General features: G+C 41.9%; 7 protein-coding genes across 9 annotated transcripts; 4 read left to right on the top strand and 3 right to left on the bottom strand.

The window, feature by feature from the left end:
- Window positions 1-2509: 2509 nt before the first annotated feature.
- ccdc13 (coiled-coil domain containing 13) lies at window positions 2510-7593 on the bottom strand. Its single transcript, XM_079285261.1, has 15 exons — window positions 7516-7593; window positions 7008-7192; window positions 6693-6847; window positions 6469-6611; window positions 6250-6333; window positions 6043-6162; window positions 5863-5964; window positions 5523-5693; window positions 5265-5441; window positions 4923-5111; window positions 4669-4769; window positions 4331-4393; window positions 4095-4226; window positions 2916-3023; window positions 2510-2764 (listed from the first exon to the last, which is right to left on the bottom strand). The coding sequence occupies exons 1-15, from the start codon at window positions 7525-7527 to the stop codon at window positions 2743-2745; spliced, it is 1764 nt and encodes a 587-aa protein (XP_079141387.1). The 5' UTR covers window positions 7528-7593; the 3' UTR covers window positions 2510-2742.
- A 1174-nt stretch (window positions 7594-8767) lies between these two features.
- On the bottom strand, window positions 8768-10700 carry higd1a (HIG1 hypoxia inducible domain family, member 1A). Its single transcript, XM_079285319.1, has 4 exons — window positions 10570-10700; window positions 10021-10095; window positions 9795-9929; window positions 8768-9541 (listed from the first exon to the last, which is right to left on the bottom strand). The coding sequence occupies exons 2-4, from the start codon at window positions 10088-10090 to the stop codon at window positions 9468-9470; spliced, it is 279 nt and encodes a 92-aa protein (XP_079141445.1). The 5' UTR covers window positions 10091-10095; window positions 10570-10700; the 3' UTR covers window positions 8768-9467.
- Window positions 10701-13850: 3150 nt separating this feature from the next.
- On the top strand, window positions 13851-15929 carry LOC306788782 (7-alpha-hydroxycholest-4-en-3-one 12-alpha-hydroxylase-like). The gene has a single exon (XM_079284436.1). The coding sequence runs from the start codon at window positions 13863-13865 to the stop codon at window positions 15384-15386; it is 1524 nt and encodes a 507-aa protein (XP_079140562.1). The 5' UTR covers window positions 13851-13862; the 3' UTR covers window positions 15387-15929.
- A 3121-nt stretch (window positions 15930-19050) lies between these two features.
- On the top strand, window positions 19051-28902 carry gjc2 (gap junction protein gamma 2). Of its 2 annotated transcripts, none has more exons than XM_079285615.1 (2): window positions 19051-19122; window positions 27570-28902. In XM_079285615.1, the coding sequence occupies exon 2, from the start codon at window positions 27599-27601 to the stop codon at window positions 28853-28855; it is 1257 nt and encodes a 418-aa protein (XP_079141741.1). In that variant the 5' UTR covers window positions 19051-19122; window positions 27570-27598; the 3' UTR covers window positions 28856-28902. The 2 variants fall into 2 exon arrangements, with proteins under 2 accessions (XP_079141741.1, XP_079141740.1); XM_079285614.1 differs by lacking the exon at window positions 19051-19122 and adding an exon at window positions 25329-25571.
- Window positions 28903-37101: 8199 nt separating this feature from the next.
- On the top strand, window positions 37102-39653 carry iba57 (iron-sulfur cluster assembly factor IBA57). Its single transcript, XM_079284293.1, has 3 exons — window positions 37102-37562; window positions 38517-38866; window positions 39007-39653. The coding sequence occupies exons 1-3, from the start codon at window positions 37222-37224 to the stop codon at window positions 39396-39398; spliced, it is 1083 nt and encodes a 360-aa protein (XP_079140419.1). The 5' UTR covers window positions 37102-37221; the 3' UTR covers window positions 39399-39653.
- Window positions 39654-39771: 118 nt separating this feature from the next.
- Window positions 39772-42119, bottom strand: jmjd4 (jumonji domain containing 4). Its single transcript, XM_079284752.1, has 6 exons — window positions 41478-42119; window positions 41196-41361; window positions 40979-41104; window positions 40594-40861; window positions 40316-40462; window positions 39772-40217 (listed from the first exon to the last, which is right to left on the bottom strand). The coding sequence occupies exons 1-6, from the start codon at window positions 41728-41730 to the stop codon at window positions 39888-39890; spliced, it is 1290 nt and encodes a 429-aa protein (XP_079140878.1). The 5' UTR covers window positions 41731-42119; the 3' UTR covers window positions 39772-39887.
- A 138-nt stretch (window positions 42120-42257) lies between these two features.
- snap47 (synaptosome associated protein 47) lies at window positions 42258-48324 on the top strand. Of its 2 annotated transcripts, none has more exons than XM_079284746.1 (5): window positions 42258-42272; window positions 42621-43138; window positions 43320-43828; window positions 44147-44271; window positions 46515-48324. In XM_079284746.1, exons 2-5 carry the CDS (start codon window positions 42642-42644, stop codon window positions 46659-46661), a joined length of 1278 nt encoding a protein of 425 aa, XP_079140872.1. In that variant the 5' UTR covers window positions 42258-42272; window positions 42621-42641; the 3' UTR covers window positions 46662-48324. The 2 variants fall into 2 exon arrangements, with proteins under 2 accessions (XP_079140872.1, XP_079140871.1); XM_079284745.1 differs by lacking the exon at window positions 42258-42272 and adding an exon at window positions 42308-42489.
- Window positions 48325-58838: the final 10514 nt, after the last annotated feature.

Below are 58838 nucleotides of genomic sequence, written 5' to 3'. Positions count from 1 at the left end.
TGTACAACAGAGTAAATGCAGCGCGCGACTCACCACACTGCATTCTAGTGATGCCATCTCGCTGAAATGAACAAAAAGACAAAAGCACACAGTGTTGACATGATACCTGACTGCACCAGGCAGAGTTTGTCCACTGGCAAACTGCAAGCCAAGCCAAAAACTATTTTACTCATGCTGCATACTTTGATCAACATTTCAATTGTGTTAAAAAAGAAAAAAGTCTTCGCAGCTGTCTCAGTGAAGATAACAGCTCATTACTTTATTTCTACTTACTGTAAATGAGCACATTAGGACACCGCTGTTTATTTTCTTTCCATTACATGTAAATGAGAGGCACTAGGAGATGAATGGACTCATAGAGGCACAAACCGTTTTCTGGCCTGAGTGAAGTTCACAGATCCCTCGTATACTGATGGCTAACTTTAACCTCTGCGTTCACGGCTCCACTATTTACTTTAGTTTCTGGATGCAGTCAATGGTCTGCAGGAAGCATTGGTCCAGAACGAGGGAATACCTCTGAGGAGAAGGATGGAGAAAGGAGTCATTCAAACCTGGAATGACAAATAGGTGAGGCTGTTTACGTATGCTGTGTTTACATAAGTTTGTGTTTGGTTTGGTGGGTTATTGGGCATTTTGGAATAAATCTACACCTTTCTGCGTAATACAGCTACATAAAACCATATTAAAATTGTTTGGTGGAGCGTAATTTATTTGAAAGTGATGACACTCTTTCATGACTGAAGTCAACAACGGCAACATTGGGTTTTCACTGAAATGACACAGTAAAATGAATATTGAACATGCAGCAACGAGCACCATTTAAAAGCTAATGGCTTGTAATATTGGCCTTCCTAACACCTACCACAAAAAAAGCTTCAGATTACACATTTGGGAAAATATTGTACATGCCCACAAAGACTGACTTCGGTTTTATGTGATGTTTAGGTCGGTTAAGGCAGATTTTTCTAAAAAGAACGAAACAACATGACACTAAGTTAAACATTTTCCCTGGAGTTGGATGCAGTTGGGGACCACGACATGCGTTTGCTCCATCAACACCCTTTCTGACGCACATTTCTGCATTCGATACACATATTTGGCAATCGTGCGGTAGCCATATGATAGCTCATCTGTTCCTCCAATGGCACATCTCACTCGACTACATTAAAGGGTACCTCACCTTCCATCCAGGAGGTATTCAACACAGGCTGTTTTGTGTTACTCTGAGCATAAAGGCTTTCTTCATCACTTCCAAACTCTGATATTTTTGTCTTGTGGCACTTTCTCGCTCAGTCCAATGGGGACCTGCCAATCTCCCACAGGGAACTGGAAGAAATAGTGCGGTATTTGAAGCAGCACACTAACTCAGCCATGCTTTTAAATTAAGCGTGATGTGGAGGGAGAGGAGGGTGAGGGGGGGGGGGGGGGGGGGGGGGGTTATGCTCAAAATCCTTTTGGCTACTTTGGAAGAAAATAACTCGGATGTTCGCATAAATGCAGAGACTCCCACCAGGCTGCGCATATCCAGACAACCTTTGGACTCGGGAGCTAAGATCGCATCCTGTACATACGTGTGACATGCTCTGGGGAGTGTGTGGAGGACGACAGTGGGAGTTTGTGCAGCTTGAGCCCGCATTCATTTTCAACCACTATTCCTACACAGCTGGTTTCAAGTCAGCAATGATTAGCAGTAATATTTGAAAGGATGGTTACAGTTTTTGGGAACTTAACTTTGGTGTTTACTGTTTGGCTTGGCCTGTCACACATTTATGTAGCCACCTGGAGCCAAATGAAATTCAAAACTCTAAGAAAAGGTCATAGGCATGAATGTAAACAACATATTCCAAACATTTGGTCAAGATGTGGTTCCCCTTTCATTGATTGAATTGGATGTTTCATTAGCTAACAAAAATACTTTAAAAACAGACATTGTTGCTCTCTTAACCTGTAATGCACGTAAGGTTACCAGCAGAGGAAAATACATTCATTGATTTAACCAAATGTGACATAAGACATTTATAAAACAGCAAGCAGACAAAATCAGCATCAAACATTTCTGTCATCGGTAGGAACACTTGTCTGATGCCATCAGGGTTAAGTTGAAAGCTCTGTGCTCAAGTAGTTACTGAAGTTGCCGAAACGCACCAAGGAACCAACGAAAACTGTCTTTGAGGGTTCAAATGGGGAAAAAATAGCGAGCTCTGTCTGATGTCTGTGTGGCAGAGGAGGGGAGCCTGTTTCCTGCAGGCTGCTGTTTGTCACATCTGACAGGAGAAGGTAATAGGGCTCAGCTGGACGGGGAGGTTGAGCAGGAACCAACCAGTTCCCCTGGTTAGTGTCTAGTCTGCGCTGGCACAGAGCCGGCAGGAAAACATGCTTGGCTTGTCTCATCACGTCACTGCAGAGCTGCAGGTCATGGCGGAGAGTGCTCTTCAGCGATGCCCTCAGCACCTCTGTATTCCTCCAGCTAAGTAACCAGCCGGGACACAACATACACGAGCAACGTAAACATATCTGTGCAGCCTAAACACGAGGGTTGGAATGAGCAATAGACCATTGCCAAGCATCGGTATTCCTGTCGTCTGGTCAAAATCAAAATTCTTGCTTGTTTTCAGGTAAGACAGCGACAGCGTCGTCGGAGCTAGAAATGCAATGCTTACAAACGATTTGTTGCACAGTCTTTGCAGTTTGTCTATTTGGTTCTCGTTGCTCAGCAACTCCTGCCACCCCGAGGGACGATGCTCAGATCCAGAGTCGTGACAGCCTGAAGCGAGACAGAGATGTGTGAAATTGAGTCACAAAATTGCAATAAAAAAAGAAAAGAGAAATTGGAAAACCTCCTTGGCATTGTCACATCACGCTATCACTGACCTCGGATTAGCAGTTCTCCCGTTGCTACTTGCAAAAGTCCTTACTTTGGATCCATTGTTGTCTTCTCCAGCTGCTGCTCCGTCACTACCCTGCGGCATCCCTCCTGGTACTTCTGTTCTGCCTCCCAGAACCTCTGGTTCATCTCTTTCCCTCTGGAAAATTCAAGCTCCGACAGTTAGAATTTAGTTGAAAAATGATACTATTCCTCTTGATGCTGACTGTTCAGATGGACTAATGAGGCTCGAGGTGAACATAGACAAGTGAAAGTATGAATTCACTTACTTACTTACTGAATAATAAAATTGATAAAGCAACTCACAACATATAACTTTTGCAATTATTAATTAATGACATAATCAAATGTTATGTGATTGTAGTGAAGAAAAGGGTAGAAAGCTACTTTGCTTTAATTTCTGCTACAAGCGACGCTTAGTTTAGAATTTTAATTCCAATACTAACTCTTGGTTGCCGTGCAGCACGGTTTTAACTGAAGACGTAAATAAAAAGAACCCAGAGACCTGGTGGAAACAACCCTGCAATGCTCAGAAAGCAATAACAAACAGGCGTGTCCTTGAAATTACTTTTTACAATAGACTACAAATGAATAGAATATTTTAGTGGTGCAGCATTGTAGCATCCCCGAACACCTTATTAGAAAGGCAATTTTGATGGAAATGAAAATGAAAATGAAAAAAATAGCATCTCAAGGGTCCAGTGCTCCTTGTGTGAATCATGAAACAGACCTGCAAACAACCTCTCAGCTCACGGACGCTGACACTTGTGAAACTGTGATGCTTTCTGTTGTGCTTTTGTTGTGGCAGTTTTTCACGAGCAGCACAACATCAGTCTTTAAAAAAAGTGTCTAAGCTTTGAAACATTTTCACAATGAATAGTCCTACATAACCATCTTTGATAAAGACAAGAGCCAACAACAACATGATGATGTTGTGCTGTTATCAATGTCAGAGTCCATCCTCAGTGAGAACGGTAGCACGAAAAAAGCCCTACTTATGACTTATGACTGTTCATGGCGATTGCTGCTGGTACGAAGCACTAACATGTTTTGATATTTTGTCAGAATCAATACAGCAATTATTTTAAAGTTACAATGAAGTGATGAACTGCATTTCAACAAACACGTACAACAAAAAATGTACCACTGACAGTTTAAAATTGAGAGCAAAAAATTGGAGGAAGAAAACGACGTTTTCAGCGAATATTACTTTGTCTGCAGGACTTGAAGCATCTCAAGGAGCCGGGCGTTCTCCCGGCAGAGGACTTTGTATTCATTACACTGGGTCATCAGAGCGCTCACATCAGCTGAACAGTGTGGACATCGTGAAGAACTTGGGCCCCTTGGAACAAAATGATGCAACATTTGAACATGTTTTTTTGCGGTGCATGAATTGATGTGTAACATCAGGAAATGTACAAATAGAGCAGCTTGATGTGCACGTACTTGAATTCGATACTGCTCCCCACAGCAGGCAGCACCAGTTGATGACCAAATTTAGTAATTGAACTGAAAAAAGTTGACAGACAGTCAAGCTAACAGAAATCCATTTCGGGCAAAAACTGTGAGGCATCAACCAAATTCAATAACCTGTTCACTGAAAGTCCGGCAATAACCAGAGTGGATTTTTAACCCTAATTTTGCCGGACAAGATGCCTTAGAACCCAGTTTTACTGTAACAGCTGGCAGAGGAGATAAGTTTCTGATGTAAAGACAAGATGTGTCACTGACTGCATGGAGTAATATCATATATATTCATACACGATTACAACCATCCCACATACCCTGAAGATGTTATTCTCTTGTTAATGTCTCCCTCTTCAGGGGTGAATCCTGAACTGCAAATTGTTGTCTTGAGGCTGGACTGTCTCTCCGCTCCCTCTTCCTGCAACAGCAGCATACACACCTTTAATGGCTTAGCCAAGCATTGAATATGAATGACAAAAGCTTGAATGGAAAAAATAACTTTTCAATTAATCTGACTGTTGTGAAGTCGAATACAACATTATTATTGCTGAGGTCATTTTGCTGATTTTACCTTGACAGAGAGCTGCTGGATCTCCTCCTCTAGCTCTTTGATCCTGGCCTCTCTTTCACCAACTGTCTGCTTAAGCTCCCGGATGAGAGCGCTGTGCGCTGGAGGCTCACTGCTCAGCGGCTGTGTCGGGCTCCTCTGGGTCTCCTTGCTCTGCACGTTCTGCTGATGGCCGAGCTGTCTCAGCTGCTTCTGCAAGAGGTACAAGAGATGATTAGTGCTGAGGGCAATGTAGTAGAGTCTGTGGCTCCTGGCGTCTGTAAAATTGATATGCACATACACACAATTTCCGTGTGCACACATAATAGACGATAGACCAAGTATATAACATTGTTTTCTCTTTACCAGCAGAGCATCCACGAACTCATCGTCATGTTTACCCTTCTCCAGGAGGGTGGAGATCTGGCCCTTCAGAGATTTCATCTCGGTAGACAGAGATTTGTTCCTGGCTTTGGACGCGTCTAGCTTTTTCTTCACGTCCTCGTGGTCCCTCAGGAGGGCCTCATAGTCCACTGAGATCCTCTGTTCAGTTGTGGAGCAAAAAGCAGGGCCTCGTCAGCAAATTAATTTCGTTCGATTCATTTACAACCATTGCATACACACCTCGTATGCCTCCCTCTTCTCCTTCTCGATGGTGCGGATGTAGCTGAGGTTCTTGTCTTGTGGAGGGGTTTTCTGAAGGACCCCCATGCCCAGAAACTCTTCCTCTTCACTCAGGACACTAGGTTGTCTTCGCTGAGTCGACAGGTTCAGCTGCTGCTCCAGATCCCGCACCTGTTGCACAATACCCAGTTTTGTTCATGGGGAATTCAGGTGTCTGCTTTATATGTCCGCTATCTTATATTAGTTACTTTGCTAAGCACTTTATTAACTAACTCTGGAAGGAACTTGATAACCTTATCTGTGAAGCACTTCATGACTTTAGTTATCATTGTTGGCTTACCCTCGTCTGAAGAGCCAATATCTGCTGAGAGCGACCTCTGAAACTCCCAGGGCAGCTTAGTAATTGGTGAAAGCTGACCTCTCCAATCTCACTGATCAAAACCTACGACAGTAGCAGTTCATATTTTGGTACACAGATGTCTGTGATGATTCTTGAGGGAGGGGGGGTGATAGATTCTACCTTCTGTGCTACTTTTAACTCCTGTTTGACAGATTGAACCTGGTTGCGGTACTCAGTCACTCTCAGCTGGGCGGCAGCTAATTTCTCCTGCAGAGATTTCACCGCTGGATGTTCCTGCTTCTGTGAACAGATGGATGAGTTTCATTAAAGCTAGTAAGACATACAAATACAATTTTGGTGAATGTGAATTTTCACATCATAGATCACCTCATAGTCTTCAGACGACCTCTTATTCTGTGACTTTGCATCAAACGCTTGCCCCGGTGAAGAGTGCACCAAAGCCACCTGCAGCTATAGAACATAAGACATCTTTGTTGAAGCAAAAGTTTATAGTTCAAAACAAACCGTGAACCTCTGTGTGCTGGAATGATGAAGATCCATCCACGAATCCAATTAAATGACACACCTAACGCAGCACTTTGTTACCTCTTTCTCAAGCTCTTTGACTCTGTTGCTGTTTTGCTTGGATTTGATCTTTTCTCGCTCAGTTTCAGCAGTTAGCTCTCTATTCTTCTTGGACAGCTCAACAATCTTGATGGCTGCGATATCACCCGCCAAGCCTGATGTGCCTATAAATGGATGAGTGGATAAGTCACGAGGAAGCTGTGATGTATCTATTACGTCACTGTGGGTGCAGAGACCTGGCATACCTGCTAAAACCAGTCGCTCTTCTTCTCTTTTCTTCTTCAGGTGTTTTATTTCAAAATCCTTCTCACTCAGAAGTTTGAAGAGACGACCATTTTCGTCCTTCAGCTCCCTCAGCTGGTCCAGCAAAATCAGATTTTGATTCTCATCCTGGAGAAGTCTATAGGGAGGTGTTGCATTGATTAATAAAGTCAAAAACATGATTATTAACATCATATTTCCGGAGAATATTTGCTTATTTTTATATTTTGTTTTATTAATAAAGCATTAAAACAATTTAAGCTGAAAATGATATGTATTTTAGCCTTTGTAAGACTCACCTGTGTTCGAGATTGTCTGCCTGAATACCTTGATGAGAAAGATCCAAATCATCCTGGCCAACACTGACATCGAGCCGATCTGGTTCTTTCTTCTTCTTTCTATCCAGTTTTCTTTTCTCCTGCTGTTTTTGTAGCGCTTGGAACTGAAGCCGCAAGTCATTCAGTTCATCGTCATGCTCCATAATCTACGGTTTGCAGCATAAGGAATACAGATCAACTTATAAAAGTAAAAAAATGACGGAGGAAGTCAATGTTGTGACTAAATATTGTGTGGGATATTTTTTAATCGTAAAATAGTGGATACATGGAGATTCCCCTGGATTTGAAGGCTGCTTTGCAGTTGAGTGACAGCCTGTAGTTTCTTCTGCACTTCTTTGTTTTAACTGAATGAAAATAACCCTTAAGGTAGCTTAACCAGCATGTCAATCTTAGCTCCACCATTACCAATATGTATTATATTATATAGCTAGCTTATACGTTAAGGTTGTATTTCGAGGAAATAGCTCACCAAGTCATTCATCCAAGTACCGCCGTCGTAAACAAATTAGAGGCTGTTTTTGTAACGTAGAAGAAGAGACTGTGCAGCAGCTTCTTCACTGATTGCGACGCTACTGTATCCGTAGAAACGGCACTCCCGAGACTTGATATAAGATCTCGCGAGAGTAAGAGTGTAGCCGTTTGGGCTCAGACGGTCACTACCAGTGGCCTGTAACGAGAGTTCAATGTTTTTCAACACGTGTCGAATTGTTCTACAAGTCAGTCATTTAAATTGAAGAACTGCGAGTGTGCTGTCCGTCAGTGGTTTACTAATGATGTGTATAATAGCTTTAGAAAATTAAATGAGGTGGTAAATGAAAATTAAGTCGCAAACAATTAACAGCAACAGGAAATACATATTGGCTGATTGGAGAAGCATGCCCTGCTATACTTAAACAAGTGTTTTCCAGCATTAAATATGTGATGGTAACTTGCATTCGGTTTTGCTGTTTGGTTGTTTTGAATATCTTTATCGTAAGCACAGATCAAAAGTTAAACACAATTTGTCTTGTTTTTTTCCAGAAACCTCTGCAAACTAGTCAACCCTTTACTATTGGGCAGCGTCCTACATGACAACAAGAGGGCGACAAAGCAGCTTTCATCAAACGGCCAAAGGTAAATAGACTAACTTTAGGGGGTTCTTACTCAGTCTCCATCATGAATACACATTACAGTACATTCATTTTGTTGAATCAATTTGAAAGACATTGTCTGTAGGTGGATCCAATCCATGTTTAAAACACCCATCAATGTTATGTCCTTAGTTATAGTCGACACTAAAAACAGAAAAGTAAAAATACTAGTTCTCATTTTTGATAGTGAATCCCTTGGAAGCTTTTCATGTACACCATTAATCCCACAACCCCGGTTTGGAGGGAAGGAACAACCTGAAGGATGCTGATTTGGTCTGATTGTGTTGTACGAGTGATTAAAGCTGTTTGGCTGAGTCATGCTCACACACACCCTCCTCAGGTGTTACAAACACACTCGTGTAACCTGATAAATAGCAGTTCACACAATAGCACTCACAGAATGTCCAAAGTCACAATGACACAGCATTGTGGAGCATCCTGCCCCCTGCAGTTGATGTGATGCATTTCCTGTTGAAACTGGATCTTAGGGTACATAATCAACTGTCACACGTGTTGTTAAATAAGCCACATCAGTCATAACATATTTGCAGTGCAATTTGAGGTTTCAAAACATACACGACACAATTTAAAAATTGCAACACTGGTCATTTTTATTTCCAGAAGAAAAAAAACAAATCAATTCAAAAACTTTCAAAATATGTTCTGTATTTGTACACATTAAAAACTGTACTTTGTGAATAACTTAACAAGGCATCTTATTTTTAAGCATATCAGAAGGCTGAGGCCATATATTATAAGTTACTGCACAGTCTACAGGTGTACCTGGGTTTATGTCTCATGTAGACTTGTATTGGACCCATGTGTATCACAACATAATGATACAAATATGAGACGGAAAGACTTGGCTATTGAATGAAATCACAAATGTATTTTCTACAACAAAAAAATACATTCATGACTTTGTTTCAAGACTTTATACATTTGTTTTGTTTATAATCTGATATTGCGGTAAATTACAAATAATTTGTGCCCTTGTTGTTCAAATGATGTGATAGAATAGGCCTCGTCTAGACCACATGTTGACAAGGTCTTCCATAACATACCCATAATGCACTGGGATGCCCTTTAAAAACAAGTGGGCTTCGGTACAAGCCTATTCCATTTGGCAAAAAATCGTTACATCAGTATATAAAATATCGCTGTGTGACACAACAAAATAAATACAAGGGAAAAAAAAAAAAGATCAGCCTACCTGCAGTTAGTGGATATTAAATCTAGACTTAGTCAAACTGTTTTCAAATGATCGGACAGAACATGTCAGAGTCCATGTTCACTTTTGTTCCGCTGCTTTCTGTTCTTCTCTGGGCTTTACAATATAATCTCTGTACATTGAATACAGGACCCCTAAAAACAAAGAAACAAAGGGATAGGTTACACAAAGACCTTTCTATTTACTTATCATTGACAAGAAAAAATGGTCATAATGTAACCAGCCAAACTCCAGACCTATACTTTTTAATGATGGAGATTTTAGCCCAAACCACTTTTAATAACCAGGTATCCCACTAAAAAAACAAGCGACAAATCAAAGCAGCTTTGCACAAACTGAAACAATGCAACTAATCCAATAAGAAACATGGAAATGGAAGCTACGTACCAACAGTGATGGCTCCAACCACGAAGCCCTGAGCAGCGACACGCATGTGGATTAGGTGAACTGACATTTTTGTGTCTCCCCGGCTTTTCATTGTCATCAGTCTGTACCCCACGATGCCAAAGAATCCAGCCATTCCTGCGGGGAGCGAAAAGACAGGTCACTTTACATGGATGACTCACTAAAAACAAAGTCATGATGTAACCATTAGGGCTCAAGAGGTACTCACCCAATGGGACAAATGGATTTTCCTTTACTTTTCGCATTATCTTGGAATCATTCTCCTCATAGGAAGACATCTTGACTAAATAGGAAAATAAAAGGTAAAGTTAGGTAAGGTACTGGTGTCACGTAGTTATTCCCAAAACACAGCATGCTGACTTATTCATTATAGGAGAGTCCCCCCCCCCCCATTGCTAGAGCCATGTGAAATCCTGGCTGTACATTTAAATAACAGTTGTGAATAAGTTTTAGACTACACAAATATAATGCTGTTTTTATTAATTCGATTTAAATACCACATGAGCTGCTCAGAGGTTACCCATGAAGCAGCGGGGAGACGCGTCATTTGTTTTAGGCCTAAACAACTCTACGTATTCTGCATATTGTAAGGCGCATAAACCATTGAGCAAATAGCAAGTTACTAACGTTACTGTTTGTGTAATCGTGATCAAATTAGGCTAAATAACAACATTATTATACAACAAGCGTGAGCGAGGACTACAGCTTTAACATCAGATAAAACCTCCACGACGCCATAGTAGGCTGGAATACTTACTTGTTTTTAAGGAGTGTGTCGCTGGTTGAATCGCCAACAGAGAAGTTACCCAGAAAGGTTTTTTGGGAGTCTTTTTTAGAGCCTCTTGTCTTACTTACGTAAGGAGGAAGTAGGAAGCCGGCTTCGCTATGTAACTGCGCGGGTCTGACGTCAGCGTTAGAGTTATCGCGAGTGCGTTGTGTTCAATTCACCGGAGAAAATGGTAAAAATAGGAATATGCGGCCTTATAAATGTTGTCAAATTGTAAATGTCCTCCTGGCTCCTCTGTTCAACTTCTCAGGAACTTTTCTGTGTAACGCTTTGTGTTATTAAAGTTTTTCTGGACATCACATAACATAATATTCGGTCTGGCATCATAACATGATCGTTATTGTTATAAATCAGATGTGTCTTGAATGCAGCATTGGTTAAAATTACCCTCACAATATCAAAGATAGTGAAACACAATGGGATATAACTCTCGGCCCGATAGGCGTGTAGTCTGTTTCTGAAACGAATAAAGCCTCTCACACTGCTAAGCTCATCCTATTGCAATTTTAGGTATAAATATCAGATTTCATTTACTGTCAGAGACGCTAGAGAGACAAACATCTCTTTGATGGTCAGTGTCAAACAACCTATTCTTAGAATACCACGTTGTTTACGCTTTTGTATGATCTCTCCTTATGCTATTCCCTGCCTTACTGGTATTTAAACGAAGGTGGAATAGGTCTCACTTAGGACTGGGAATACCAGGACCACGAAAAAAAAAAGTTAAAGTTAGGACTCACTTCCACCTTGGTGGAAGTGAGTCCTCTTGCTTCGTGTGTTGATCTCTGGGATAACGTGACAGTCATGAGTGCTCGTCAATAAGTTTGAAGTTGCACGTATCAGCAACGTGGTGCATCCTGTTCAGTGCACTGGAACACAAAATGATCACATAGTCTACTTCTAATTATTTGTATTGATCGGCCACGTTTTGGTAGCATCAGTCTGTCTGTATATGATTTAAACTTCAGCATTTGGAGTATCCTGCCGGTATGTTATTTAATGACGAAGCTTGTCTTCCTTGAATCCCACAACTTATTACAACTAATTCTTTCCGGAAATAGTTAAATAAACCACCAAATACATATTTTATTGACATATTAGTATTTGCTTGACCATGTAATAATGCATAAATAGATGCTAGGCCTACTAATAATTGCACATAGGCCTGAGGTGACAGGGCCAACTGAAACCAATGTGACCATCTCAATTTTGTAAAGCTAAAGCAGCAGAATAAATCTTTTGCATCTTAATAATAGCAACTTGCCATGTATTTTGACAGCGTCTGCATTGTGTTCCTTCTTGAGAATCAAAAACAACTTTGAAGTCCCAATGAGCCTGTGGCATTTCCTTTATTCAGTTATGGGCTATCAGGCTGCACTGATCATGTCCCAGGCACTGATGTGCAGGAGGGATTTCTGCAAATCACCATCACTTATCTTCCAGACAACCTTTTAAGAACGTAATTGAATGAACATATTTTATATTTATTTCCCTTTTGTTGTAGTGTCCTATCTCATACAGTATTTTCAGCTGATCCAACTTATGTTTCATATGTCTTTGCTGACATGAAGAAGCATTTAAAAAAAATTATCAACTAGACTTTTCACTTTGCCTTGTGCACGGATAAGGAAATGCCACTGACATTCGAAAGAACTGTTCGAAAGGAAATCGCCTCAGTCACGTTGTAAATAAAGAAAACATCTCCACCCAGTAACCAGTAGTGAGGTAAGAGTGCTCCGTTTTCAATTCACTGTAAGTGTCAAAGTAGACTGCAAAATAAAAGGGATATCACAATGAATCACTCAATTATCTTTACACTTAACAGAAGGCTAATATTTACTTTTTCACACGTATTCATATTTGCATATGCGCGTGTCTGCTTCTTGGTTCATGCTCATATTGTAACTGACCTTTATTAGAAACTGGTGTATTTGGTGGCAGTCTCAGTGCTACAGCATATTCATCAGGTTATCTCTGCGAGGGGCCGGTATGATGAATAAAAAAAGGTTTCTGAACACAGTCAGGGAGTTCTATCTCAGATAGTTGGACCTTTGCTCTCACCTCTAATCCTTTTGTGGCCGAAGGTGAGATTTTGCGCCACTTAACAACCCAATCATTTTTCCACCTTTACCAATTATATAAGTACACAATGTTGCTTTAAAACAGGATAACTTAAATTAATTTGGGTAAATATATAAATGGCTATAACATAACAGATGACTATGATCGGTTCTGTCCTGTGTCGGCACTTGATCCGTTCTATCAAATGTGGTAGAACAAGAAATATCTTACTCAATTTCTTCAAAGTAATCATTTAGTTCAAACAGTGCAGCCGACACAAAGGGATACTTTTACTTTCAATATAACTTACACTCTCCTCCGCCCAACATTATAGTGCAGTCATTTAATATACATATGAATAAAAGTATAGGTTTTACAGCCTGGACTCGTACACCCTGTGGTTGCAGCTCCACCCCCCCCATTATCCAACATTTTTTCCAATATACATTCCAGCAGGTGGTGCTATGTCCACTACAATCTAGGCGCAACACATAACAGACTTTGGATTTCAGACAACTCAGACTCATTTATGTTTAAATACAATTTGTGAAGTTATCATTTTGCTTATTTTTCTACTTTTCAAAAAGTGGTGAATTTGGTACTGTAAGTATTGCTTTATTTCAGCAATGTGGAGATAAGCAGAATAAAGAAACGACGCAGTTATCTCGTTTATACTTTACATGTATTTCTGCAACAAAGGTCCTCATGATGGTGGATAATCCGTTCCCCTTTATGTAAACCCTATATCGGACGGGGCAAGTGCTATCTTTAGTAGCTTCCGTTTTATAATCGCTCAGAAATGTGTGATCCGTCAATGGCGAGTCACAAGAAGGCAAAGGTCAGATTTCTTAAAGGGCGAGTGTGTAGCATTTTGGGGATCTATTAGCAGAAATGAACTATAAATGTGTACCCAGTGGAGCCTGAACGTCTTAGACCTTTTTTCAACGTGTTTTAAACGGTCTAAATTACGGTTACAATATCAACCGGGTTAGCGCTCACTGGGATGTTACACAGTGTTTACTCGTGTTTCTTATCTTCTCTTAATTTCCCTCTTTTCCGCTGGGAAGGAAAAGCATTGCGTAAGCAGTACCTGGAAGGCTGAAACCGAGCCCACATGCAAAGGGCGGAGCAAAGGTCTGTTTAAATGCCGTACTGGATGTGACTTGACTCCAAAGCATTGTGTGGTGTCAGAGAAATCAGACATGGAGCTGCTGCTGCCGATCCTTCTTGGCTTCCTGGCCGCAATGATTGGAGGACTGTATCTTCTCGGGGTGTTTCGACAGCGGCGACCGGGAGAACCCCCTTTGGATAAGGGGCTCATTCCTTGGCTGGGTCATATCTTAGAGTTTCGCAGGAACACACAGAAGTTCTTAGAGAGGATGAAGCAAAAGCACGGTGATGTGTTCACAATACAGCTGGGAGGGTTTTACTTTACGTTCCTTCAGGACTCGCTGTCGTTTGGATCACTTGTTAAGGAGAGTCGAGAAAAACTGGACTTCCGCAAGTTCGCTATGCATGTAGTGCGCAAATTGTTTGGTTATGTAGTTGTTGAGGGCGACCACGATATTATCCACATGTCCAGCAACACGCACCTCAAGGGGGATGGCCTGGAGGTGATGACAGAAGCAATGATGAGCAACTTACAGAACCTCATGTTGCACAACATCGGCTCCGCTGCAGAACAAAGCACGTGGATTGAGGATGGACTGTTCATGTACAGCTACAATATTGTTTTTAGGGCTGGCTACTTATCTCTGTACGGCAATGAGCCACACAAGTCAGAAGCAAGTAAGGAGAAAGACAGAATTGAATCAGAAGCCTTATTTCACGAGTTTCGTAAATATGATCAACTCGTTCCCAACCTGGCTTATGGGGTCCTGCCACCAAAGAAAAGGTTGGAAGTAGAGAGGCTAATGGGATTCTTCTGGAACAGTCTGTCAGTGCCGAAGATGAAGAAGAAAGACAACATCAGTCGCTGGATTTGGGACATCCAGCAGGCCAAAGAGGAGATGGGAATGGAGGAGTCGATGATCAACAAGTACATGTTTGTGCTTCTTTGGGCCTCTCAGGGCAACACAGGGCCTTCTTCATTCTGGCTGCTCCTCTTCCTCATGAAACACCCAGAGGCCATGAAAGCAGTGAAGGAAGAGGTCGACAAGCTTCTAAAGGAGTCCGGACAAGAAGTCCAACGCGGTGGCCCTTTAGTCAACCTGACCCGTGAAATGCTGATGAAAACGCAGATCCTGGACAGTGCTGTAGAAGAGACCCTCCGCCTCACTACTGCACCTATCCTCACCAGAGCAGTGCTTCAGGATATGACGCTCAAGATGGCTGACGGGCGTGAATACTTAATACGCAAGGGTGACAGAATGTCAGTCTTTCCTTACAGTGCAGTTCAAATTGACCCAGAGATCCACCCTGATCCACAGTCGTTCAAATATGACCGCTTTCTCAATCCAGACGGGAGCAAGAAAACCGATTTTTACAAAGCAGGGAAGAAGGTGAAGTACTACAACATGCCCTGGGGTGCTGGGGTGTCCATGTGCCCTGGCCGTTTCTTTGCCACCAATGAGCTGAAACAGTTTGTTTTCCTCATGCTGGTTTATTTTGAGTTTGAGCTGAAGAATCCCGATGAGACGATACCTGAAATTGACTTCAGTCGATGGGGCTTTGGATCGATGCAACCCCAGAGAGACGTCGAGTTCCGATACAGGCTCAGATATTAAACCAATCAATCGTTGTGATTTCTCTTCTCTGTAAGCTTTTAGTAGACAGATATGTAGAAATCATGAGCTTCCACAGTAAGGTGTTCATATCAATGATGTGATTCAAAGCTTGATACTTTAACATGTTGGTGATAGTTCAATTTTCAACCATATTCTAATTAAGAACTACAATTAATTCCCTCCTATACAGTACAAATGTATGATTACTTTCTATACGTTGAAGAGTTTATTTTGAATATATCTCTCTCTCCATTCAGCTTGTAAATCAGAGAGCAGTTCAATCCAATCAAGAACAATTCAGTTATATTTGTATAAACCAATACCGTATATTGTTATAATAATACTGTATATCTGTTGGTTATCCTTATTTCAAGTAAGTAATCTGTTTTTTGGGATGTGCATGCATGGAATGTCATTGGACTGGTTTCACTAGAAGGTCATGGTTTGGTTTAGATCTAGGCTTGTTAATGTGATTGTGTAATTATGCTTGTTTGTTTTTTAGATTGTTGTTACGCTGTAATAAAACTTTTATTTGGAAAATGAGACTGGAGTAGAAACAAAGTACATTTTCCTTGACCGGATAAACCCAGTACACACTGGTCTATTTAAGGGTTCATTAATAACATTGTTTTACAATTAAATTGCATTATTACAACAAAACAGAGAAGGGGGGGGGGGGGGGGGACACAGGGAAGTGGGTCGTAGTGGAGATCACTGCTTCACTGCCAGTTAACAATACTACTGGAAATATGTGGAAAGCTCCGAACCGTGAGCATTGTATTTAAAAGTCATCACTGCTTTACATAAAATACATAACAATGCAGTGAATTCATTTTGGCATGATCTATGCTGTACCTCTACGTCATCTCACCAACCTTATTGTCCGAGTTTGTGGAGCTGTATTGGATTGCAGAAATTTGGTTGCGTACAAATTGGTAGTTATCTGTGACAGCAACCATGGTCTCCTAAACTATTGCGTTCCCTCCCATACAACAAAAGTGCTTTGTGAAACACATTTCCAGGAAAACAGATTTTCTCTCTTAATCATAGTTCTCAGACGTCTGAGTAGGGAGGAAGTTGCATAAGTGAAAACAGTAAAATAGTCAAATCTGTGCAGACATAAACTATTATTATTAGTTAATAAACTTCTGTGAGTGATTACTTTTGGTGTAGTGTGAAAAGAGCCCAGGCCAGCCTGTCACAGCTCAATGTATCGATCCCATTTTGCTTTGTAAAACAGTCTGTTCTCAGACCAAACTCTGAACTGACAATGAATACACATCTTGTTTGCAGATAGTGTCTCACTGGTATTTCCTGCATAACTTGTTTTGTTTTTCCGACTGTTTGTCTAAACTGGTTTTGTTACTCTTGTAAAGCGCCTTGGGTCCCCTGAAAGGCGCTATATAAATTAAAGTTATTATTATTATTATTATAAGCCTGTACATGATCATGGCCAGAACTCACTCTGGTCAGAGACAATTCTACAGCTTTGTTGTGAACTTCTGTCTCCACTAAGCAGTGAATAAAACTCATCTGAAGCAGCTTCAGAATTGGACCTGAAAGAAACTTTTCTTCAACATATTCAATATGGAAATACCTCCTGTCTTTATTTATTTTTTTAGAGCGGCTCCTGGGGCCATATTCTCATGTGGCATGCTCACACACAGAGAAACAAAGGCATGCACACATCTGGTACTAATGCATGCCACATGCTGGACTTCTGCGTCATCTCCAGTATCTGATTCAAGAGGAAACTTTAGAAAAACAACCTTTGCTTCGTGTAACAGCTGTCCAATCAGGCTCAAACATTGCATCTTAAATCACACAGTTAGTGGACAGGAAAACCAAAAACGTTGTGATAAGCCTGCAGTAACTGCAGCCTTCAGTAATCCTACAATAATTACTGCCTTTGCCAAACTTACAATGTGTAATGTGAGACTGGGTCAGAGAGGTGTTTTTTAAGCCTTATTGTCACTTTTGAAGACTGTGTTTGTGGATTTGTATTAGATTACGTTATTTTAAAATGTGTGTCATATATTTTCACCTCCATTGGCAGTAATAGTGGGACAAAATATTAAAAGCAACTTTCAGGTTTCACCATTATACACATATACACATGCCATTCGTCTTTTGTTGTACTTTTGACTTCTTTATGTGATGACAAAACATGGTTTGGACCAGTTTAATGATTTGTAGCACGCTAGATGTTTTAAATGGGATTCATTGGTCGTTGCCCAGAGAACTCACTGGTGTGGCCTCTCAGTTTGGACTATATTATTTATTATATAGCTGTATTATTGTATTGTTGAATGCACAAACTGGATAACTGTTGAACTGAACACATAAGTCAAAGTAATACTACTGAAATAGATACATGAATAATATACATACAGTATATTACTGGGATATATTGCACAATATGTTACATTTTTACATAAAGGCGGAAAGACCATCACATGTACGTGCACACAGTGCCTCAAGTGGGTTTTGTAACAATGTGTTTACTGAGTATAGTTTACTTAGTTTGCTCTGAACTCAGTTGAACTTCAGTGTGTTTGCGTACATGCAGATTCGTCCTTGCCAGCGCAAACAGATAACTCACTTATCTTTTATTTACTAGTGGCCATGTAGCTATGGGTGTGCCCAATACAGTGGTTTGTATGATATCTTGCAAAAAGTTATTTTGTTGAATTTTGTGTATTTTCCTGTGAATGTCACCCTCGTCGTGTTCCATGCCTCTCGTATCAACCTTCAAATGATTAACGATTTGCCGATAACGATAACGATTTGTCTCCATCTAAAGTTAAAACATGTTATTTCAAACATAAGGGGAAGAAAACGTGCATTTGTTTTGCTCCCTGCTTTGTTTTTAATCATGAAATGTGTTTAACTACATAAGTTTACAGAGTATATTTCATGGAAAATTTAGTTTGGAGCCATACACTTAAATTTATGAAAGTAAACGTTTGATGAAATGAATCATTCACTCACATTAGAACGGGACTTTTTGAAATATTTGCTGAATGCTTAACTACACACATTCGAGCTCGTCAGGTTGTGGATTGGTGTCTGGAGAAAGCCATGTTGGGACAGTAAACTGGAGCTAAATTTACTCGTGTTTTACGTAGAATGAGTTGTTTCTTGTAAATCAAAGTTCATTAATATCAAGATACAAGCTGCTCCTTTAACTACACGTAAGTTAAACTTCAACAAAATTCAAATCTTTAAAATTTTTGTTTTGTTTTCTTCAACACTTTATTTTAAGCGGGTAATGTAGAAAACCCAGAAACGCACTGAAGGTTGACTAAATCCCGAAAGAAAAATATGTTGGAAATAATGCGGTTAATTGGTGATACCTTGGGCAGTAATCTCACATGTTATGCAGACATACACTTATGCTATATTGGTTTTTGCGCTCCATAGCTATACGTCACTGTTAATTTCTGGGTGAATGAATGGGGTTTTTAGTCGGAGTCATCCTGAATTCAATAAATAAACAGTCAGTGGTCATGGCAATGGAGGCGGGCAGGCTGGGGAACAATGGAGCCTTTGGCAGGATGCTGGTCTCCTGAGTGTCCTGCCTGTACTTGGTGGTGAGGGGTTTTGAAGAAAAATGACCCATTGTCTCCCTCATCCTGCTTCTGAGCCTGAGCTGTGAAACGATGCCTCTGGATGCCTGCCCAAGATGACCTGCCATGAAGCATAGAATAAGCTCCTGCTTTATCCGCATGGACAGGTAGGTACAGCCTTCATTATTCTTTTGTTTTTTATTGTGCTGTGGATTTTGCTATTCATAGTATACAGATGTTGGCTTTATACGCATCAACGAAGGTTTTTTTTACCAGCCATTTGAACTCAACTGGTGAAGTGGCAGAAAATAAGTAGGTTTGCGTGTTCCTTTTTTGCCTCAACATCAGCTAAGCATTTTCTATTCAATCTTAATATAGGGTGGTTAAAGACACCTCAAGTGGGGCTTAACACCACGCTGGAAGGTTGCATTTTAGTGCCATTGTCTCACATTGTATTGTTGTCTCACACAGTGTCAGTGTCCTGTATTGTATGTTGTTCATATTTTCCTTGAAAATCCTCGTGACTTCATCAGTCATTGACAAATTATCTGAGCAACAGGCTCAAATTGTTTTTCGTTTTGAAACTTGATTTAACCAGGAAGTCCCTTGGCATCAGAATCTCTTTTTCTAAGGTAGACCTGGTTAAGATAGCATACCAGCACATGGTTACAAGATGGTAAAATAAAGCAAGTCAAAAACAGACAAGGGACAATTCAAAATATACCATGTTGTAAACAGATGGATATTACAAAGTCCAGTTTAGCAATAGCAATTCCTCCTTTCAGTTGGAGAGTTTTTATCAGAGCGTTGAACTCTTCCCAGGGACACGAAATCATTGATCTGTAGTCTGAACGCTGTTCCATGACCACGGTGCAAAACAGGAGTCCGCTCTTCTATCAAGTTCTGAGCAAATCCTGAAAGAGCTGCCATCTAGTGCGCTGTCTGCTTAATGGTGCTGTCTAATGGCTTAATGAAGGCCAGATCATAAAGTACACAGAACACAAGGGAATTTGAATGGTACTGTTTTAATGAAGCAATACATATATATACATATATATGTTATCTAGGCTTTCAAATCAAAAAAAGAAAAACCTATTCCAGTGATTCAGAGGTGGGAGTTTAAAACGGGAAAGCAGTCACCAAAGCTTGAAACAATGAGACATAAAACAACCCTTCCTGTTTTGATGCAGCCTCCATGTGAACTGCTGTAGATGTTGGTGTTTCTTACACTCCTCAGTTATCATGATTTGATGCATTAAATGCCTGTAACTCAAAACCTAAAGTCTGTGTAAAGGATTCATCTGTGACGTTTGTCACGAGGATCTCACACAGGTTTGTTTTCCACCTAATGTTACTCAGTGTCAACTGGGTCAGTGCTCCCAACATCAGAACTCTTATCTGTGGCTGATCCGTGAAAACATGTGAAGGTCACTGACATGAGGGAGTGATTTAGAAAGTGGAACACTTCTCCAAAAATGTTTCTGAATATTCTCCAAGACTCTTTGCTGTAGTTGAATACATGATTGCCATCTAGTGGATAAAAGCATCCACTGACAAAAGTAGAGAAAAGTAGATGAAGTTAAATGAAGGCTTTCAAACCAAACATGTATCTATACACAAGTCTTCATTTTATATTTAGTGAATGCAGAAAAGTATACCCTGCACACGTGATCATTATCCTTGAAGGTGAATATGTCTCCCTATCTGGTACTATCTGTGAGACGGTGAGACGAGTGAAAAGTCACGTTTTCACTCGTGCACCGTACAGGATGTGCACACATACAGTTTTGATCTGAGCTTCTTTTTTGTGGACGCAAGAGAGAGCGTATATTGCCGTTATCAGTGGAATCCTGCAGCGTTGCTACCAGGAGTTCACTGAATTGGGGAAGGGCAACGGCACGAAGGCGTCTGGAAGGAAGGAGTTGCAGGAAGCATATCTCTGGTAGTCCAAATGACCCTGACTAGGTCTGCTGCTCCTTTGGGCTTGCCCCAGATCAGCCGATGACATGGCAAGTTAAGACAAGATAATGTCAAAGATTAACACCCTCCAGCTCTTGCAAGCAAAGCGTTGTGATTTTGTTTGTTTGGATGGGTAGTTGTGTGTTGAATTTCACTGCCCTGATGGAAGCCTTCATCAGCGAGTGAGTTTAAAAATACGAACGGGGAATAAAGCAATGAAGTAATACACTTGTGAACTGAATACATTTGAATGATTCACTTGAGTGTTCAGATGTAATGTGTTGTGCCTTGTCAATTATACACATTATCTTCAGTCTTAATTAGTGTGCTCTGCTCATGACCTACTTTAATATCAGTGGAACACGTACACATCCAGTATTTTTTGTCAACATTACTATCACTAGAGTATTTTTATTCAGACATTTGCTCCATTAAATCACTTTTTTTTTTCAATTAGTTGATAGCTTGTCAGCAAGATAACCAAACGTGATATGGTATCATGTAGCCCGAAGTCAATCGTGCACTGTGACCACTGGTTTGCATACTTTTCCAGTGTTGATAACTTTTCTGTGAAAGAAAGGAACCGGCACACAGTTTGCACAAAACTGGGAAAAACTCATATCAGATTGTAAATTATTACAGAAATGTCCAAAGGGTGAGGCAACACTGATGCAACGCTTTATTACTTCCTATGAATGAGGCGTGATTCATTTTAGCTCTTGATGTCAGGTCTCTTTTTGGTAAACCTTTACCACTAGAATGATTGGACTCTGTCAGGGCAGTACAATGAATGGAAGGTTCTTCTGGGACCGGAAACAGGCCAATTCCAATGGAGCATAATCTACTTTTTAGCCTTCTGTATTCAAATGTTGCTTTCCATCATTATTTTCTCCAGCGCTTTAAATAGTTTTCCAGATGTGTAGTATAGAAGGAAGATGAGGTCACCTGTCATGTTTCTGACTGAATATCTGACACTTGTTTTTATTCCCTTCACACAATCAGAAATATTAACCAAATAAGTTGATTGTTTGTATAATTGTACAGTAGTGTTGTGGCTCATTTTTTTTTTGCTTTGCTCATGTGGGAGACGCAGAGCCCTGGCTGAGGGAAGTTGTTGGCATCCACCTCAAGGCTTTTCATCTCAGTCGCTTCAGCAGAGTCCAGCCTTAGTAAAACTGGCACTGGGAGAAAAATGAACAAATGAGATGGGACTGCCACCACTCTCACGCTGCCTATGGGATAGCCCCCCACAGCCTGGTAAGAGCAGTTTAATGATAGTTTTAGGAGAGATGGGGGAGAGGAGGAGAGGAGGAGAGGAGTCCAAGCACCAAGTTGCATGTTTTTTGCTCTGGTGTCTTGTGTCACTCTTTTCTCTGAGGGGGGGGGGGGCATCCAAGTCACATGGTGGAGCTTGATCTGTTACATAAACACAGACCTCCACAGCCCCCAGTCTGCTCGCATCAACTTTATTCAGTAAATACATGCGGCGAAAACTCTTGCGATGACATTGGTGGCGGCCAAGGAGAGTTGTCGAGATGTTCACTCCTCCATGTTGCATCACTTCAACACTCGGCAACGCTGCAAACCCTCCCAGCTCCCGGTGACCTCTTAAACGTGAAACTGTCTGGGAATAAAAAAATCATTCCGTGAAAATTCAAATTAAGAAATGCGATGAATTTATGATGTGATTCAATACAGCAACCAGCTATTTTGCAGATTATTTTTTCATCCTTTTTGTCTTTGTTAAAGTAAGTTTGCATTCTTATTTAATTGTTAGATTGTTTTAAAAGTTGTTCACATCTCACAGATGCGACCATAACTGAAAAAAAGATCTGCTCTTTTTTACATTTAACACTAATTATAACCACAACCTAATGAATATTAAACATTCGCATTTGGCTGTCACATGATGCCAGACCTTGTGACAAGAGCAATGTCAAACGATGTCTAACAGGGCAATATTTTGATATTTTCCCAGCTCTGGGCAGTCCAATCAATATTTATCAACATGAACTACAGTTTCCCAAAGCTAGAACAGCATGAATTGTCAGAGGACAAAAGGACAACACATTCAAAACGAGACAGTCATTGGTTTGACTGTGTGCATTTGTGCACATTTAGTTTTTGTTGGAAGTAACTGTGTGCAATTCAAATGTTTTCATGCAGTTTCAAAGACTAATTCATTGTTAAAAATCTGTTGTTTTATAATTTCCTTTTTGCCAAAAGTGCAGTATTTTCAATTATCACATAAATGCTGCTCTAATCAAAGAACAGTGAAATGAACTGCCTGAATGTTAAAGGACAACAATGGATTTGAATAAAGTAAGAAGTACAAATATGTTGGTTTCTTACAGTTCAAGGGGAAACGTTGTACTGTGAGGTTCTGAGAAGAAACAATGACAAGAGAATAAGGGTTATTTATAGGCCATGTTACATTTTTAGAAGTGAGTTATCAAAATTTTAAAAATATATCAATTTTAGATATATCATCAAATATAACTTTAACTTAACTGTCTGTCAATAAAAACATATTTTAAATGTATACATAATTTCTGACCTATGTTGTAAACCCAAGTTCTACCAACTGTTGAGGAACATAAACTCCAATTGACTTTTGGTTGAATGTTCACATAACAACCTTCCTATGGACCATCTGTGTCTTTTGGACGACGGGAAGACTTTGGATGCAGAGGAATGCACTGCAACTTAAAAACACGTGCGCATCCGTCCCTTAGGGATAGCACATGTCCAAATCCCAAATGCTCTACTCATTCCAGCAGCATCCGCTGTCTTCTTATCTTCAGCGCTGCACCAGGGGTGCTCGCTACGCCACATCTCCTCAGTCAGACGGAGAGGGGGCCCCTGAAGGCGACGCCTCGGGAGGATGGCTCCTGCAGGCCCAGATGGCTGGCGCTCCGAGCTTTCTTTCCACCACAAACTACTCAGACAGAATTAAAAATGCAAAGACTCTTAATGTGCTTGTACTACCTCATTCACGTCTCACTGCAGTTGCCGTTGCTCTGCCACTAATAACAGTCTAATATCCTTACAATATCTTGAGAAACAGGAAATCAAGAATTTTTTAATTTAAGGAACCGATTTGAAAGCGTGATCTGATTAATGGCGGCCTTACAGATGTTGAGCGTTACTCTTGGCTTTATAGCTGCATACGGGTCATAATTAAGGGTTATTGAGGGCCTTGTGAAAGCAACATTATAATAATATGGTTCGTGTGACAGTAACCAGACACATTTCATTCACGCAAGCCAGACACTAACCCGTTTATCTGTCCTTTATTAAAAGAAGTTGACTTTACATCCCTTCCCGAACATCGCAGCAGGTTCTGGCACTTACAGTAAAGAGATGGAGAAATTCCTTTCCGACTTTAATCCTGCATGAATCACCTCCTCATCTGTACTTTGTCATGTTATTTCCGAATGTAAGGAGTGTGCGTGAGTGTGAGAGACACTTCTGTCCTGCATGCTGCCGCTCTTGCCGCCGTGTGAAAAACTCCACCTCACGCCTCAAGTAACAACGTGTGGTGATGCTCCTGCGCCTCCGCAGGCCGTGGAGCAAGCTTGAAAGGATAAACATCGAGTCGGAAAAGACGTGTAGCGGGAGTGTAGAGTGCGGCCTGTCCACTGCTCTGTTACCTGGCCATCTGCCTGGACGGAGGATCTAAATATTATGACACTTGATTTGACTGAGCGTACCTGCTGGTTACATTCTAGCGGATCTGCACTGAGGCAAGGTGGCTTATGTCTCGGTGACACTTCTGTCCTCAAACTCCCTGTCTTAGTCTCCCAAGACTTGTTTCCTCATAAGGGACACCCCACTGTAAACTGTTATAATTGACACATAATATAGAGGTTGCTTATCTGCATTTGCTGTGGTTGATGTATGTGTGTGTGTGTGTGTGTGTGAGTCAAGAGAGAAAGAGAGTAAGAGGTGTGGATGAATTACCTTTTAGCATTTTTACAAATGTATGTGAAGTGTGCCACGACTCTATACGTGACCTTCTTTCTCAGAGTGAGCCACTGCTGTTGCTAAATGGTTGGAGGACATGTGGACATCATCCTGCAAGAGGCTGAGATACATTGATGGAGATGTAAAGGCAGAGAGAGGGACGGAAAAAGTAAGAGACAGAAAGAGAGAGGGAGAGACCTTCATCATCTGTGTTACAAACATTGCGCATGAGCGTTGGGGGGAGAGGTTGACTGTGCTGCGATTAACACGCTCCCTCAGCTGGGTGTTCTTTTCAATCTGCAGTGCCATATCCTCAAGTCTGAACCCTTGGATGAGGGTCATTCGCCAGAGGAGGATTTTTTTCTGCCTCTCTGTTTTTTATGCTTCCTTCTTGAGCAGAAGGCTGGTGTAATAGAAACCAGACACAAGCCAGAATGTGAGGCATTCACAGCGGCAAGACCTCACTTCTCCACAGAGTGGGGAAACGGAATAAATAGAAAGTCGGGTCGGAAAAGTTCTATCATTGTTTTTTTGTATTTTAGTTTTTGCCATTCTGGAAGTTATCATTAGGACGGAAAAGGCCAGGAACGTTAGGATGGAAGTAGTATTCAATGGATCAGACTGTGCAGGGGATATCTAGAGAAGGCACAGGAGACCTTCAGGATGGGAAATGCATGTGCAACTTTTCAAGGTGGGTTGTTTCAGCGATTTGCCATAAAGACATATGATATGGCTTCTGTGTAATGAGCCTGTCATATTATTGTAAATGCCCGTTTTGTTACAGTGAAACTGTGGACTGTTTGTGGGTTCCGGTGTCTGAATTCATTCTGCTGAAAGATCATTTCATGCCAGTGTAGTAGTTCATCAAAAAATGAATATATCTAAATCAATTGACCCAATGTTGCAAAAAGCTATTCACTCAACGCAATACAATATGATGCATGCTTAATTAAGTTAAATGTGTTGGGCTTGCATCTGTTTAAACAATCTAATTTATTAGTCCTTATTACACATTTATTTTAAGTGGTTCTAAATTGTGGAATTTAAAAAAGTATGTTTTAGCCTATTTTAAAATTATGAAAAATGTCTACCTTTGTATGACATGTTAACTCAAGCACAAATGCATGAACCCAAACATGGCCTTAGTTGAATTTACATTGCTGCGTTATCTTCAGTAGAAATCAAATCTTTATTTATTAAACAGGCCAGTTCCACTTCGGTTAGAAATGTATTTTCAGAGGAGACCTGGTTCAAATGGCAACAGCACAAAAAATGAAAGACAGACAAGGCAGCAAATAATCAACACAACAAGCTGTAAAAGACATCAACAGCAGGCGGATGTCTCATGATCACTTCAACGTTAGGGTGTGATGTTGTTGCTGTACACAGCAGATTTGTTTAAACTTATGAATCCTCAGTGTCGCGGCCCCTCCTGTCATGCCATCCTGGGGCAGACATGAGTCGCCCACGTTAGGTGCCATCTGTCTCCATGTGGCTGTACCTCTCCCCAGCGTCAGCAGTGCTGGATCTGGAGGGGAGGCCTCGTGGCAGAGCAACAAGCCTCTCCTGTTCACTCGGATGGCAGGGGAGATGGCACATCCCATGCCAGGGAACACAGTGCCGCAGTCATGAAATCAACATGAACAGTACAGCTCCATGAATGAAGGGACAGAAGCGCTACGCTGTCTCCTCGTCGCGGCCTCAATCACCTCACAGAGTCAGAGTATGACACTGTGAGGTTTCATATCGTCTGTTAGGCTGTGTGTGTGTCCCTCGGTCATGATATGTGTTGGCATGCCGGGTACAGTACGTTTCTGAAGTGGCTCTCTGAGTGGAGCACACTCTTGTACCAGAATGAGCTTTTCTTAAATTCAGAGCTCTGTCAGTTTCGTTCTGTGTCTTCAGCCTGTCACCCTCTTGCAGTGTTCAGCGTGTTCTTTGGTCAAAGCTGTACTCAAAGTGGTTGTTGCTGTTGGTGGGTTTTTTGCATGGCTGATGTTTGTGTTTTTCCCTTTATTTTATTTTCTTGCCTTTTGCCATTTCAACCTTTTCATGAACTATTTCAATGTGTTGGAAGGGGATATTAGAAGTACGGCGGGATGTGTGTTTAGATAGGTTGACTGAATGACATCACCCCACTCACTGACATGAATCAACACAAGCCATTGTCTTGTGTTTGGCTGCAGAATCAGTCAAAAAACAAATGTCTCCTCTACATCAAGAAGTCTTTGTCTACAGTTTGACAAATTTGCAAAGTCCACATTTCCAAATTATACTGTAGGTCCACACCGGATTACAGCTGGAAATGGATGGTAGATTAGAGTGACAGAAAATGAATGAATAATAAATAAATAGAATATCTTTGGGTTTTGGGTTTGGGGTAAAATATAATAAGATATTTTAAAATGTCCCATTGGCTCTGACACATTTTTATAGATGACAAAATAACTGTTAGTTGGAGCCCTAGTCTGGATCTCCTTTGGTTGAACACAAACAGCACAGGCATTTCATATAAGGAGTACAACTGTAACGCCACCATATAATACAACAACGTAATATTATCTGTGATTTCCTCTTGCAACATGATCATTTATTCAAACGTTGAATCCAACTGCAACTCATAGCTTTCTCAGCTCAACCACATTTTTCAATGGGTCCCTATAATCCATTCTTTATTCTCTCTTTACAGATTCTAGTTGACAAGCTTGTTGGAGCAACATGAGCTGGAGCTTTCTCACTCGTCTCCTGGAAGAGATCCACAACCACTCCACCTTTGTGGGGAAAGTGTGGCTGACCGTGCTCATCATCTTCCGCATTGTGCTCACAGCGGTTGGAGGTGAGTCCATCTACTCGGACGAGCAGACCAAGTTCACCTGCAACACCAAGCAGCCCGGGTGTGACAACGTATGCTACGATGCGTTTGCCCCTCTCTCCCACGTCCGATTCTGGGTCTTCCAGATCATCATGATCTCCACTCCCTCTATCATGTACATGGGTTATGCCATCCACAAGATAGCCCGAACTACAGATGTGGCTCGCAGGAAGCACCACAGGCTCTGCAAAAAGCCTCCTCCTCACTCCAGATGGAGAGAAAGCCACCACATGGAAGATGTCTTAGAAGAGGATGAAGATGACGACGCTGAGCCCATGATCTATGAGGACACGCTGGAGGTGCAGGAGGCCAAGCCCGAACCAGTGAGCAGCACTGGCAAAGACACACCAAAACACGATGGCCGCCGAAGAATATTGCAAGAAGGCCTGATGAGAATCTATGTTATGCAGCTCATGTCGCGAGCTATTTTTGAAATCGCTTTCCTTGTAGGACAGTATCTCCTCTATGGGTTTCGAGTTAGTCCGTCATATGTATGCAACAGAGTCCCCTGTCCACACAGAGTGGACTGTTTCATCTCTAGGCCCACAGAGAAAACAATCTTCCTGCTCATCATGTATGTGGTGAGCTGCCTTTGTCTAGTGCTAAATGTGTGCGAGATGCTTCACTTGGGAATTGGCACTTTTCGGGACACCCTCCGCACAAAGAGGAACCGGGGCGTACGGTCGTCCTACGGCTACCCGTTTTCTCGAAACATACCAGCCTCTCCTCCGGGTTATAACCTTGTGATGAAGACAGACAAACCTAGCAGGATCCCCAACAGCCTCATCGCCCACGAGCAGAACGTGGACAACGTGGCCCAGGAGCAGCAGTGCACCAGCCCAGATGAGAACATCCCGTCTGATTTGGCAAGCCTACACCGGCACCTACGGGTGGCCCAGGAACAGCTCGATATGGCCTTTCAAACATATCAAACCAAAACCAACCAGCAAACATCCAGAACCAGTACTCCTGTATCTGGGGGCACAATGGCAGAACAAAATCGAGTGAATATGGTCCAAGAGAAACAAGGAGCGAGGCCGAAATCAGCCACAGAGAAGGCTGCAACCATTGTAAAAAATGGAAAGTCCTCTGTCTGGATCTAGAGATTAATCTAATTTAGTAAATTAACAGTTCAAACTTTTAGGACTCCAGGACTGCACTGTGACACAGCTGGAGGATGTGTGTACATGTGCGTGCGTGTGTGTGTGTGTGTGTGTGTGTGTGTGTGTGTGTGTGTGTGTGTGTGTGTGTGTGTGTGTGTGTGTGTGTGTGTGTGTGTGTGAGTGAGAGAGATGCGACTTAGGACAATAACAATTGAGAATTTCAATCACCCGCTGAAGGAGCACAGTACACAGTTTTCGGGAATTTAAAAGAAAACACACATGTGGAACTTATCAAATGCAGTATCACAAATCTTCTTAGTTACTGTAGTGTGTCATTTTGTGCTTCCCATAGCTTTTGGACATGGTTAACATGTGCTTACTTAGTTAAACATCTCTAATTCCAGCTAAAATGTCAAAGTATAAACAGACTGCTTCGAGCTATTTATCTGATCTACCCTTGACTGCCGCTGAACTGGATTAATTCTAACTTTGTGAGTGTGATTGTACCCTCAATCCAAATATGAAAAACGCAGTGAAAAACACTGCGCAATGACTCACTTCTGAAGAACGAGGACTATTGTTGGAACGATGCATGTTTAACATGTTGGGATGTATTTTTGGATGTAGTATGGCGGAGTGATTCTAGAAGGAGATGAAATGTGAATGTTTTGATAAAGATAATGAAACAGGGATGGCTCTTCTGGTGGACATCTGCTCGGTGTGATGATCTTGAGTCATTGCGTGCAAAGCCTTTATCTATTCTATATTTTCCAAAGCCTTGCAGTGTCACGTTTCAAGGGGAAGAGGTAAGTGCATAGAAAATCTGAGTTTTTTCTAAACTAAATACTTATTTTCCCGCAAACGGAAGCCGATGATGCATGCTTTAGGACTCGGAACATAAAGTGTCCATATAGCCTACAGTAGAAACCCATCCTTAGCTATTCAATTAGCTCTATATTTATCTTATGTTTAGACATGTTTGGTCTTCAAGATGACCATTTCAATTTGTATGTTTCTAAAATTGGTTTCTGAATAATATTTAATCCTGCCTTCACTGTTGTCATACTTCAAAGTGCCTGAAACTTTTAAAGACTGTTCTCGTATTTCATCCATGAAGGAATAAAGTCATTTGAAACCTCTGAGTTCTTGCTGTATAATACACATCCGCCTCTCTGCTTCACCACACTAATAGCAATGCTGAGTCTTTGAAACTGCAAAGGAAAAGATTTTATCATTGAAGTTGTAAAAAGTTATTTCATCCTTGGGATGAGATGTTGAGATTGTTCTTATACTGACCACAGCAGATTTAAAGTATATGTAATTGTTTTAAGAAGAATTTTGAAATGTAAGGGGCAGTAAACTTTCATGAGAAGAATCATACTTAGTGATGTAGCAAAGCGTTGGTGCAGGAGGGGGCATATCATTTTTACCACCTACGAAATCACACAGCATTTTATTGCCTTAATTAAATATAGAGAAATACCATAAAAATGGAAAAGTAGCTCCTTTACATAATCAGCAGCAGCAATGAGAAAATATTTAAAAATAAAACATAGGCCAATAATTAAAACAATGGTGTATGCGTTAAGATTGACTTCTGGAGACAAACACCTGTTAAATATTGGATAAGTAGCACCACGTGTGGACCAAACAAAGAAACCTAACCCATTGGTTATGTTGTCCATTTTGTACACATGACACCTATCACACTTCATCTTCAACCTACAGTGACGAACCGGAAACAGGAACTTCCAACATGGCCACTTGGCCAGGTCTGTGTGGAGACTGCAAACTCGCATACTCACAGTTGAGGGACGATTTTCTCCGCCTGAGGTCTGAATTCCGGAAAAGAGAACAGCTGATCGACGGATTCGTATCCGTAGCAGCGGCCCAGTCAAAGCATATCTCATCTATGCAATCTCAACTGGTCTCGGATACTGCGGACACTATTCCCTGGCTACCCGGCCCTGCGGACGGGGAGTGTAGTCGGTCGTCCGACCACGAGCTGAGAGGACCTGCTATAGACCCGACCCATAGCTCCACTCCGAAACCATCCTGGACGGAGGTGGTACGCCGCGGCGTCCTGAGAAAACCAACTGGGGAGTTTCCGTTAACCACCTCCAACCATTTTGCAGTCCTGACGGAGAATACTCCCTCCCGGGCTTCCGCTACCCTTCAACCCTACTCGTTGGCGCAGACGGAGGTAACGTTAGCTCAACGGTTAGATGCAAGGCTTAGCGAGATAGAAGTACGGCTCCGCACCATGGAAGCTAAGACGCTGGTGACTGCGGGCGTAGCCGATGCGGCCCAAACAGACGTGGCTCCCGCTAGCCGTCTCCCTGCAGCCCCCGAGCAGCCGGGGGGCCGGGTGACTGCTCCCGGGAGGCTTAAACCTGGGGCGAGGCACTCGACTCGCCAGCAGCCACCTCGCGTTACAAACGGGTCTTCTGCACCCAGCAGAGTTCTGGTCATAGGTAGCTCTATTCTGAGAAACGTGAAGCTAGCAACACCAGAGGCTACAGTTACATGTATACCCGGGGCCAGAGCAGGCGACATTGAGTCCTACCTGAAAGTACTGGCTAAAGATAACCGTAAATACAGTAAGATCGTTATTCACGTCGGCGGGAATGACAGTCGGCTACGGCTCTCTGAGATCACTAAAGTGAATGTGGAATCTGTGTGTACATACGCAAAAGCCATGTCGGACTCCGTAGTTTTCTCTGGCCCCCTCCCGAATCTGACCAATGATGAAATGTTTAGCCGCATGTCATCGTTTCACCGCTGGCTGTCTTGGTGGTGCCCAGCAAACAATGTGGGCTTCATAGATAACTGGGACACTTTCTGGGGAAAACCTGGTTTGCTTAGGAGGGACGGCATTCATCCCACTTTGGATGGAGCAGATCTCATCTCTGCAAATCTGACCCAGTTTCTGTATGGACCTGGTGCATGACAACTCAGAGATCAGACCAGGAAGCAGAGTTGCAGTCTTACACACTCCTCTGAGCTTCCATTAGAGCAGTTACTCACGCAACACCACATAGAGACTGTGTCTGCCCCACGGCCACTTAAATTAATTGAATCAAAAATAAACGATCGAGGAGTTAAACAAAATAACTTAATCCAAGTTAAAACTACCGCAACAGTACAACAAAATAGGATAATTAAATGTGGACTCTTAAATGTCAGATCTTTGTCATCTAAAGCTCTACTAGTAAATGAGCTGATATCAGATCATCATATTGACTTATTTTGTCTTACTGAAACCTGGCTGAGTAATGATGAATATGTCAGCCTAAATGAATCAACTCCTCCAAGTCATATCAATACTCACATTCCTCGAGGCACTGGCCGAGGAGGTGGAGTAGCAGCCATCTTTGACTCCAGCCTATTATTACACCCTAAACCTAAACTAGACTATAACTCATTTGAAAGCTTGGTTCTTAGTCTTTCACACCCAACCTGGAAAACAATACAGCCAGTTATATTTGTGATAGTGTACCGGGCCCCGGGTCCGTATTCTGAATTTCTATCGGAATTTTTTCAGTTTTTATCAAGTCTAGTCCTTAAAACAGACAAAGTAATTATTGTAGGTGACTTTAATATTCATGTGGATGTCGAGAACAACTGCCTCAGTACTGCATTTATTTCATTATTAGATTCGATTGGTTTCTGTCAGAATGTACAGAAACCCACTCACTGTTTTAACCACACTCTCGACCTGGTTCTGACTTATGGCATTAACATAGACGATTTAATAGTCTATCCACAGAACCCTCTTCTGTCGGATCATTATCTAATAACTTTTGAATTCTTACTAACTGAGTTTACACCGTTAAGCAAGAGTTACTACACTAGATGTTTATCTGATGGTGCCGTAGCTCAATTTAAAGAAGCGATTCCGTCTGTATTTAACTCAATACCATGCTTCGATGTGACAGAGGACTCCTGTGCTAACTTTAGTCCGACCCAGATTGATCATCTTGTCGACAGTGCTACAAGCTCACTGAGAAGGACACTAGACTCTATTGCTCCTTTAAAAAAGAAGTTGGTAAAACAAAGGAGATTCGCTCCATGGTATAACCCTGAAACCCGCAAATTAAAGCAAACATCGCGAAAACTTGAAAGAACATGGCGTTCCACTAACTTGGAACAATCTCGGTTACTCTGGCGAGACAGTCTTAAGACATATAAGAAGGCCCTCCGTAATGCCAGATCAGCTTATTACTCATTGTTAATAGAGAAAAATAAGAACAACCCCAGGTTCCTCTTCAGCACTGTAGCCAGGCTGACAGAGAGTCACAGCTCTGTTGTGCCGAGTATCCCTATAGACCTCAGTAGCAATGACTTCATGAACTTCTTTAATGATAAGATTATGATTATTAGAGACAACATTAATAATCTCCTGCCCTCGACCGATCTTTCCACAAATAGAGTAACCTTAGAAACAGCTGTAAACCCTGATATATGTTTAGATGGCTTTACTCCCATCGACCTTGACAAACTGACTTCAACAATTTTTACATCTAAACCGTCCACCTGTCTCTTAGACCCTATACCGACTAGGCTGCTTAAAGAAGTGCTACCATTAATTAGCACAACTTTATTAGATATCATCAACCTGTCTTTAGTAACAGGTCATGTACCACAGTCCTTCAAAGTAGCTGTGATTAAACCTCTTCTTAAGAAGCCCACTCTGGATCCAGAGGTGTTGGCCAACTATAGACCGATCTCGAACCTTCCCTTCCTCTCTAAGATCCTTGAGAAAGCAGTTGCAAATCAGTTATGTGACTTTCTGTGTAACAATAGTTTATTTGAGGATTTTCAGTCAGGATTTAGAAAGCATCATAGCACAGAGACAGCTCTGGTAAAAATAACTAACGACCTTCTAATCGCATCAGACAAAGGACTCGTCTCTGTTCTTGTTCTGTTAGACCTTAGTGCTGCGTTCGACACTATAGACCACTACATCCTGTTGCAGAGACTGGAACATTATATTGGCATCAAAGGAACCGCACTGAACTGGTTTGGATCCTATTTATCGGATCGATCTCAGTTTGTTTATGTAAATGATGAAGCCTCAATGAGGACCAACGTCAGTTATGGAGTTCCACAAGGTTCTGTGCTTGGACCAATCTTGTTCACCTTATATATGCTTCCTTTAGGCAATATTATCAGAAAACACTCTATAACCTTTCATTGTTATGCAGATGATACTCAATTATATATATCGATCAAACCGGACGAAACCAACCAGCTTGCTAAACTGCAAGCGTGTCTTAAAGACATAAAAACCTGGATGACCTGCAACTTCCTGATGTTAAACTCAGACAAAACTGAAGTTATTCTACTAGGCCCAGAACACCTCCGAAATCAGTTCTCTAATGATATAGTTTCTCTAGATGGCATTGCGCTGGCATCCAGCAGCACCGTCAAGAATCTTGGAGTTACCTTTGATCAGGATTTGTCTTTCAACTCTCAGATAAAACTTATTTCTAGGACTGCCTTTTTTCACCTACGTAATATTTCAAAAATCAGGCACATCCTATCTCAAAGCGATGCAGAGAAATTAGTTCATGCATTTGTTACCTCTAGATTAGATTACTGCAATTCCTTATTTTCAGGCTGCTCTAATAAGTCTCTTAAATCTCTCCAGCTGATCCAGAATGCTGCAGCTCGTGTACTAACAAGAACTAAGAGGAGAGATCATATTACTCCTGTATTAGCTTCTCTGCACTGGCTCCCTGTAAAATCTAGAATAGAATTTAAAATCCTTTTACTGACCTACAAAGCCCGAACTGGTCAGGCTCCATCATATCTTAAAGAGCTTATAGTACCATACTGCCCTACTAGAGAGTTGCGATCCAGTGATTCAGGGTTACTTGTGGTTCCTAGAGTCTTAAAAAGTAGGACGGGAGCCAGAGCCTTCAGTTATCAAGCTCCTCTTCTGTGGAACCAGCTTCCCGTTTCTGTCCGGGGGGCAGACACACTCACCACATTTAAGAGTAGGCTTAAGACTTTCCTCTTTGACAGTGCTTATAGTTAGCGCTTTATAGTTAGGGCTGGCTCTGGCTTGCCTTGGACCGGCCCATGGACAAACTGGTATAGGCAAAAACTACAGGGGGACTTCCTACACTGAGCACCTCTCTCCTCCTCTTCTTCACCTCCGTCTGTATGCATTGATGTCCCATTAATGCTCATTACTAACTTTACTTCTTCCCCGGAGTATTTGTGCTTTCTCGCCTCACAGGATGACCGCAGTTTTATCTGGACACTGGTTCTTCAACCAGCCATGGCCCTGCTGACACCTACTACGATCTTCATTATTAACATTATTAATCATATTACCGACACCATTAATGCACAGTACTGATTATTAATCCTATTACCGATACAATTAATGCACGGTACTCATTTTGTCTCTTCCCCGGAGTCCTTGTGCTTCCTCTCCTCACAGGTTTCCATGGAGCATGGTTTCATCTGGACCCTGGTCCTTCCTCCTACCATGGCCCTGCTGACTCCAACTGCTAATATCACTTTTATTATTACTCACATTACTATTTCATACTACCGATACCATTAATGCACATTATTGACCTGCTTCTTCACCAGAGTCTCTGTGCTTTCTCGCCTCACAGGTTCCTGTGTATCCGGGTTTACCTGGACCAGGTCTTGCCTCCTGTCGTGGTTGTGTCATACATTGAATGTGCTGTAATTACATTGAATGTGTTGTAATTCACTATCCTGTTCTACACATGACATCATTGCACGCCTGTCCATCCTGGGAGAGGGATCCCTCCTCTATTGCTCTCCCACAGGTTTCTTCCTCTTTCCTCCCCGTTAAAGGGGTTTTTGGGGAGTTTTTCCTGTTCTGATGTGAGGGTCCCGGGACAAGAAGATGTCAAACGTGTACATATTGTAAAGCCCTCTGAGGCAAATTTGTAATTTGTGATTTTGGGCTATACAAAAATAAATTGAATTGAATTGAATTGAATTGCAGTAGCTCATTGTATACAACAGCAAACCCCATCAACGATCTGAAAAACTCCATCCTAAACATGACTAAATGATCTCCATATTTACAAATGATCACTGTATTCTGAGAGTTACAGGCACCCTAGGAATGTTCTGTATCTAAAGTCGACATCTTCTTACAAATGTAGGTTTCTCTTATCAAGCATTTGTATCCTGAAAGAAACCATTTGGTGCACTTTCACTTCACTTCGTAGAGTTTTATTCTCTATTTCCCATCACTTTTGTTAGAAACAGGATTGCATGTTTTAAAACATTTACCTGTTAATGAGTTACACATTTCCCCATCTGTTAAGAAGTTTTACTGAGCAGTGAATGTTTATAGAGCCTTGGTGGGAGCCATATTAAATTACATAGGCTGCCTGCTGTGCATTCATTCAAGTAAATTTCATTCCTAACACTAATATAGCCATTGCATAGGTGGTTGAATATTTCAGTTTAGACATGGCCTGTAACTTTTTCAATATCACGGTACTGTATGTTATATAGCAATACAATAGTTATCAATTGTATCGCTGCTCGCTTAAACTTCCTGAATATAATGCTCAGTAAAAATAACTGCTGAATGTACATGAATCCATGAAGTGGACATGCGGTAAGTCAAGTTAATCAATAAGAAATCATGCTACCTCTGAGAGGTAACACTGTTTATTTCATCTGTATAATCCAATGCATTTAAAAAATCACATTGGTACTGTATATGCATACTTAACACAACACCATGTGCTGTGTTTAACAAAAGCTTGTGTGATGAACTTGAAGTTTTACCAGAAAATTGCAGATAAAGATGCACTAAATCTGTCTAGTTAACATATGAATGACATATTAACATTTAGTTTAGTCTTGTTATAGCAAGACTAAACTAAACAATTCCTCATGAACATTATAAAACGGATATTTTGGTCGTTCTCATTTAATAAAAAAATGTATTGAGATATCACTTGCGTTATTTGGCATTATCTATTTCAGTGGGGGCAAAGATGAAGATTTTAACAAGCAGGCCTAAATCTCAGGCAAATCTGTTTTGTTTTTGTTACCTCTATGTAAGCATGTTATACTCGAATAAAAGCGACAGGAGTTTGGTGTAACTGTACATCTGAAAGTGAAGTAACGTTTCCTAACAAGTAACGTACTGTACCACGCGAGCAACGAGCAAAACGTGACAGACACCAGAGGTCATGTTATTATGGAGCAATGCATTGTGGGGTTTCAAAATGGAGTCCTTGCTGCCGGAGTCAACCGCCATGTCCTGTGTTATGTAGCCGTCCACTGCTGTTAACAGGCGGAGTAGCCATTTCAATTTGACACGTAATACACTCTTACCACGGTGTACAACAATGGGGAGTTTGTGTTTCGCCAGGGGAGCGTTCACGTACACCACAGGACACACGGGTCGATATTTGTGCGTACCGTTTCTCTCCGGCGTTTCAGCTCCAGCAGGTGTCCTTGTTAGAAGGTACAGCCAGGACACTGCCCGGAGAGATGTCCCCGTTCAGTGTGTGTGCTATCACCTACCTCACAGGACTTTACTCAAAATCCAGGGACAAGACACGAGCCCGTTCCTTCAGGGGATCATAACCAATGACATGGGGCTGCTGGAGGAGCCTGGACTCACAGCTATGTACTCGCACATGCTAAATGTACAAGGAAGGACACTATATGACATCATGTTGTACAGGTAGAGTATACTACATTATACCGTTCAGTGTTTTCAGTTGACACCAGGGTGGGGCTAACGTTACTTATCTCAAAATGCAGTTGCTGGTCGTTGGTAGCAGACAACAGGGCTGGAGAGTCAGTGGTGTGTGTTCAGTGTGGCTCAAACATTAGCTAACGTTAGGCACAGAGTGCTATGTTTAAGGTTAAATATACCAAATATAGGGGTACTGCAACTTTGACGTCAGTGGGATTTAAAAACACTCCCACTATGCCAGGTGTTGCACAACATGGACCTGGGAAAAAAAGACACTTTTTAATGTGAAATGGCCTTCATACAGGAAGTGAGATGATGTATAAATGCTATTTCATTCAGACTTTAAAACATGTTTTACATTGCTAGAGCAGCAATTTGTGAATGAACTTTGCCGGCATATAAGGGCGATCTATCTTTTCTCATTTGCAGGGTAACTGGTGATGACAAGTAATCACATCCAGATAGTTCATGCATTATGTCATAAGAGATGTCATAAGACACAAAAAGGCACGATAAGCTTATATTTTCATGAATAGATGGCAACACACGGAGCATGAACTATTGTAACCCGGCCTGTCAAAAAACATCGACACTTATCGACACTTATGTGTCACATACTAGTACATAATATGTACATAATATGTGAACTCTGCCTGGAAAGAGACCTCTAATCCAGCTACAGATTAACACTTGTCCATTTTTGTTCCACTAAAATTTCTAACCAGCTGTTGAACTTTATAAAACAAGATACTTTTTGCCACTTCTTTAGGTGCTACACAAAGATCTCTCTGGGTAATAAACTCAGGTTAATCAGCAGATTTGGGGAAATACATGTTTTCACCATTAATGTCTGCTGTAACACTGGATTACCTGATTGTATAGTTTTTATGGTGGATGTTCTGTTTCATGAGGCACTAAATTTACTGTATTTCCTTTCAGTCTGAAAGAAGCAGATGCAGGACAGGGTGTTTTCCTGGAGTGTGACGGCACAATTAAGGACTCAATCTTGAGACATTTGAAGATGTACAAGCTCCGCAGAAAGGTCAACATGAACCCCTGTCCAGAGCTCTCTGTTTGGGCGGTGCTTTCCAAGCAACACAACGCAGGTCAAGAGGCCAGTACACCTGAGCTCTCCTCCCCAGACAAAGCTCTGGTGTGGGACGCCGATCCTCGAACTCAGGAGATGGGCTGGAGATTGGTGTTGGACAGTCGAGTTGACCCATTGGATGTCATTGCGTCATGTCAGAAAGGTGACACAGAAGAGTATCACAGACATCGCTACACAATAGGTAAGACCAGTCAGAATATGTAGTTTGTTAGAGAGAAAAACAGGACATGAAGTAAGGATTTGTACGCACTTGTATTTGTATGTGCTTTTGACACTTTTTGACATGTTTTGTTCATATCCTTTACTGTCATTGTTGTCTAGGGCTTCCTGAGGGAGTAAGGGACCTTCCCCCTGGGTTGGCACTACCACTAGAGTCAAATCTTGTCTACATGGAGGGTATCAGCTTCAGCAAGGGCTGTTACATTGGCCAGGAGCTCACAGCCAGGACTCATCACACTGGGGTGGTTCGGAAACGCCTGATGCCAGTACGCTTGTCAGCCCCGGTCCAAGCCCTCGAGGAAGGAGCTACGCTGCATACGCAGTCAGGCAAGCCAGCTGGGAAGCACCGAGCAGGGGTCGGAGAGCTGGGCCTGAGCCTAATCCGCTTGGCTCATGCCAAAGAAGCGTTAACACTCAAATCTTCCGATGACACCACAGTGACACTCGAGGCTTCTGTGCCAGACTGGTGGCCTAAAGACGTGAATATTAACTGAAGAGAAGGATGTTTTATTCTTCCCTCAAATGTGACGCACATCCCATCTGACAGACGTCTTACAGCCAGAACCCTGAAGTACAGTATGTTACACTGTCATTGCTTCACAGCTGTGTGGCACTAATCAATTTTTGTGAGGATTTTTGTTTTGTTTGATATAAAATCTACTCTTTGGGGTGATTTTATAATTATATTATTTAGCAGATCTATTTTCAGCATGATACCGCAACAGTGGTATGGTATTGGTGGTTGTTGAATAAACATACAAAAAAGCAATACAAAAACTCAATGTGTATTTCTTTTTTAATTTATTCATATTTCAGTGCAAAACAAATTCCAAACATTCATAATAAACATTTGAGATTGCCGTTGATCTCAAACCAAAGGTGTAGTAACACCTTTATCCTCTTATTCGCACTGTACAAATTGGCACTTTTCATTCAAGCCATTTCCAGATGACGGTAAAATTGAGGCGACACCGCTGGACATCTTATTCCTGATAAAGGAGATGCTGCCCCCTTGTGGACTGTATGGTGTCCCGAATTTGCTGCAACATGGTTTCTGGCTTCAAAGTTGAATGATCAAGCCGCTTGAAGTCTTCATTGCAGAGTAGGCATTCAATAACGTGAGCCACTCTTTGTAGGTCAAAGGCAGCATGGTAAGGTCCAAGTGTGGTGAGGGTCTCCGAGAGATGCCGAGGGTAATCGCAGGAATCCCCAGAGGAACGAGCATTCAGGAAAGCCATTCGGTTGTCTGCAATGATTTTCAGGAACGATGCAAATTCTCCATAGTTGATACCAGAGCAGGCCTTCATAATAACCTGAAAAGTAAAACGAACAATGACTTTAAATATGACGGTGCAAACATTCACGGCAGCAGCGTGTTTCTAGAACGCATGCAGGCTTGTCTCTGAAGTACCTGGCAGTGCTGATGCCACGAGTCCATCGTGTTTCTCCACTCGTCTATCTCCTTTTGAACAGACGAGAGCTCGTTCTGAAGGAACTGCCACATGATGTCTACGTTGCAGCCATTCAACCAGTTGTGATTTATTGAGATGGTGTCCTCCTGTCATAAGAACATTAAAGAGAGAATCCCCATGTCACAATTAGATAACAGACCTTAATGTATGATATGTCACTAGGTAGGTATTTAAACGAACTCAACTGCTTGGATTTCGTTGCCTTTACAGTTCTTACCAGATTATAAACTTGATGGTGCCAGCCGCTGGGCACGAAGATGATCTCACCCGCCTCTTGAATAATTTCGAGAGGTTGACAGGCTTCTTCAGAGTGTGGAAATAGACCTCTGTCTCGAAGCTCGGCCGACGTTACATCATAAGGGAGGTTGCCGTGAGTGTCGCGTAAAAACTCCTCCTGACCTGGAGGATACAGGAGCCATTTCTTCCTGCCACAGATGTTTGCAGACCAGCTGTAGGAGCGGAACACATCGGCGTGGAACGGGGTCCTGGAGACGAGAAAGCGCATCTGATTGATAGATGTCCCGTATGTGTTGCCTTACACAACCTGACAATAAAAAGCTATATTCTAAATTGTTGCAAAAATGATGTTAAATGTTTCCTACCATGAGCCCTTAGGTCCCATGTAGACAAATCGGTAGTCATCCACTTCAAGTGTATCCCAGTATTCATTAAGCCAGTCAGAAGAAAAGAAGACTGGTGTGGTGTAAACATTATGCTCTGGAAAGTCCCTGTAGAACCAGAATATTAAGTGCATCATGGGTAATAATGCACACTGTGCTGTATGAAACAAAGTTTAGTTAAATCCATATGAATGAATACCTTGACATGTGCCAGTCTTTAAGATAAAGACATCCTTTAGGTGACGAGTGGCCATTCTGGATGTATTCCTTCCAGTATTGTATAAATTCTTTGAAAGGCATTACTTGTTTAGGGTTTGCATTGTACTCCTTTGCATTGCAGTTTGCAACAGGAACAGGAGTCTCATCTGTGATGAAGAACAAACACGTTATCTTACAGTAGCATTACACGACACCAGTCATTGCAGCCGCTGCATTATGACGCATGGTAGTTGGTTAACGTGTTAGTAATAGACCTATTTACCGAACTCTTGCAGCAGTTTCTGGAAATTGGGCTTCCCCACCTCGGACACCCATTGTTTTCTACACTTCCAGCCCTCCGTAAACCTTCTTGAAAACATACACGGGTGATTGGGAAGCAAGTATTTCTTGAAAAACTTAGAATGGCTCAGCTCCTTGTCGATGTAATCTACAAAATGTGAAGACCAGAACTGTTCGTACGACTGCCTTGGCATTTTGACCAGGCTGCAGCAGTTACGGTACCCCTCCCTGTCCATAATGGTAAACAAGACCTCGGCTAGCCTGTTAGCAAGCCTAGCTAGCTGTCACCGGTTGGACAGCAAGAAACGGTAATAATAAGCTAGCAGGTCGATTAGTTTGACGTTACATAGCAAACGGCTTTTTACTAACGCTGTCAAACGCAGGCTAGATTAGGCTGCAAATCATACATTATGCTAATACGTGTTTTATTTTCTATTTTGACAACATGTCGCTGCATATGACTCCATCCCGAAGAAGATAAAGCAGGTTATGGTTCCTGACCGACGGACATATTATATACCGTTGGTGTTTATTTATTGTCACTACTTCCTATACCGTTTCAATGTATTTAATACGAACACGGTAGGTATTATTATAATTTTTTTTGCTAAATAAAAATCCGCGGCCCTAGCTAACGACGATTATGCCGCGGTTGCCTTTTCTCTGACAATAATCATTTTCAAGTCGGACAGTGAATACAGACGTGCTCCTGCGTGACGTCACTTCCGTAATAAACATCAGCGATACCGATGGGTAACGTCATGCTCAGCCCAGCGAGGTAAATGTTGTTTTCGATCAGTGGTGGTGTGGGACGGATATAATTGCATCCGAGAAGAAGTGATAAACGCTAAAAGGGTTTATAACGTTGTACTGACGCATGCGAAATGCGGTCGTTTTGGATCGAAAAGGTCGCTCTTCCAAAACTGAAGCTGCCAGTCTGAACGCCTCAGCTGAGCTCATCTGCTGCCTGGATCCCTCATTACATTCTAAAGAAAGTATGTTCATTGTTAGGACACAGAGAGACCACTCAGTACAATGTCCTCATTGTGTGTTTAACAGCAACTGTGCGTGAGCTTGTATAGGAGATAATATGTTGCCTGATACTGAAGCTTATTTGCCCTTCTAGGTGAATCAGTGTATCTCCAAAATGAGCCGGGGCGTTCCTATCCACAGCTGGTCCGGCTCCTATTACATCAACAGTGAGAAGCGGTGGGAAAATGGCTCGCTGTCCCTCACCCGGACCATGGTGCACTTCGTCTCTAACCAGAGTAAAGAGAGCCTGGCCAGCTTCCGCCTCTCCAGGATCATGGAGATCAAGATGGAGTCGTCCAGTTTCATCTTCAGCACGCTCACAGTGCTTGAAGAGGGCAACGTGAAGCACTGGTTTGGTTCCCTTAAGCCCAACAGGGTGGTGGTTTATAATGTGTTAGAGCACTTCTGGAGGGAACGCCTTCTGTCCCCCACCTCGGAGGCCCGGGGGGCCGAAGGTCAACCCTCTAAAGGCAGAGAGCTGATCAACCTGGTGGCAGAGTCCCAGAGAAGACTGGAGGACACCGGCATGGTCCTCAGCCACCAAGGAGAGCAGTTTGACAATGTGATGCAGGGGCTGGAGAAGATTGACTCTGATCTGGGCATGGCTGATAAGTAATTATCTGATGATTTTCCTGATTATATTACGCCCTTTTTTCAATTTAGAAGACGTGTTCATATTTTATTCTAATGCTGTTGCCTGCTATAATTAAGTAGTTCCATTACAAAAACAGGCCCAACATAATAATAGTGAAACAACTCATACACCCATGATTTCTTCCTTTCTCTGTTGCAGACTTCTGTTGGAGCTGGAGTCTCCCTCCTGGTGGCCTTTTGGTAAACTCCCCTGGAAGACTCTGCAGGACGCCAAGGCGGAGGACGCTTCAAGAGCTGCGGCCGCCGCAGCTTCCGCCACCGGCAAAGGGTCCGGTAGAAATAAGGTGATCGCAAGCATCCCAGCTGTTGTGAACAAAGGCGGAAACTCTGACTTAAAACCCGGATGCTTGTTGGTGCTGGTCTCCTCGCTGGAGGTGCGAGACACAAACTGCCAACTCATTCACCGCTTTGAACGGAATGAGGTCGATGAGATCAGGGTGCACAGTCCGTATGAGATCACGGTTAGACAGCGGTTTATTGGGAAGCCGGATATATGCTACAGGTTCCTGTCTGCCAAGATGCCAGAGGCGATGTCCGTGTTGGAGATGCAGTACAAAAAGAAAGTGGCGCTCACTCGTGAATACTGTGCTTTCAAAGCAACTCCAGTTTCATCGCCGTGTGACACAGAGGGGCCAAACTGGAACGAAGGTGAGGCATGGATAATATACATATCAAGCGCTCCCTCACTGTTTCCATGTCTCGTATGGAATTGACCACTAAGTGGCAGTAAAGGTCTATGTTTCCACCTCTGTATATTTATAGGTGTGCAGCCACATGTAAAAACATTTCATCCACATGCTTTTTGGACACGGTTACGGGTGTCTCTCCCTGACAGATATTTAGTTTTGATGAGTCACTTCATCCTTATTGCCTCAGTTACTTTGAGTTTACTGTCTGGTTTCCTCATAAACAACATATGCACTCTGCACTTCTTTTTTTTTGCACCATCTCCACCCATGGAGTCAGGTTTGCTGCTAAAGTGCCAAGAGACAGAGCTCCCACTGGAGGTCCCAGCAGGAGCGCTGTCCCAGTTGCAGGTGCACGTCCTCCAGCCGTCTGTCAGTCAGTCCGAGGCCCAAGAACTCAAACAGGTGAGACCTGTGTGAATATGTGACTTGCATTTATATTTGTATAATTATATTTATTATAGTAAACAACCCTATGGTTTTAGTGACACGTATTTTTGAAAGTTCCATTCCAACCCACAATTCACCAGAGTGATTTTTATTTTTCATCCCGTATGATTAAAATGTTATTTAGTGAGACCACAAACCGAAGTCCATCCTGCTTTTAAGAGAAGGAAAGAAACCTGTTCAGTCATTTGGTCAGACTTTACGACGTCTTTCCATTCAGAACGTCGCAACGCTGAGAAATGTTACACACATGGTCTGTGGTGGCAAGACCTTCGCAGTGACGCAAATCCAGCCCCATGATGAAGGCAATTTTTATTCCAGGTTCTATTCTTAGAATATCATTTAATTCATGTCAAACCTTTTCAGGAAACTACTTTCATTTTTTGTTCCATCATGTTTAGATACGCATCACACACAGACAGGCTCTACAACCTGGTGCCAAGATGACATCAAAGCTTACTAGATATAATGTGAACGCTTCCAACCCAGAAGTGAGAAAACCATCTTTGCATTGAATGAGAGCTGAAGTCAGACAGATATTATTTCTGAGGGCCATACAGACAAATATTTAAAAAAATCTGACATTGATTTTCTTTCTTTTTTTTGTACATAAACAAGGTAAGGTACACACAGACTATTGGGGTCGACAAGTGCGAGGCATTTGCTTGCAGCCTTGTATGACCTCGCTTTGTTGCAGTGTTTTCATCGTGGTTTAATTACTTAACAGTCCTATTATTACGTAGACCTACTGCATTACATCTTATCTCCAATGAGGCATTGTTAAGACTTTACAGCGTATATTCAGTTAATTATTGTTCATAATAACAACGTACAATGTTTTTCAAACAAATTTATCACAGCAGTGACAGCATCGGGCCACGTCGGCTCGTCTATTGTGTTCATAAATTGGCGTCTTGTCTACAGCTGACAATGGTTCAAACTTCAAAGGCTGCCAATTTGGACTTAATGCTCTGCTTCTGTACACACCCGACTCGTAATGTAATCCATGCCAAGATTAGAATCGACAGAGGGTCACTCAGTTTGATATCCTGCAGTAAGTGCTTCAGCAAACATTCCCCTTTGTCCCAATGTTTTATACCAGTGTTATTCTGTGAGGATGGAAATGACTAATTTGCTAACAGCACAAACTGGTTTACTCACTCGTGGCTTTCATGTGCTGTACTTTTTTCTGATAATTTCACAGTCCTGCACAAGACTAGCATTTTAGCTCATGTGTTTTTCTATCAGTCCGAGCCTAAATGTTTAATTTGAGGGCTTTCTACATGACTAAAGCCCTCGAACCATCGTATAAGCAGCAGCTAAACGTATTCATTTTCTGTGTTTTTCTATGACACACTAAAACTGTGAATGTTAACTGCAATGTGTGTTTCAGTCACGTTCTCCCCGCTGACGTAGTAAAGTCGCAGACCTGAGTGAGCAAATACAGTCGTTCCTCGGTGTGTGTGTGTGTGTGTGTGTGTGTGTGTGTGTGTGTGTGTTGACACACTATCTGTTTTCCAAACTGCTGTCTGGAACTGTTTCTGTGCTCAGTTCCAACGTCCGGCCAGTGAAAACTGACATAATGTCAGTGGGTGTGTGAGAGCATGTGTAGCGTAGCGTAATATTAGTTTAGAAACCATGGTGGTGGGGGGGGGGGGGGGGGAGTGTTTATTAGATTTTGCTTGGCACATCACCTTGTATTTAAGTTGTTCCATCAACCATAACATACACCGTTGTTGGACCGCGGAGATGTAGTCGCAGTATTCCTTAAAACCACTGAGAGCTGAAAACAAACAGTATTGTATGATTTCAATGGGCCCAGGAGATAAGCTAAGATTTCGCTCTGAATATCTTCCCAAGCTTCATATACTGCATAATGTGGAACAATATCATATCTGCCACGTGAGCACCGGTAGATGTTATTGCATCCTGGTTTGTGTTAAATCGTAAAGTTCACTCATCTGCAGCCTGACTGACCCCGTCTTTACACGCCTTCACATATGGTCCACATGTTCCACCCCGCAACTGCTTTTTCTGTAGGTTTCAGTGTTTAATCATCTTTTATTCGTGTCTTGCTCCTCAGTTGTCCATGGCCACTGGGGGCTGGTGTGTAATTCAAACAAGGACTGCGTGTGTCTCCACGAGCGTGTACATTTTTTGATCGTGTGTGTGTGTGTGTGCGTGTGTGTGTGTTTGTGCAGATGCTGATGCAGCTGAAGAACCTTGCCCTGGAGGCAGAGACCGAGCTGGAACGGCAGGATGATGTTCTGGACGACCTGACCAGCTCCACTGACAGAGCCACCATACACATAGAGAAGCACACCTGCCGCATGAAAAAACTGCTGTAGCTCTGACAGTCCAGCAGACGCATGCGGTCAACATGTTCCCCCCCCCCCTTGAGAATTGCACTGTAAGCTTCCTCATTGCCCTCACAGGATTGGAACAATGTGAGAACAGCGGAAAACAGCAGCATGGACCTGCATATCAAAAATACTTCATAGGATTTCTGTTCCTTATAATCACATGGGTTCGAGTATCAGTGATTTCTGAGACATGCTGCAAATTCTGCTCAATGCTAAAGATGTTTACCAATATCCCTGACATTTTCAGATAATCATTAAGACTTTGCGCTTAGTGAAAATATAAATTTGTCTATATTTTTTATTTCGTGAATTTATTTTTTAAGTAATTCAAACACGTATGACTGACAAACGAGCCATCTTTATGAAAGGTAGCGTCTCGGCCCTCTGAATGTGTGTCCTGAAGCACTTAGCCGCTGTGCTAGCATTGTTAGTATTGCATTTGGCTTAGATGCTATCGGCTGCACAACTGTCATTTTAAAAACACTCTTTTTCAATTCTCTTAGTTTTTGGAGTTGCCATATGGAAATAACATACTTGATCTCCCCCTGATTGCCCACCCAGCCCTAGATTCATAGATTCAGTGCCTGCGAGTGGTGCTTATGGCTCGGCTTAGCCTCGTGAATCCCAAAAGGCATTATTCGTGGTGGGAAGCAAGTAATCACATCCTCATCGGCGCACTAGTGACTCCTACTGAGTTGTTGAGTCACCGGAGTGGGATTTTGGGGGAATGGCTTGAATCCTCATGGCACTCTGTGTGTATCAGAAGAGACGCACAGCAGTTTACACTTTCCCCGGGTCCAGCGTGAGACAGTGACGGGCAAAATGGACGTTTGAAAAGAACCCATTTATTCTCTCTGGACAAATTAGTTTATAACAAACTGCACGTGGATCCATGGCAATGTAGTGACATTTATAAGATTACCCTGATTTGATCTTCTTGATGTAAGTTGGGTTAATTAATGGATTTCCCAATAACAGGATTTTCAAGTAATAGACTTGCAGACAAAGTGTTCCAGTGTTTTCACAGTAATATCATGTGTTTCTGATGATTTACTGGCATTGTTTCTTTTAAGAACCGTTACTGTGCTGATGACTTGTCTTTCTCGGGTCCTACAGTAGGTGTCACTCGTCCTCTGTGTGGCTTCATGTTGCATGTCTCAATAATGCTGCCTTGTATTGCATCAAGTGAACATGTCCCGTCATTACCAATATATAGCAGAAGACTGTAAATGTGCAACTAAGTTCTGGGAAAACAGAACAGAAACACTCAAATATTATACACAAAATACTCCGTATTAAGGTCCACATCTACTGTATATGTCTTGCTGAAGATTGATACTATTCTAACTCTTGACAGACACATGTCATGTAATTCTGTGATTTTATTGTGGCCTGTTATCTCTGTTAGCTTAGCTGGAAGTTAAACTTGAACTGTCTGTACCATGTTTTTAAGATAACGATTTCAGTTCTGTATCGGCTCTTTGCTCAGTTTATCCCAACACTGGATAAAACAAAACGATTAGCTTTAAATATAAGGGCAAAAGTACACCTGCATCTTTCTCATTGCAAGCTAATTAATAGATTCAGTAACACAACTGCCATTGTAAGCATTGGAATTAATTCTTTTTTATGAATTCAGCTAGGAAGTCGTCACCATTGAAAGTCTGCAATAGCATAATAATAAAGTACTCTCAGATTACAAGTCAATCATTGTTGGTTTATTTGAATTATTTTGTTGTAAACGATTGATCAGATTATGTGTATCAGGCCAATATTTTTACGAGTATGTGTGTCAGTCGTCGCAAGGAACCCACATTTATCACTTGACTACAGTTCCTCTCAGGTATGCATTTTAGCGTCTTTGAGCTCATTGTTTTGGTTCACGCGTGCGCTTTCGTCAGCATTTTTAGCTGCAGCAGGTTTCAGCAGCAACACTCTGATGAATCCATGTAATCCATGTACGCTACCTTAAAACTTGAAAACGTAGCAGCCGAAGGGCAGCACAGTCCTGTTCGGCAAAATAACTTGAGCTAACAACTAACGTTAAAGGAACACTTACCGTATATCAACTACTCACCGCGCGTCTCCGTGAATTCTTGAAGACTTTTTTTTCAGGTGACCAACGTTGTACAGTCCTGCTTTGCTCAATTGAGACAGCTAAGCAAAATCAAGCCATTCTTTTCACTTGCAGAAAGGTCATTCACGCTTTTATCTCTTCCAGACTTGACTACTGCAATGCACTTTATTGTGGTATCAGCAGGCGAAACATTCAAAGACTGCAATTAATACAGAACGCTGCTGCCAGGCTTTTAACTTGCACAAAGAGAAGTGACCACATCACACCAATCCTTGCTGCTCTTCACTGGTACTTGTGAGTTTTACAATTGATTTTAAGATTTTACTGCTCGTTTTTTAAAGCCTTTCTATATCTGCGTTCTGCTGATTCCCTATGAGCCTGACCACTGCCCTATTAACAGTTCCAAAATTACGACTGGTCAACAAAGGTGACCGGACCTTTGCTAACTGTGAAACTCCATTCTTGGAGATCTAATGCAGGCCAATTCAATATCATTTTATAAATCTCCTTTTGTTACGTTGCAGCCTTATGCTAAAATCGTTTAAATAAATGTTTCCCTCATCAACCGACAATCAAAACCACATGATGACAAAGCAAAAACAGGGTTTTTCAATTCATCAGAAAGAAAAACTGAAATATTAAATTGACACAAGTGTTCAAACCCTTTGCTGTGACAGTTGACATGCAGCTCAGCTGCCTCCCATTCATCTTGATCACCTTTGAGACATTTCTACACCTTGATTGGAGTCCACCTGTGGTAAATTCAATCGATGGGAGATGATTTGGAAAGGCACACACCTGTCTTTATAAGGTCTCGCAGCGGATAAATCCTATCAGACCAAAAACTGAACCATGAGGTCCAAGGACCTGCCTGCTGAGCTCAGAGACAGGACTGTGTCGTGGCACAGATCTGGGAAAGGCTGCAAAATATTCTGCTGCATTTAAAGTTCCCGAAATCCCAGTGGCCTCGATAATTATCAAATCAAAGACGTTCGAAACAATCAGGACTCAAGCCAAACTGAGCAATAAGGGGACACAGGCCTTGATAAGAGCTCCAGAGATCCCTCCAGAGAGTTTTCAGAAGGAAGCATCTACTCAGTGAACACATGAAAGCCTTCTTGGAGTTTGTAAGAAAGCGCTCTCAGGATTGGGACTAGTCAAAGTTGAAGGAAAGTTAAACGCAGCAAAGTACAGAGATATCCTGAAGGAAAACCTGGTCCAGAGCGCTCGGTACCTCAGACTGAGTTGAAGGCTCACCTTCCAACAGGACAATGCAAAGCACGCATCCAAAATGACTCTGTGAATGTCCTTCAGTGGCCCAGCCAGAGCCTGTATTTGAACCCAATCAAACATCTCTGAAGAGAGATCCGACCTGACAGAGCTTGAAATGATCTGCACAAACTGGCAGAAACTATCCATGTGTGCAAAGCTTGTTGTGTCAGAGCCCAGAGGACTTAAGGCTGTAATCGCTGCCAAAGTTGCTTCAACCAAGTACTGGGTTAAGGATCTAAATTGTGAATGCAATGCTATTTTTCTTATTAATACATTCTAAAATCCTGTCTTTGCTTTGTAATTATGGGATATTGTGCGGATGATGGGGGAAAATAATTCAACCTATTTTAGCATAAGGCTACAACATAAAATGTGAGGGGGGGGGGGGTACTACTTCATGTCAACAGTGGACCAGTTTTGATTTGGGAAGCGGTTGAGCTCTCAATTCTGAATCAGAAAGACGCCTTACACAAAAGGGGTTTGAAAGAAGACCGACAGCCTCACTCAACAGTCTGGTCCCGGTTAGCGTGAACTTATCACTTCTATTAAACAAAGCTCACCATGAAAGATGTGAGACTGAAAGCTCAAGCACATGGTTGCACTAAAGGGATGGCTAGTTATGACATTATGAAAAGTTCATCCAGCACGGTGGAAAAATGTTTTCAGCGACGACTGTTTATTTTTTGTTGATTTGAGTGATAAACAGTGAGATTCTGGAAGTCCCAAACTCCAGAAGCACACCACATGGTTACGTGAATTCCAACCCTTAAATAAGGTTCAGGAAATAGAGCACTTTCTGGCGTGGTTTTGAAGCAGCCTTGCAATACGAGGAAGTGGTGGCGGTCGTGTCTGACCACAGATACATGAGATCCGGCTTTGCCTTCCTTAACGGATGGTATGGAGACACAAGGGATTTTGCTGGCCTTGACTTCCAAGACTGTTTACTCGATAGTTCTGCGGCGGGAGCATTCATTCGAGGAGCATGTCTCCGTTGATGGCCAATCAATCAACTCTTGCTTGGGGAAAAATGCAGCCAGAGTTTGTGGGCTACAGGGCACATGTGGGTTCCACTGCTCCAAAATATGGAGCCGTGTGACGGCAACACAAAGAGTCAAGTCGTCATTTACAGGAATATTTTTTTCAATATCTCTTTGCAACAGTATTTGTAAAATGAAAGCCCTTCACTTCAGCTGTTTCATATGGCAATGTTGAAATAAATAAGTACCGGTAATGGTGAGTCTCGGGCTTTCAATTAGATAGGGTGTTTCAGCAATTTATCATGGATTACACTTATAAATTCACGAGTGATCGTTGATGCTGAGCAGACCTGCAATATGTGAACAAGATATTCAAGAAATTCCAAGTCCAGTGTACTATCAGACTACGTCTCAGTCTGGAAGCCTGATTTCTGACTCTCGTCCTGGCCGGCCTCTCACTACTGCAGGTGTTGCTGGGTTTCCTTTTGCAGAGGGAGTTTCTGGTTTCAGGAAATAAGGCCTGTTGGTTAATGTTCGAACTGTTCGAAAATGTTCCTGGGAGGAAGGTGCTTGTGTCCAACCAGGGGGTGTACATGTAGTCTGCAACAGAAAGTGATATGACGCTCAACATCAACAGCGTCTTCTTGTTCCTGGCTATCTCTTCTGTTTTGGTCAGAGACCGATATCCCCCTATGGATGTACATTTGACTTTATTACTCGTGAACAATGTTCCCTCTAATTTTTCATGTGTCTGGGCATACACACAAGCTCCCTGAGCACACTGAGGACCACTGTGAGCAACATCAGATGTGCACGCTGTGGCCACACACCAGTATCACACCTGTTCAAAACCTTGGATCATAGCAAGTTACATGGCTTATTAAAAGAATCAAATTACAGCAGCAATTTTCACTAGTTTACTTTTAATATAAGTGATTTGACAAACTTTAAAGGAAAAAGACAAAAATCTTGTTGTTCATGAGATGTGTAGTATGTTTTATGTGACAGTCCTGCTTGGCCATGGGAAGAGTCTTGCTTTGGCCTGTGTGAGGTCCTGTTGTGGCCTGTGTGAGGGTCCTGTTCTGGAAGAAATGATACATATACACCTTTCAGACATAACATTTTGTTCACATTAAAACACATTCACATTTTGCACAATGACGTGTGCTGTAGCTTGTGTTACAGTGTAAATTCCTGTAACTCTGTCTGTAAAATATGTAATTACTCAGTTTTTTGTTATCATTTCTACTACCCATAAATTATCTAGTAGTAACATAATTTAATGATTAATATCCATAAGTAAAAAATCTTAATAAATGTCACTAGAATATGCACAAATCTGACTTAAATTTTACCTTATTTTTCACGTCTGTCCTTCTCACTTCTCCAATGGTTGTACACTTTGTCCAGGTTGATGGATTCGTCTGCTTCTTGCTTTGACTTTATGTGCATCAGCTGGTCCAAATGTGCCACTTCAAGACGATTTCTGGATGCTGTTTTGATACGATTCATTAAACTGAATCCTCTTTCACAATCTGCACTGGAAGCTTAAAAGAACCACATTTCTTTTTTCCAATGGCTTGGTGAGTGGATGTGTCGCTGCCCGTTCGTTTCGCCATGATAAGGGGTTAGCATTTGCGTCTCGTAACTCCGCCGCACTGTTGTTAGCTAGCTAACCTGCACGGCGCGAATGGGCAGGGCAATAGTGTCAATGCTATGATTGGCTGCGTAGCGTAAGTGAACCGAATCGTATCCTTGGCTGGACACCTGTCACTCACTGAGTTACGTTGCAAAATAGTACAGAAAACAAAATTATTATTATTATTATTATTATTATTGGTTTAATTGATTAGATAAGATTAGGACTAATATTAGATATTAATTAATACGTTTATGTTGAATTTTATTTTATGCGCTGCATAGATTTTCTTGTGCGCTGAGAATGTGCGAGCAGTGCGCGATTGCTCAAGCGCGCAGCTTAGAGGGAACATTGCTCGTGAATATACATTCTTTGCACATACATTGTTTGGATTCGGATATTTCTTTTGGTTGTGTCAAACCACAAATGTGCTATGCATGGCTGATGATATGGTACTTTCCCAGATGCTGAGCTGCACGATGATATCATGTACTCTTGCACTTATTGTTATGTTTTCCTTGGTCTTTGAGGCGCACTTTGGTTTTCTGGCTTTTGTTTCACAAACTTTTCTCATTCCTGTGCGACAGAGTTAACAGCTAGGCAGCCAAAACAAACTCGACTGTGGTTTTGTACAGTAGTATCAGTCTCAAATCAACTCCAGGTGAAATCCCACACTTCAACCTACCTGCACTTTGCTGAAGTACTTGCCGTTCCAGCCTAAACACACTGTATTGCTTGCTACTTTGCTCAGTGTCATTACTTTAAGTGGCATGTGAACGGCACGGTTCAGCAGAAATATGTATTCTAACCATATTAACATTGTACTGTTGGTAACAACAAGGCCCCCTCCCCATCACTCCACCCACCAAAACACAGCGTTAACTTGTCAAACTTAACTATTCTGTTAGTCATGAGGGGATAAAATATCACATAAATATGATTCTAATATAATTAATATTGGGTTCAGTAGATGGCAGCAGTGAGTTGCTGATGGTGAGTTTCAATTCATCAACTACAAGAATTTCGAGCGTTGTGACTTTTGCACTTTGTGTGAGGACAGTATTACTGTAGGGTTAGGTATGAAACAGGCGTGTGAAAACTTGCACGCATACATGAAATGAATCAACACTTGTTTCTTTACTTCCTCCCATTCATTGCATTCAGGATCATATATTTTAATTCAAGTAGTTCAAATGAATGGCTGCTCTGCATTTTAATCTTTGCATATGCACAGTAACAGTAACCAACAACAGACATTTCTTTGCAGGTCTTGTTTAATTTCTTATTTCTAGTTTTAAAAATGCGTCCCACTTCTCTGCAGAAGGTGAATAAAAACACAAACAGTCCAGAGTTGCATCTCTGGCAAGTGTGAGGAGTCCTTTTTTTGTAATGACTGGATTATGTATTCATTAAAACTTCATCTATACAGCTCCCCAAACAGGTTGTCAGGCAATGAGCCAGCTCACGCTGCATCGGTACTTTTACAAGCGGGCCCCCCAGAAACCTTCAGTGAGTCTGTTTTTAGTGGCTCTTACTGCAAATGGAAACACTTAGCTCCCACAATAAATTACCCACCCGACTGATGCCGCACTGCATAGACCCCCAGCTCTTCGCAGACAGACTTCATATTTTGACATTAAATCCGACCGGAATCTGCTATTTTGTAGGGACTTTGGGTCATATGAGCTGGCAAGAGGACAGGAAAAAAATGAATCATGCAAAGGTTGTTGCACTAGCGTTGAGCCTGCAGGGCCGGCGATTTGATTAAAGTTAAGGATGTGCCCCCCCCTCACCTCCGTGTGGGGTTGACACTGGGGTCACTTCAGGATAAAAATAGACTTTCTTGGTTACTTATTTTCCCTTGAAAGTAAATAGCCATTAGTGCAGCAGGCCAGTGATCTCAAGGGCAACACTGGTGTTCAGTCTAAACTATTGTTTATACTGAAGCCGGTTGATTAAAAGAGACAACGGGGGTATAGCAGGCCCTGCTGTGAAATCGAGCATCCCCAACAAAAAACAGTAATGACGGTGCTCCTGTGAACACAGTCCAGTGGGGTCAAGTTCAGACACTGTAAAAACACACTTAAAAGCACTTGACTTTAATTTCTGCATTGAATGTCGAGGTGTGTTAGGGAATAAGAGCAGCGTCTAGCACCCTTGCTTAGACTGCCTGCGAAATAATCCTCATTATCATTCCAGCAAACGAATGTGTTTGACCACCTAGTGATGTAATTGCAGCTGACCAAATAGATTGTTGTTGAAATATTGCCCCGCTGTTATAGCTACGTTGTGACAGCGTTGTGTGTTCACCGAGGGCCGGCGCAACCATAACAAACACAGCTGAATCTGGGGTTTACATTTCAGCAGGATGACGGCGCACGCAGCGTCTGGGTGGAACTTGGGAAAAGGAGCCTGGGCCAGCAGCCTCGTCTGGCTCCCTGCCAGCATGGTAAGAACAGCCTTGACAGTGTGACCCGCGAAATCAGCGTCCAGATGCACCAGGTTATGGATGCAAATGTATGAATGGACAGCCATGGGTATGTCACACGGCAAAGAGCATGTTTGACAGAGTATAGGTAAAGCCATGCCAGGATAGATTGCCTACAATGAGGATGTGGACCGTTGGAATTATTGTGACATGCTCTTTGAAGAACTTCCAAAAGGAAGCCGCCAGCTATAATGCTGTGACTTTTGAAGTCAATACAACCTCAACAGAAAAAATAATTGCAACCATCTTTGGTCTAAGAATGGGTTTAATTTACAAATTGTAAATAATAAAAGTCCTGTAATGCTCTTTGTCCAGCAATTCGTACGTATTCTCTCTTCTTTAGCACAACTAAAAACCAATGCGCCCTCAAATCTTTGTCTGTTTTTACTCGACTGTCTGTTGAAAGATTTCTGCCACTTAAATTCTTTGATTTCATTGCCGACTTTGGCGATGAACATTTAGAAACAAAAGGAAAAATGATCCCAAAAGGCATGCCCATAAACTCATGCTCTCCACTCGTCGCTATATCACTTTCTCTTTTTGTGGGTTTATTTCCATAACTCCAAGGAATTTTTGGACAACACCTATTTTGTGGAAACTCTCTCCGCAATCCCAAATGGTTTGTCCACGTAACCTCAGGGGAGCAGCCAGCAACTATGTAATTGGAGAAGATTGAGTACACACAGAGAGACCATAGCCTGGTGAGCGATTGAGAAGCTGAAACAAAGATTACCAGATGTTTACCCAGCCCTGCCATATGTGAGGTGCTTACTGAACTTGTGTGTGAGTGGCAGACAGAAGGAGTGTGAACCTTTGACCCAGTGTCCATTACAGGTACAGAAAAAAACAGTAACGCCAATTGACCATGAAGCCAGTGCAAAACAATGACGTGTTACCCTGTTTGGTTTTCCTCTAAAAGGAAATCTAGTGTTCCTCAGGATATCACTCAGGAATCCCCTTTTACTGATGGAAACCATGGAGCCGTCAAAACAGGGCTCAGTAATTCTGCTGCCTGGTTCCAATTAAAGCTTTGAATATCAAAGACAATCACTCCCATTTTGATGTGCATTTTTTATATGTTCCCAGTTTATTTTGATGGAAAATTTGTGGGTGGAGCACTCGCTAATTGGTATGGAAAACTTGCACCTGTGGTAGACCAATGTTTTGAGAGTCAGAAACATTGAATATTTGCGTTTTTTTTTTTCTTGAGAGAAGGAGCCCGACATTCTCCCCAAAACAATTCCAGACTGGGTCTGATGTGTAAGATTATCGGAACAATACAGTCACACGATGGTTGCGATTCTTTACAGCTTTGCACCTCATTGCGCAATCAATCAGTCATAGAGCAATGAGGTCAGTCGCTCATCATGACCAGTTACAAACCATTCAACTATTCGCTTACCGGGAGATAATGGAAAAAAACAAGCAGAAAAAAACTTTGGTACCCAACTCTTATACTCCAGACACTTCCGATCTTAGTAACTGTAAAAGCTCATATTGATGTAATTACACTGGTGGTAGTTTTTTGCAGCACATCCTGAATTATGTCATAGCGTTAATGGAGTGAAGGCTGTGTGATTTGCACTGCTCCACTCACACATGATATAAGGTGGACTATTTGCTGCTGCTGGTCAACAGTCCAATTGTGTCCCTTCAGGATGGCTTTGTGAAGGAAGTCATCGTGTTTGCACGATGTTTCCTGCTGCTGCTGCCAGCCTTTGGAGACTAACTGAGAATAAATGTCAGTTGACCTTAAGCTTGAAGCCGTCACAGCTTTGGATCTTGACAATCTTGGCCAACGCTGCTCAAATGATGAGAATCACTGAAGTACTTTCTGTTTTTTCAGATCTGCTTTTTGAGTCGATGTCTTGGTTCTTTTTTGTCGAGTTTCTTGTTGGCAATATGGAAGTGGGAAATTGTATTATTGTCACTGTTTCTTTCTTTGCAATGCTGAAGCTGCTTTATGTTTGCAGCGAGTGACAAGATCAAACTCTGTACACATGCTGTTTGTACGTAATGACTGTATTGCGACTGTAATTACATTTGACAAGCATTTTCACAAGAACGACGGCTGCACATGAATTCCAGGTTCTAGTGTTGGGGCTATACGTTTCTGCATGTGTGTGTGTACGGGTTTATGTATGTGTGGGGTGGATATATCAAGACATTCCTTCCATTCTGGTGAGAGAGGTGGAATCACCGTGTCTATATATATATGACAAAGTGCGTCACTCCCCGCTCTCCTCTCCTTTGTGGTTTTCAAGACTCCAGGGAGATCCATAAGCTACTGTGGTGTTCTGTCATTAGTGGTGAGCTTTAATCTCCAAATTAGAGGGGTAGATCATTAAATATTGCTCCCATTTGCAAACAGGAACACATTATGATGAGTGTCCCTTGTAATAAGACAGCTGGCAGTTAACGTGGTGCACTGGCTGCTAAGTGACTTATGGTCACTCTGATATGAACACATTACTTCAGCAATGCAACTGCATTATTGTAAAGAACAGTCAGCAAACACAATCATTATCATTATCTATATCAATAAAGGTATCGAGTCAACTCTTTGATGATACACATCTGTTCAGAGTGTACATCTGGGTGTGAACTGACATTATGTCAAGGTGGTTTCAAAGTAAGTCAATTGTATTAAGTTTGACCACTCAACACATTGAACGGTGTAGTAATATAATAATATATGAGTATATAATCCTAGTATGATCATACTTATGCCAAAAAAAAGTCCAGTTTGTTCACATCATGTTACAGAAGATAAACTGCATTTCATGTTCTGTGCTTTATTCATTCTTGAGTGAAACAGCGGCGTTTTGGTGGGTCACTAACTTAGCTAACACCCATTGTTGTCAAGTTCCTTAACTTGATTCATAGCGGTCTGACATTTCAAGATGTATTAGAGCTAGGATTTATTAGTTTGGTGCTCGCAATTTGTTTTCCGGAGACGTATGACGGACCTCTGAGAGCTGCATGACGAAAAGTAAATTTTGTGTTTGTTAGGCCGGTTGCAAAGTTAAGTGAAGCCGCTATGGCCATCGGGGTCTACGATCCTCGGGAGCACAGACGCACATTACTCAATGACGACATGAGAACATCACGAGCTGATACCAAAACCAACCACCTAATCGTGATTACATCATGTCTCCCCAACGCGCGGGCCAACATCGATGTCACAGTTTTGCGTAAGCAGTAAATTGGACCCGACGACCCTAAATAAAATGAATTACTTGCACGATATCTGAACTGTGTTTGGACTGCTTTGTGATAATATTTCTCTTCATGGCTATAGACCCCTATTAACCCCTCTTGGACGATTATTTTAGTTTCATATGCCCACTGCACAGTGCTATTACCATTTTTCTTTCCAGGTGTCGAATAAAGTTATTCAATCTCTTTATTTTGCAACGTCATATTCAGTGATTTTGTTGTGGTTTTTAGATGTGCACACCTGCTCTTGACGCGTTCTCCTCGAGGTCTTTGGGGAGGTTATAGCCGACATCGATTATGTGAATTCATGGGGCACATTCTGCCTTTTTACAGTCCATTAAAACAGGTTTTGAGAACCAGAGAAGCAGTAAATGACTGTTCACCTATGACACCATGTCTGGTTTTATTATTACCCTAATATGTCAGTTCACACATGACTCCCTCATAACAAGTGTCATTGTCTTGCACATCATTTCAAGTAAATGCTGTG

This window comes from Melanostigma gelatinosum (genome assembly GCF_949748355.1).
Source record: "Melanostigma gelatinosum genome assembly, chromosome: 15".
Classification (NCBI taxonomy): Eukaryota; Metazoa; Chordata; class Actinopteri; order Perciformes; family Zoarcidae; genus Melanostigma; species Melanostigma gelatinosum.
The sequence above is the reverse complement of the archived record's forward strand: the minus strand, read 5'-3'. Positions and strand labels throughout refer to the sequence as shown.

What these genes read in the sequence shown, in the direction of transcription:
- LOC306788782 (XM_079284436.1), top strand. Translation starts at nt 13,863, where the DNA reads ATGGAGCTGCTGCTGCCGATCCTTCTTGGCTTCCTGGCCGCAATGATT.
- iba57 (XM_079284293.1), top strand. Translation starts at nt 37,222, where the DNA reads ATGGGGAGTTTGTGTTTCGCCAGGGGAGCGTTCACGTACACCACAGGA. An exon ending in TATGACATCATGTTGTACAG is followed by an intron (nt 37,563 to 38,516) that starts GTAGAGTATACT and finishes ATTTCCTTTCAG; the next exon opens with TCTGAAAGAAGCAGATGCAG. An exon ending in CAGACATCGCTACACAATAG is followed by an intron (nt 38,867 to 39,006) that starts GTAAGACCAGTC and finishes ATTGTTGTCTAG; the next exon opens with GGCTTCCTGAGGGAGTAAGG.
- ccdc13 (XM_079285261.1), bottom strand. An exon ending in GCAGACAATCTCGAACACAG is followed by an intron (nt 6,848 to 7,007) that starts GTGAGTCTTACA and finishes ACCTCCCTATAG; the next exon opens with ACTTCTCCAGGATGAGAATC. An exon ending in AGAAGAGGGAGGCATACGAG is followed by an intron (nt 5,442 to 5,522) that starts GTGTGTATGCAA and finishes ACAACTGAACAG; the next exon opens with AGGATCTCAGTGGACTATGA.
- higd1a (XM_079285319.1), bottom strand. Translation starts at nt 10,090, where the DNA reads ATGTCTTCCTATGAGGAGAATGATTCCAAGATAATGCGAAAAGTAAAG. An exon ending in AAATCCATTTGTCCCATTGG is followed by an intron (nt 9,930 to 10,020) that starts GTGAGTACCTCT and finishes CGCTCCCCGCAG; the next exon opens with GAATGGCTGGATTCTTTGGC. An exon ending in GGTTGGAGCCATCACTGTTG is followed by an intron (nt 9,542 to 9,794) that starts GTACGTAGCTTC and finishes CTTTGTTTTTAG; the next exon opens with GGGTCCTGTATTCAATGTAC.
- snap47 (XM_079284746.1), top strand. Translation starts at nt 42,642, where the DNA reads ATGAGCCGGGGCGTTCCTATCCACAGCTGGTCCGGCTCCTATTACATC. An exon ending in GGGGCCAAACTGGAACGAAG is followed by an intron (nt 43,829 to 44,146) that starts GTGAGGCATGGA and finishes CCATGGAGTCAG; the next exon opens with GTTTGCTGCTAAAGTGCCAA. An exon ending in AGGCCCAAGAACTCAAACAG is followed by an intron (nt 44,272 to 46,514) that starts GTGAGACCTGTG and finishes GTGTTTGTGCAG; the next exon opens with ATGCTGATGCAGCTGAAGAA.
- gjc2 (XM_079285615.1), top strand. Translation starts at nt 27,599, where the DNA reads ATGAGCTGGAGCTTTCTCACTCGTCTCCTGGAAGAGATCCACAACCAC.
- jmjd4 (XM_079284752.1), bottom strand. Translation starts at nt 41,730, where the DNA reads ATGGACAGGGAGGGGTACCGTAACTGCTGCAGCCTGGTCAAAATGCCA. An exon ending in GAAACTGCTGCAAGAGTTCG is followed by an intron (nt 41,362 to 41,477) that starts GTAAATAGGTCT and finishes TCTTCATCACAG; the next exon opens with ATGAGACTCCTGTTCCTGTT. An exon ending in CGTGGCATCAGCACTGCCAG is followed by an intron (nt 40,218 to 40,315) that starts GTACTTCAGAGA and finishes TTTACTTTTCAG; the next exon opens with GTTATTATGAAGGCCTGCTC.